Source organism: Pseudonaja textilis, chromosome 1 (assembly GCF_049901715.1).
Source record: "Pseudonaja textilis isolate UNSWEBS1 chromosome 1, rPseTex1.2, whole genome shotgun sequence".
In the NCBI taxonomy this organism is placed as follows: domain Eukaryota; kingdom Metazoa; phylum Chordata; class Lepidosauria; order Squamata; family Elapidae; genus Pseudonaja; species Pseudonaja textilis.
The window spans coordinates 60,043,177-60,103,363 of record NC_141990.1 but is presented as its reverse complement, the minus strand read 5'-3'; the positions used below and the strand labels follow the sequence as shown (position 1 = coordinate 60,103,363).

General features: G+C 38.6%; 1 protein-coding gene across 1 annotated transcript; it reads left to right on the top strand.

The window, feature by feature from the left end:
- The first annotated feature begins 23,836 nt into the window (after positions 1 to 23,836).
- On the top strand, positions 23,837 to 43,960 carry TMEM151B (transmembrane protein 151B). Its single transcript, XM_026695399.2, has 2 exons — positions 23,837 to 24,503; positions 41,526 to 43,960. Exons 1-2 carry the CDS (start codon positions 24,408 to 24,410, stop codon positions 42,960 to 42,962), a joined length of 1,533 nt encoding a protein of 510 aa, XP_026551184.2. The 5' UTR covers positions 23,837 to 24,407; the 3' UTR covers positions 42,963 to 43,960.
- The last annotated feature ends 16,227 nt before the right edge of the window (positions 43,961 to 60,187 follow it).

Here is a 60,187-nt window from a genome sequence, read left to right as displayed (position 1 = left end):
GACCATTTTTCACACTTAACGATGGTTGCAGCATTCCCCTGGTCATTGATCAAAATTCAGGTTCTTGACAACTGATTTGTATTTATGACCATTGCTGTGTCCCAGGGGTCATGTGATCCCCTTTTGCAACCTTTTGACAAGCAAAGTCAATGGGGAAGCCAGGTTCACTTAACAACTGGGTTATCAATTTGACAACGGCAGTGATTCAACCATGGCAAAAAAGGTTGCAAAATGAGACAAAATTCATTTAACTGTCTCACTTTGCAACAAAAATTTTAGGCTCAGTTGTGGTCCTAAGTCAAGGACTACTTGTACAAAAACCAGAATAAAGCTAAAGACACAACAACAGATTTGCAGGCAAAATGTGTGTTCAATGTGTGAAGGGTTTATTTTCGTGGTCATGATCATGATGTGACTGAAGATGGTGTTTGATTTTGCTGTATGAGATGCAATGACAATAAAGTAAACTAAACTAAAAATTCATCAAAACGTTGTTTTAAACTGCTCATTGTATAAACTTTGTGCACATATATGAATTTGTCCAAGTGTCAATTATTGGATTATATATGTAGTAGTTGTAGAATCTTATGTATTGCATTTTAGCCAAAATAAGACTGACATCATTGTAAATGAATTTTAGGAGTATGTGCATTAGATATGTTCTCAGATATGTACTCTTCTGTAGGATCTAATTTACAAAAGTCTAGAGATCAGTAACTTGCATGAAAATTTAGAAACATTCTTTACCTTTCTTTTCATATTTTAAAAGAAAATCCAGCAGCTCATACAGCCAGGAACAATATAGGCAAATAACTTGCAACAAGAATGTTTGCACTGCCTTAGGACCTACAGGAAATTCACTACTGCTCCAGGACTATATTTTAACTTTATGAGTGTAGAATGTAGAACCTGATCCACGTAATATTTTCACTGTGTTACATAAATCCTGGAAATTGTGAGAACTGAGTAAGCATGATTCAGTGAACCATGAGGAAGGGTGACATCACTGTCTGTGTGATCAAAGTCATCACATTATTATCAACTAGAGCAAGAAAAATTACATACCATCAAAGCAATAATGTGAATTATAAAGCTAGTGCAAACAAATTGTTTGATCCAGTTGGCACCTTAAAATCTGCTTGTAAAGTATACAATGCCATCAGTTTTCATCCTCTGACCTTGTTGCTACAGTAGTGATGAACTACAAAACAAAACAAAACAAAAACAGTATCAACTTTTTTCTCAGAGTCTCCACTGTGTTTTAATTGAAGTTAAAGGAAAAAGACTGAATCTGAGTAGCAGAGAGGCCAGAAGTTCTTGGATTTAATCCCTGGTGTCTTGAAAGTAGGTAACTCTAGCTGAGAGTTACAGCTCTAGTTTACAATATCTCCTTGTAACTTTATGCAGTTAGACCCAGCATTGCTTCTCCATCCGCCTCAGCGAAACCAAGTGAAATCAGACACATACTGAACTTAGGGCTTGGCTGGATTAAGTAATACACTCCATGAAGGCCAGTGTAGTGAGACTGACTCTTGAGATGACAAAGTGTAAGTAGTTTCCATACCCAGAAAGTCAAAAGACTGTTTGGGGTAGGGTGAGGAAGAAGCAATCATCAGTCCTTGTAGGGAGAGGACTCACCTATTTAGCTTTTTCACTGGAAGCACAGATAGACACAGTGTTGTGTCTACTTGTAGCTCCAGCTGATTCTCCTGCTATATTTTTCTTTGGCTAATTTACCTTAGTGATTTCCTATTTGAATTGTTATAATGTTCTCTAAGCTTTGTTTACAAGTTTCCCTTCCTGCAGAGGGTAACTACTCAGTTGCTGAATGACAGAATTAGAGCCATACTATACCCACATTATTCTGATTGCTTGTTTCTAATACAAAGTCAAATAAATAAACATTGAACCCATAGGCTAGTATTTATTGCATGTCTGTGTGTACCAGTTTAGATTATTGGTACATATTCTACTTATGGTGGTGTCTATGGGTAGATTCCAGAAAAATGGGGAAACTTAGGTAAGCAGGAGAAGAATATATAATTTTTTTCAAAAAAATCACAAAAAGATTTAAGTTCACATATTGTAGTATATTATGGTCTACTTAAACATGGCTTTTGAATGTTTTGGAATCACAATTTATTAAGCCAAAGATTATTGTTTTAAACTGTACCAGTTTTGCTCATATAACATGCTAAGTGGAAGTCAAACAGACCACAATAGATTAGCTAAAATAAAATTCATAGATCATTGGTTCTTTCTTGGTCTTTCTCAGGGCTGTTAGTAACCATAATCTAAGTATACTGTAATATTTGTAGAAATTTCCCAAATAAGAAATATGGCTTCAAATAACTTGTTCATTAAGATTTCTTTAATTAGCAGATAAATCAGAAGGAGTTCAGGACTAGAATTATTCTCAGAGGCTCATTAGTCATGTTAGCCAATTAAAATGAATACTTGAAGGGAATGATGAAATTTGTTAGGCCTAAATTGCATTAAAACTTTTTTTATTTATCTGTCCTTATGTGAAAAGCAGAGAATGATTCTCAGCTAGCAATCATTAAACAGAACAAGAATAATAGAATCACAAGGTTGGAAAAGACTTCTTTAGAAGTCCTTTATTCTAACCCCTAATTTTTTTTATGGTGGCAAGAAACACAATACAAATATATTTTTAAAAGTTTGAGTGAAAAAAATAATAATATAGAAAATATGCAGCGGTGCAGTGATTAGAATGCAATATTGCAGGCTAATTCTACTGACTACCAGCTGCCAGCAGTTCAATTCTCACCTGCTCAAAGTTGACTCAGCCTTCCATCCTTCTGAGATCAGTAAAATGAGGACCCAGACTGTTGTAGGGCAACATGCTGATTCTGTAAACCACTTACAGAAGTCTGTAAAGCTCTATGGAGCCAGTGGTGGGATTCAAATTTTTTTGCTACGGTTCTGTAAGCATGACTTGATGGGCATGGCTTGGTGGGCATGACAGGGGAAGGTTACTGCAAAATTCCATTCCCTCCCCACCCCACTAACCTGCTTTCCAGCTCCGTTCTCCTGTGCAGGGCAACAAAAGAAGACCCAGCCAATCAGCTGGGACTCGGGAGGCAGAGAATAGATAGGGGCAGGGGCAGTCAGAGGGGGTATTTGCCGGTTCTCTGAACTACTCAAAATTTCTGCTACTGGTTCTCCAGAACTGGTCAGAACTTGCTGAATACCATCTCTGTATGGAGCAGTATATAAGTCTAAGTGTTCTTGCTATATTAAAAATAAGAAAACATAATATATTATCTTTATAATAATCATACTATGATAGCCACATCTGTACATGCGGGATTTGTGAACTGCCATTGCCATGTGGTAGCTGTGAGCATAGAATATTGTGCTAATTTAATCCAGCAGGCTCCCAACAGCAGGAAAAGGCTCTTTAAAGAGACACTCATTTCAAACATACAATACATAATCAAATAGTTCAACTCTTACCTTGGCAAATATGCTCCCAACCATAGCTGTTATAGCAAAAAGTCTCAGACTTGGTTGCTTGATTCCTCTTCAACGTCCTCCTTGATGGGTCATGCAATTCTGTTGTTGGTCCTTCTTCCTCTTCAGTTCTGTCAGCCATGTTCCACCCTCAGATGACATATACTGGGGCATATCTCTTCCTTGATCTTCTACCAGCCATCAAATCAAAAATTCACAGATAAAAAACAGATTAAAAGTTTTGTTCCTGAAGTTACACTTTGGCCAAGTTATCAAAACCATGCGCCCTCTCTCTTTTATCATTTTGTCACATGTAGTCTTTTGATCATGCCCTTTATTTTTCTTTGTCTTCTTAGCCCACCTCTTTTTCATAAGCTTTCTAACTCTCATAAATTGACAGCTTTGCCATTTGTTCTCTTGAGTAAATCTTTCTTGTTTTATCTTCTCAGATTGCTTCTTATTCTGGGCTAACTCCTTTTTTCTCTTCTCATCCATCATTTGCAGGCTAGCTTCTCTCCTTTCTCTTCCTGTGGCTCTCTCAGTGCCTGATGGTGGAGGTACCTTCTAATCCAGGGGTCCCCAACCACCGGGCCCCGGACCGGTACCGGTCCATGGAACATTTTCTACCAGGCCGCCAGTTTGCTGGGCGCCGCCATCTTGTTTTGATGAGAAAGTGCTTTCGGTGAGCTTTTCTGGTTGGAAAGCGGCATTTGGGTCCTGAAGGAAGCCTTAGTTTCATCGGGGGAGGGGGGGCGGCTTTGAACAAAACTAAGGCGTGAGGATTCTTTCAGCACCCAAGGCAAGGCGAGCCGAGTGACCGTCCCGAAGCTATCCCGAAGCCCATCGACAAAGGTACAAAGGAGGAGTTGAAGGTGGCGGGGAGAAGCGGGGGATGGCTGGCTGGCCAGTTGCTCGGCTCGCCTTGCCATGCGTGCTGATGCTGGTATCGGGCCGCGGATCATTTTGTGATGCCGGTACCGGGCTGTGGCACAAAAAAGGTTGGGGGCCACTGTTCTAATCTATGCACAGCTTCACAGATTTTGTACACTTTCCTCAATTCTATGTATTATTTCTGTCAATTCTTTGGGAACAATCCCCCCCCCCCCTTTGGGAAGTCCCCATTTCTGAACTGAACTGAATTCTTTATTGGCCAAGTGTGATTGGACACACAAGGAATTTGACTTGGTGCAAATGCTATCCGTGTACATAAAAGAAAAGGTAAGTTTGTCAAGAATCATAAGGTACAACACTTAATAATAGTCATAGGATAGAATAAGCAATCAAATCATACTAGGAAACAGTCAATATATCTGATATCTTTGCAGGCTCCATCATGTCTGCTAAGAAGCCTCTAATCTTTCCCATGATCTAGTTAATTTTATTTCCTCCTATTTACCCACAATATTCAAAGAGATTCAGTTTCAGACTTTTGTCTCTTTCCCATTTCTGTGCTAGGCATAAAGATTCCTATAGCCCATGTTGATTTCCTAAATTCTCAAAAGTCTTCACTCTCCTGGAGAGCAAATCTGATGTTCTTGAAAGATGTTTGACTGAAATCTAGGAGAGTCAGGTTCAAGTCCCATCAGATAGCGCGGGAGTTTGGACCTCTCATTCTCTCCCAATAGCAATAGCAGCACTTAGATAACACTTCACAGTGCTTTTACAGCTCTCTCTAAGCAGTTTACAGAGTCAGCATATTGTCCCCCAACAATCTGGGTCATTTTACTGACCTCGCAAGGATGGAAGGCTGAGTCAACCTTGAGCTGGTGAGAATAGAACTGTTGAACTGCAGGCAGATAGCAGACAGCAGAAATAGTACTGCATTCTCACCACCGTGCCACTACACAGTATAACCTATCCTACAGAGCTACAGTTGTGTGGAAACAGACTGGCTCTCTTGTAAGCTGTCTTGATCTCCTAGAGGAAAGAGGCTGTTAAATATAATGTATCATTTAGATATGTCAAATACAAGTGAAATGCAGGAGAAGCAGGAGATGTGAAGCTACTGCAAGGAGAGGGTGACTTCTACCAGGGATCCTGATGTCTCTCCAGTTCAGCTCCTGGAAGATGCTCTCAGTTTTTGTTTGGTGCAGCTTGTCCTAAAACCAGCAATTTTTGCGGTGAAAATGGCACCGGGGGGTGGGTGGGGGGGGGGAGTGTAGCTGGCTCACATTGTCATCGTTTTACACATCAGTGTGACCTGACAGCTAGAGAATTATATACTAAAAACAGGCCAATGTCAGAGTGAGGCAGATATTTGCCTACATGTTCTCAAGTCTTAACTCATGAGATGGGGAAGTGTTAATTCTGTAGTCACTCACATTAAACTAGAGAGTGGTGGTGGGGTGGGGGAGAGAATGAAAGAGAGAGAGAGAGACGGGGGGAGTTGCTAAATGGCACAAAGAACAGAACTCTGATGATTCTGAGCCATAAATTTCCCTGCTGATGACTTAAGGTATTTTATTTTCCTATTGCTTCTCTTTAGGGCTTTATTTTCTACGGGGAGTTACATTCCCTAAGGAGGTGGGGGCATCTGCTCTCAGGTAGAGAGTCTCCCCCTTCTCTAACCCCTCACCCAGCAAGCTGCTAGACTCACAGGGGTGTCACGCCCACCCCTGGTTTAGCGAAGGGGGGAAAAGTCACGATGCATCATGTGCTAGAGAAAGTACAGATTGATCTTTCCAGATACTGTAATATGTAAAGCCACTCCCCAATTCGACAGCTTTTTATTTTGAGTAGCTACATCCCATTACAGATACTTCCAATCTTTCCTGTTAGTTGCCTCTTGGATGTGCAAAAAAAATATCTAGCAGTACTTTGGATGTTAATAAAAAAAAAAAAAAAAAACCTAGCTAGCTAGCCAACACTCAGCCCCCATTCTTCCTTTTGTGAATCATTTTGTGGCTATTAAAAAAGTACCTCCTCCACAAGCCACTATGTAGGGTATAATCATAGACAAACAACCACACGTGAGGTAATCGTATGAGGCAGTTGTTAGAATAGCTAATGTGGTTGTCCCAAAGGTGTTTTGCAGGAGGCAACTGGACTTTTTTGTTTTTGTTTTTTTCCTTTGAAGATGTTTTGCTTCTCATCCAAGAAGTTTCTTCAGCTCTGACAGCATAGTGGGGAATGGAAGGATTTATATTTATATTATATTTCAGCGTGACAATGCGAGTTTGACACCCCTGTTTTAGAGGGTTGTTGAAGCACTTGGAAGTTTATCTGTGTCCTCAGGGTCACCTGAGTATTGCTCCTGGATCTTATAGTCTGCAATTTTTTCTTTGGAAATCCATTCATAGTCCCACACCATTCAAAAGGTGTTCATCCGAAATTGTATAGCTAAAAATCTGTAGAGATTCTCAGGCATCCAGGTCATGGTTGTCCCAATGATGCTTTTTCAGGAGGCAACTGGACTTTATTTTGTTTGTTTTTCTTTGAAGACATCTCACTTCTCATCCAAGAAGCTTCGTCTGAAGAGAGCTGAAGAATTCTTCTTGTATGAAAATCGAAAGGTCTTCAAAGAAAAAAAAAACAAACACCAAGAAAGTCTAGTTGCCTCTTGAAAAAGCATCTTTAGGACAACTGGATGACTGAGAATCTCTACAGACTTTTAGTTGACACAATTGTTAACTACATCAGAAAAGCCATTGCATCAAAGATGTATGAGAAATGCTTACAGCATGGTGCTCTAACTGCACTGGTGGACCAAATAAACCTAGAGTATTGTATGCAATTCTGGACACATTCCCAGAAGTGTATTGACAAGTTATTACAGGTTCAGAAAAGGACCTCAAAGATGACCCAGAAATTTGAAAGCCTCTACAAACAGGCTGAAAGGAATTGAGGATAATAGTCTGGAGAAAAGGAGATTCGTAATGCAGTATTCAGGAACATTTAAAAGGTGCAATAAGGAAAATAGTCGGGGATTTTTTTTTCTGTTGCCACAAAACTTAGGATCAGAAATAACATGTATAAATTGAAATTATTTATACTGCATTTAAATATAAGGAAAAACACCCTGACAGTGCAATTGCTGCACAATGGGACAGTCTAAATACAAAAGTGGTGGCTTCTCCATCTCTAGAGGGTTTTTCAGAAGAGGCTAGATAAATCACCTCTCCAAATGGTTCAAAGTAGCTTTTTTGCACATTTCAGAAAGTTGAACTGTAGGGTTCTTGTGATCCCTTCAAATTCCATAATTTTATTATCGTTTCCTTGAATAAAAACTGTAACAGTTTAATCCCTAGAGCAGAGGTCCGTCCCCTGGCTGGAGAATTCTGGGAGTTGAAGTCCACAAGCCTTAAAGTTGCCAAGTTTGGAGACCTCTGTCCTACAGCCTACCAGCAGATGGCAATCTACACTAAGACAGGAAAGCAGAAAAAATCCTGTCAACTTTTATATGAAGAATATAGCTACTTGTCTCCAAGAACAAATATTGTTTGTGTGGTCATTACTGTTGCATGTAGAGTTGTGTTTTTCTATATTAATAGATATGAATGTGGTATCCAATGTGGTGAAGGGGTTTTTGAAACTGTTAAAAACATTTTATTATATTGCTTGCTTAATGCTAATAAAGGGTCAGAGTTGATGTTTCTGAATGTAGCAAACGTTCTGATCATTCCAATCAATTTTATTTACAGTTTTTTTTTAACTCTCAGATGTCCATGACTCTGTTAATTAAATACAGCTAAATGTTCTGACCTAGGCTTCACAAAATCATGAAACAAACTCCTTATCCCAACAAAACCCCTTTTTATTAGGTTAATGGGAATTTCTATCATTCACATCCAGCAAAGTCCCAGCAAACAGTCTTTGAAGGGTGAATTGCAACCTGAGACCTTATCAGGCTTGGAGAATTGCCAGGCTGATAGCTTCCAAGCACAGTGCTGTACAAGAAAATAGTTGGCAAGGAGTCTCTGCGAGTCACAAACAAATCTTTACATTAATTAAATGAATTAATTGTCTCCCGAAAGCACCACTCCCCTTTTGCTCCTATTTATTCCCTATGGGAGGGGCCATTCATGGTCCACCTGTGCCTTTATTCCCAAGTTGACCCTGTTCCCTTCTCCTGGCAGTTCTGTGCATGTGCACATCGGGAACAGGCTCCAGCTGTTCTGCCCACTGATCTCTGACTCCGAAGGCAGCTGATAATTGTTGGATGGCCCTAGCCCCATCTCTGCTTCCAATGCAGAGCACTCATTAGAGCCTTCTCCAGACTTCAGGACTGACTCATGTTCCTCCCCAACCTCCCCACTGTCCGAACCTGCCGCTAGCTCCACTGGCCGCTGGCGGGCCACAAGACTAAATTCTGCTACAGCATATGCCAAATAAGCAGCTGACTAAGTTAAGTTGGGAAGTCAAAAATCAGCTTGTTAGATTGCAGTCCATAAATTAAAAGTGGCTTTTATTTTGTAGTGGGGTGACTTGGAAATCTCTCTTTCTCTCTCTACACACATGCATGTGGGTGCACCCACCTACATACACAAAAATACTCTACTACTTGTCTACCACTAAGCTTCTGTGAGCAATTGTAGCATATTTTAATAGTGTTCATCTTTCTTGGTGAAAATGAATGAGAGAATCAAGCTATTTCCAACTGATCAATGCCTTTTCTAAGATAACTTCAGTTTAGGGGTCGGATTCAATTTTTTTAACAACTGGTTCTGTGGGCATGGCTAGGTGGGCATGGCTAGGTGGGTGTGGCCGTGTGACTGGATGGGCATGGCTTCTCTCTCTTTTTTTGCAGCAGCCCCTCCCCCCATTTTTTTGCCTCCTAGGTCTCAAGGAAGCCTTCTGGGAGCAAAAATGCCCCCCCAGGAGGCTTCGCTGAGTCCCAGGACGCAAAAAAAATGGGGGGAGGGGCTGCTGCTGCAAAAAAGAGAGAAGCCAAGCCCACCCAGTCACATGGCCACACCCACCTAGCCACGCCCACTTAGCCATGCCTCAGGGAAGCCTCCTGGGGGGTGTTTTTACTTCCAGAAGGCCTCACTAGGCCCAGGAAGGCAAAAACAGAGTGGGGGGGGGCAGCACCTCCCCTCTGCCTCCTCCCTCTGCACGCCCCTTTTTGCCTCCTGGGGCTCAGGGAAGCCTTTGGGTGAAGCAATAAGACAGTGAGGGGGATCCCAGAACAGCTGATCATCAGAACAACTGATCGTCGGGAGGGGAAAAAGAAATACCTTAAGGAGTGACTGGGAGGGGGAGAACATAGTCAGCAATGTCGGGCATGCGTGTGATGTCGCGCATACGCGATAAGGATTGACTGGGAGGGGAGAGCAGGGGAAGGGCCAGGCAGGGGCATGATTTGCCGGTTCTCTGAACTGTGCAGAATCATAACAACTAGTTTGATAGAACCGGTCCAAACCGGTAGAATTCCACCCCTGCTTCAGTTTTCATAGTTCATCATACTTTGTTTCATTCAGTAGCTGGGATCTGCCAGATATTCTCCTTGTCGTTGTTCTTCCTGGGAGGAATGGATGAGATATGCCTACAATCTCTGTGTCTTTGGTGCAAAATGGAGTGAGTGCCATAATGCCTTTTCCCCCTTGTAAGTACTGGATGACCTATGAACAATTCCCATTCCACCAATTAGACATACTCCTTCTGCATTCCTAATCTGATAAAAAAATTGGCCCAGGATGTTTCATTTAGTCCACAGCTGTCTCAGTAAATATCTCTACAGCTACTGTAACAGGAACTGGCATCATCGCCCTACAGCTTGGTGCAGTTCATTAACTTCAACTGACTTGGGAGCTCATTGTGTGAATAAGGTTAGCAGCGAGATATGCCTTAAGCATAATGGGACTGCCAGTATTTTACTTTTAGCCTAGACCGATAGTTTTGAATTACTTCACATTGCACTGTCGATGATAATTCTGTAAAAGTGTTACTCAGATGGCTGTGTAGTTTGAATTTCCTTTATGAGTTGAAGGAAGTTGATGACATACGTCAACCAAAAGAGGTAGCCCTCATTTCGTGGTGATGTTACAGAATATGCAGAAGTACCCTACATCATTCAGCATGCACGGAAAAGTTGCCAATAAAGCAGTGCACCATCTGAAAAACATGGGGTTTTTTTCTGCATTAGCCAAAAAGCTATTCTGGATTTGTGAAGTTGAAGAGGAGTTATTTAATAATTATTTCAATTTATATGGCCACCCATCTCAAAATCTGGACACTGAGCATCTAATAGTAATTAAAACAGCATAAATATACAAAACAAGAGAAAAAAAAGAAATAATTCACAGTGTTCGGACCAAGGCTTCCCAGATTGTAATAATGCGCACACTTATTTTAAAAACATGTCTTGGTTTATTGCAATGCTGGGAACTATTTTCATTCCCAGCCGGTAATGAATCTCAAACAGTCCCTCAAGATAAGCACTCACCTTTCTTTCCTGTGAAGTGCTGCCAATAACAGAAGTGTCAAATAGGAATGAATCTGAACCGAATGAATGACTTTGCTTCCTGCAAAGGTTTCATCATCTTTGCCTATTCTTTATACTTTATGGGAGGGGCAATCACCTCCCAGCCTTACTCCTAGGTCGCTCTTTTTGTTTCAGCTGCTCTGGCCTTCTAGCAGTTCTGCACACACACGCACTGGGAACTGGCTCCCCTTGTTCCTTGGCCTCACTGCTGCCACACTCCGAAGGCTCTAGAGCACCCCACTTCCAGATGGTCCTGGCTCCATCTCTGCATCGGATGCAGGACGCTCATCCGAGTCCTCTCCCGGCTCCCAGACTGATCCCCTTTCTTCCCCGCTGTCCGATTCCACTGCCGTCTGCACAGGCTGCCGGCGAACCACAACACACAGATGAAGCAGAAAATCACCAACACATACCAGCACAACCAGAGCACAGGGTCAGGTACACATTTGGATCCCCAGACCAGATGGCAAAACAATATCTTGATGACTCAGTGGTTAAAGACTCTATGTTTGTCAACTGGATTGAGACCTGCAGAGGGATGAGCTCCTGTTACTTGCCCCAGCTCCTGTCTTGATGTAGAGACATGCTGACTACATGACCATGGAAGTGTCTTCAAAAAACACTGGCTCCCTCAGCTAAGAAACAGTAATGACACTGTCCTCTAGAATCAGATACAACTGGATGGGAGAAATCTTTACTTTTACTTAGGGCCTTGAAGAGGGCCAATAGAATTAGGGCCAATTTAATCCTTGAGGGAATGATGTTCCAAAGGGCATATGTCATAATATAGAGGCTCTAATTTGGGGCACCACCAGATGGTACTCTGTAATAGTTGAGACTTGGAGTGGACCCTTCTTGCAGAACCTAATGAGTTGGTAGAGGTAATTGGGAAGAGGAAGAGTAGTACCTTGAATTGCACCCAAAAGCACACTGGCAACTAATGCAGCTCACAAAACAGGGGATCCTGGACTCTGCCTTATTTTTTTGTGCACTATACTTACTGTTCTACTGGCAATATTTCTCTGAAAGCAAAGATACCATTATGATACAGCTGTGGGTCTACAACTTGGTAAGTTCATTTTTTAGAAGTTATGTCCCATCTTCAGCTGCTGTTCCCAAATGTTTCATATAGTTTCTTTGTCTCTATATTGAATAGGGAGTTTTTAGTACTGATTCTGAATTTCAGTAAAGGTTTGGGAAATATAAAAAAAGATAGACCTTGACCAAGAAACAGTTTCAAAGAGGAAAAAAGGGAGAAGTACATCTGCTTCTTATAATAATAGTTGTCATGGAATTAGAAGCTGTGAAGATGACATGCTGCTAACTCTAGAGGTAGAGAAGAGATTGGGTTGGACAGAAGCTCCAAAGCTGAACCTCACATCAAGTTCCATGAATAAATAATGAGTTGGATTATGTTACCCAGGTTACCAGCTGTTCCTGGAACTGATGCCATTTAAAACAGTTTGAATTCTCCAAACTGTATCTTCTTTGCTGACCACAATATCATGGCATATTCATGAATTGGCCCTATTGGGAAGTGGAAGGAGGCCTCATGGTTCAATGGATTCTGTCTTCTATCTCCTTCCTCCCTCCCTCCCTCCCTCCCTCCTTTCCTTCCTTCCTTCCTTCCTTCCTTCCTTCCTTCCTTCCTTCCTTCCTTCCTTCCTTCCTTCCTTCCTTCCTTCCTCATTTTTCTATACTGTCTTAGTCCGAAAAATTCTTTTAGGACTTTTACTTGATTTTATTTGATTGCAAATAGACTTGTGGTAAGTAAATATTATTCTAGTTGGCTTAGTCCAAAGGTAAGCAATGGGACTGATGACACATATTGATTTTAAAGCTTGTAGTAAACTCAGTCAGGTATGATACAGATGATGTTAAAAGCTAGACTGGTTACGTTCAAGAACTTTCTTCCTTCTTCCACATATGTCTTCTAATAGATTAAGAACAGCTTCATAGGCAAGACAGGTGAACAAGCTGGGTGATAAATCATTCTGGAACCTGATTTTTTAAAAAAGTAGTCTGAGATTTTCTAAACCCTTCTTTGTTGTATTAGGCATTTTCTTCCCACTCTGACTTGCAACTGTAATGCTATCAATTTCTTACTCCATTTCAGTTTCCTCTGCCTGTGAGAGATTTCTTTCCAATTATTTGCCAGACTCAGATTGTCATTAATTTGTATGACTGCAAAATTACATAATGGGGCAGCAGACAGTATTTATCTTCTCTATCCTGTTGCATAGCCTCCTTTTAGTGAAGGTTAGGGTGTGTTTCCCAAGCCTTCAACTGAACTTACTGTTATCTAATTCAGATTATTGTCTTTATGTTGTTCCATTTCAAGACAATTAATTGCAATCTTATATGGCCATAGTGTAAGTGTAAGATTTCAAGAGATCTTGTTAGTGTTCTTCATACTTTCCAGCCAAACTATTGTAATATTTGGGAGCCTGTGATTGCAGTGAATTCATGATCTGTAACAAAAATCAAAAAAGCACAACAAAGAATGTTCTTTTTGCGCCAACTCTGAAAGCTCACACTGCCCAAGGAGCTGCTGATTCAGTTCTACAGAGGAATTATTGAGTCTATCATCTGCACCTCTATAACTGTCTGGTTTGGTTCTGCAACTCAACAGAACAGACACAGATTTCAATGGATAAGTAGAACTGCAGAAAAAAACAATTGCTACCAACCTGCCTTCCATTGAGGACCTGTATACTGCATGAGTCAAAAAGACGGCTGTGAAAATATCTACAGACCCCTCACATCCTGGACATAAATTGTTTCAATTTTTACCCTCAAAATGGCGCTATAGAGTATTGTACACCAGAACAACTAGACATAAGGACAATTTTTTTCCCTGCATGCCATCACTCTGTTAAACAACTAATTCCCACAACACTGAAACTATTAACTAAGACCGTATTACTGTATTATTGTTCTCATCCTTCCTATTGCCTATCTCTTCCTACTTGTGACTATAACCTTGTTATTTGTATCTTTATGATTTATATTGTTTATTTAGTTTCCTAATATACAGTATGATTGCTTATTTAGTATCCTATGACGATCACTAAGTGTTGTATCTTATGATTGTTGATGAATGTATTTTTATGCACCAAAGACAAATTCCTTGTGTGTCCAATCACACTTGGCCAATAAAGGATTCTGTTCTGTTCGGTTCTATTCTATTCTATAAACCTTTAGTCTCTTCATTGTATATTTCAAAAGCTTTTGCTTTTGAGGAAAAGTTAGGTATAAATGGTCCATAGTTCCCAACAATTGCCAGGAGCAATTTTATTTCTTTTTCTTAGTGGTTCAAAGTTGCTTTTCCTGAATTAGTGCACCTTCTTCTCTTCTGTCTTAACTTCTGGTTGACAAACTATTTAGCCCAAATAAGAATAATCCAGCTGATTCTTGGCTAGATTAGTGGTTCAATCAGATTCTTTAAGACTGGAAACAATATTCTTTAACCACTGGGTATGTTCCAAATACTTGTAATTGTAAATCAAAATATCATCCAAATAAGTGTGATGTTGTGGCTAAAGCCTCTGATCTAGATTCTAGATTTAGGTCCTAGATCTAGGATTGATTTCAGTCCTACTTTAGGCATGAAGCCAGCTGGGTGGTTTTGGTTCAGTCACTCTATCTTAGTCCTAGGAAGAAGGAAATAGCAACTGTCACTCATGCCCAGGTCACCTGCTGAGTGGACTACTGAGGATGCCCATAAAAAGTATCTGGTAGCAAAATGGATTGATGAGGCAGTTATGTGTCCTCCAATGACTGCATATGCTGGACCTTTGCTTCACAAGCTACATCGGTTATCCAATTTGCTTTCAGATCCAATTCAGGATACTGGTTGTGACTTTTAAAGCCCTACATGGTATGGGACCAGGTTATTTGAAGAATTGTCCCATTAGATTCAACAGAAGAGGCATGTTGCAGATCCCATTGGCTGGGGAATTTTGTCTCAGATGGGACCTAAGAGAAATGCCTTTTCTGCACTATGAAACTTGATTTCCCCTTAGGTGAGGCCTTATTGGCCTTCAAGAGGATCTCAAAATATGGTTCTGTCAACTGGCCTGGTAATCTCATGATTGATTTGAGTCTGCTAGGTGGCTATATGATATTTAATTGAATGTACTCTTATATGCCTTTCCACCATTTTAAAAATGTTATTTGTAACTTTTCAACTTAAATCTGTTGTTTTTAATGGTTTTTTGTTATTTTATTAGGTGTTCACCCAGAATCACTACATGAGATGGACGGTAAACAAATGTGATAGATAAATAAAGCACTTCCAAAAATGCTTTCAAAAATGCATGGACTTGTTCATGTAGTTGTCAGAAATCAAGATTGATTTGAAGTCACACAAACATGAAAATCTTCACCGTAAGCTTTCTCTGCCTAGATAAATATTGTCCATTTGTCTCTGGAAGGCTGCAGGTATGCCTTGACAAACAGCAAGCATTTTTGTAAACTGGAACAGTTTTAGAGGCTTTGCAAAAAATTGTCTTTTCCTTAGAGTTGGATTAAGCAAACTTGAAGGATTTGGCATTGGCTTGATTTACTAAGTAAAAAGAAAGAATTTAGAATTATCTTCTCCAACACAATTGCCTATAAAAGCCCTGGGACTACATGCTATCTGGAAATGCATTTAGTTTTAATTGATAGACTTTGATAAATCTATGAGAAATGACACTATGTTTATTTACTATATATTTGATCCAGTCAATAATTAGAGTTATCAGAGAGAGCTAAGTTATTGAAAGTTCAGAATAGAAATGTCAAACATCACATGCAGGCTAAACAGTAAATTATAGGTCTCGATACACTTAATTGTGCTATTGAAAACTTCTATACACAACTAAGAAAGAGTTATATACAAGAACGAAGCCTGAAATACAACAATTGATTTCCCACTACCATGCCAACACGCCACAGGCTTATATAGCTGAATTTTAGGACTTAAACTCTAGAATACTTCTTTCCCTTTCTGAATTAATGGATGCTTAATGGGTCACTTAGGAGACTGAGATATGTTTAAATAACATGTTCCAGCTTCACCAACCTTAGTCTTATTGAAGAAATTAATGTTCTGATTCCCAAATAAACTTCTTTCATTATCCATTCTAATACAACAGCATAATTTATGAAGCTAGACATTTCTTTATCATCAAACCAAGGATCATTAGGGAAATGGGTTCAGCCACTATGTAATTTTCTGTTTTGCTAGTTGTAGTCTCATGAATTAGAGTGGACTATAAATGTTATAATAAAATAAATAAATAAATAAATAGAACACTTTGCTTGATTGAGCAAAGGAGTAGATCAGGGGTGTCCAACCTTTCACCTTCCCTGGGCCACATAAGAAGGTGAAAATTTGGTTTGGGCCGCACATAAAATAAAATAACAGTAATGATACCTGATCATCCAAAAAAACCATAGAAAACATAGTTAACATATTAAATTTATTTGGAAATGAAGTTAGTGAGATGTTTTTATTATTTATTATTTATTATTTATTAAAAATTATTTATTTTTTATCACGGTTTTTTTATCACGTTTTTTTTATCACAGTTTATTTTCCGGCCAAATTTTTTTGGGGTGGGAAAGCTCACCCGCCTCGCACCTACCTCTCCTCCTGCAAATGGCCTGGCTGGATGAGGCAGGACTGGAAGGCAGAAGCGGCGGCGGGGGCAGCGGCGGCGGGGGCAGAAGCGGCGGTGGCGGGGCAGAAGCGGCAGCGGTGGCGGGGCAGAAGTGGCGGCGGTGGCGGGAAGAAGCGGTGGCGGCAGTGGGGGCAGAAGCGGTGGCAGGGGCAGCAGTGGTGGGGGCAGAAGCAGCGGCGGCAGCGGGGGCAGAAGCGGCAGCGACGGCGGGGGCAGAAGTGGCAGCAGGGGTAGAAGCGGTGGCGGGGGCAGAAGCGGCAGTGATGGCAGTGGCGGCAACAGCAGGAGGTGGCGCTCTGACAGCGCCTGCCTTTTCTGTTGCTGCTTGGCCTGGCGCTCGCCTCGCCCCACCTCGCACCTGCCTCTCCTCCTCCTTCTTGCTGGCTCTGGCACGAAGGTTGGGGTGGGCACTGGGCCGCATTACGAGGCAACCTGGGCCGCATGCGGCCCGCGGGCCGAGGGTTGGACAAGCCTGGAGTAGATAATTTCCTCAAAGAAGCTGGGTTTTATTTATTATTTGTATTCTATAAAACTGAGGAGAAAGGTATAGAAGAGGACAGCGTAAAGGGTCTGCTTAGCGATTTCCAGGCAGGAGGCTAGATTATTTTTTTCCTGCTGACCTCAACTTTGAACATGCGCTAAAGCCCCAAATATTAGACAAGAGGAAAAGCTGCATTGGTTTCATTTGTAATTATGTATTTGTTGCTATTGTCCTTCCTTGGTTTTCTGTTTTCCCCTTTCCCAATAAGCTCCTACTCCTTTTTATATTTACATATTTCACTTCATCGGTTTAATAAAGTTTAAGTTTTTTCTTAAAACGTTCTCTCTGTGTAAAACTTTACACCTGCACAATTTCCCCTTGTTTCAGGATTGACGTTAGGTTTGTTAAGTTCCGTATTTCAGGATTTGGGGGCAAGAAGTTCCAAAGGACCTTCTTTTCTATTTTCCTTAGAGCTGGGCTAGAGGGAGAAGTCATCAGTAGAAGGGTAATATATTAGGATGTGTTAGGAGAGCTAGATTGACAGGTGGCAGCTGTCGTAACTTTTCCAGGAGAATCCATAAAAGTTATAAATGATCCACCATCCTCAGTTGGTAATAAAATGTTTGGAGATTTTTCTTCCTCCGGTTTTGATGACATTATTGTAGTTTTGATTAATTGTGAAAGCTGTATAAAATATGAAAATGAGCCAAGAGGTAGAAATTATCTCTCCTAATTCTCTAATCTTTCCTGCAGGGTCAAGCCAACCCCCTGGTATAAGTAAAAGATGCGGGTAATGCAGCAGAAAGGATAAGAATTGGGTTCAAATAGAGTAAATCTTGGGCTAAATTGGACTGGACACAATTGAACCCCACCCTCCCCACACATACAGCCTAAGGTATCAGTCACTGATAGCAAATTTGAAACAGAGCAGTCCTTCCAGTACTTGGCGCTTGTGGTATGCAGTGTAATTTGGGCTCTCCATTTTTGTTATTCCCCTGCTAGCATTAATTATTACTTGGAACCGGTGGTAATAGCAATGATATGATTTCCCTGTAGCTTTAATTGTGTAGATTCTATTACATATACCCCTTAGGAAAGGCAGACATTCTTATATGCTGGGTATGCCCTAACCTGCAACTCAGGAAGTTGACCAGCTATTATAACATTATTGCTGCCAGCAAATAAAGATCCATATCTACAAAACTCAAGTTGCAATTATATTTTGAGTGCTTGTTTGCATAATGATCTAACAAATGGCTTCAGACTGGCAAATTCATTTCAGCAATAATGCATCAATTAAAGTAGGCACTTGAACATGTAACTCTATAACATGTATGAGATGGTTACTAAGGAAACCATGCAACAATCTTAGTATAAGACTTGAGACACACAAACAATAGTAAGATTTATTTGCTAAGTGGCATTGCTGTTCCATCTGATTCTATTTCTTATCATGAATATCAACATTTTACTACTATCTTAATAAATATTTACATAATACTGGAGCCAGTGTCATTGCTGGCTCACCTCTAAGAAAGACATTGTGTCTGAAGGAGCAAATGTAAATATGTGGAGACAATGGGCTACGATATGGGAAACTCTGCAATTTACTCTTTACAAAAAGTGTGGCACTGGGAATACAGCTTCTCCCATTACCCAGAGACTGAACACATTTCTTTTGCAGATTAAATTGTAATTTTAAAGAATTATTAAAATAACCATTTTGTATTTTAGGAATGCAATCCTATTGGGAAGTCTGTGACAGCAAAAATGAATCCGGTGGTCTGCATATGGCTCCCAGATCCCATTGCTGTAATAGAGAGGGAACAAAGACACTTGGATATTGAAAGGGATTTTACTCTGTCATTTAGGTGCTGTGTCAGTGCAGGAGCTGCTTTTCTCTGGGTTGTTTTTCTATATTCTGTTGCTCAAAGCAGTGCCATGCATGGGTGTACCCTGGGGAAAATGAGTTCAATGTAATGTAATGTTTGCAATGTAGAGAATGCCCAGCCACAGGAAGCAGAAAAGGAACTAGCACTTTCCTCACACTACAACAATATTAACATATTAGGTAGCTATAAAATATATATTTGCCTTTGCTGTCAGGCATAGGCACTGAAAGGCATTGCCTGTCCAAAGTAAAATACTTTAGCAAAAATAATTTCAGCATATATTCATGTAATTTAAAATATGTTTATTCTAGGGAACTAAACCAAAAGAATCTTCCACATTCTTCTTGTGTTTCAAGTTCAGGTTGCATGCATTTCATTTAAAGAGAGAGCTTCTCCCTTTCTTGCAACCCCAAGAAGACACAGGCTATGTCTCTAGGTGAAGGAAAGGGCCACTATGGCAAACTGAGAAATCTGCTACAGGCTTCTCCAGCTTGCCATTGTTCCCATGGAAACACTGGGAATGAAATCCAGCTCCACCTTCCTTTTAACGGTGAGATTTCTTACAAAGTAGATCACAGCAAAAATGCTGTCAGTCCTTTTGGCCAATGAAGAAAAGGAGGATGTGTTTATTAGAAGCAGCTAAGAATTTCATAAAATGAATTGATATTTGGCAATTATAAAAGTCCTTCTTGGGTTTCCATAAAAATACTGACTCAAGGAGAGGAGATGTCAGCTACCTGTGACAACCTTGAAATGATAATTAAGAATTACAAACAGCTTGCGTTAATTTGTGACTGCTGCTGTTGGACTTGAGATATGAAAAGGGAGGGCACTCACAACTAAAAAAAGCTGTTGTTGTGAAATTACCCAATCTCACTCACTTAATAAGGCAGTTAGAGGTTGCTGTTTTCTATTCATTTCCTCTTCTCTATTATGCACTCATCGTGGAAAATCCATTGAGGATGGAAAAAACTAGGCTGGCTCATAAGGCCTTTTGACCCATAGCGCTAAAAGCTCTTTATCTGGGAGTCCTTGTGATTCACAATTCTCTTTCATGAAAGAGTCTTTTGACAGAAATATTCTACTATAGAGGTGTGAAAGCAGGGAGAAATAAAGACACCAACTTGTTAGAGAGTTGGAGTTAGAGAAATGGGGTGAAATACCGTCTTTGCATCCCTTTTAAAAGAAATGGGAAAGCTGGACAGTACATTAAAAAAATTTTTTTTTCTTGGAAGGTATACTCACATCCTAAGTCACTCTAATCAATTTGAATTTCACAGTTGTGATTATTTCAAAGTAATTTCCCCACCTAAATTCCAGCATTACCCCGTATCCCCAAAAGGAACTGACTGATGAATATATCACAGCCCCATTTCAAATCAGAGAGAACAATTGCTGGGTGCTTTTCTCATTGGCAGGAAAATCTAGCAAGTGCTGCACTTTCTCTTGCCCTGTAATAAACTATTAAGACAGCTACTTACCAGCCTTCTTAACAAAGCAGAGTTGAGACTGGCTGTGTAGACAGAGTATATTTATGCTGGTATCTTTGTGCTGCCTCATGGAGTACAGCAGATTAGACCATTTAGATATGCTTTAGGATTAAATAAAAATGTCAACAAATACAGAAGTCAAATAACTTCCGGGGTTGAATGGAGTTCTGAAACAGAATATCTCCACTTAATTTCTACTCACCTCTTGTATTAAACAGGACATGACTAAACTATTTCTTTAAAAAAAAATTTTTTTTATTAGATATAATCATTCAAAACAGTGAACGTGGTGTCTCTTCTTTGACATACATTTCTGTCCAATCTTTTTACAATTAGAAATAAAGAAAATAATTTTATATACTTTATATATTTATATACATGTATACATTTTTGTGTATCATTTTTCCAATTATCTTTTATTCCCTTTTATCACTTCTCTACTTATTTTAAATCTATGAACACCTTTTCATGTCTCTCCATTTATAAAATTTGTTCCATATTTTATAATATTCTAGTTCATCTTGCCCCTTCAATTCAAGTGTAAGACTGTCCAGTTTGGCGCAATGTAATATTTTCCCATTCAAGGCATCTTTACTTGGAATCTCTCTTGGTTTCCAGTTTTGGGAGAATGTTATGCTTGCTGCAGTAATTATGTGTATAATTAAATAAGTATCGACTTTGTTTACATTCCCCTCCTTTATTCCTAATAAAAACATCTCTGGTGTGTACTGAATTTCAACTGTCATCATAAAAGAACTGCCATTTCTTTTAGCCATGACCAAATTTTACACCCAAAAACCTGTTCTTTCTTGCAGGTACACCATATATGATAGTAAGTACCCTGTGCTTTCATGCATTTCCAGCAATTGGAAGATTGGTTACCATATATTCTAGCTAAAACTATTTCTAATGTCTGCAGGCACACAACTCTTATTTGTCAACATATGAGGGCCAAGCCATTGCAAATAAAAATTAAGAAATAGTGTTCTAATAATTTCTTACTCATTTTGGGATATAACCTTAAAATGAAAAATCAAATGCTGGGCAGCCACAGAATACATTGAAAAGTATTATTCTGGAAATGAGGCTTCACAGCTGCAGAAAGAAACAGACATAGGAAACTTGTTTTACTGACTTCGAAAATGCCCCATTCTTGAAATTTTGAATGCTCAGAATTAGAATATAGGAGGGCTGAATGGGGAATTTTAAGGATGGAGAGCCTAAGAGGCATTCAAATTCACTAAACTCATTGATATAGGCCTTCTTGCAAAGAAGTAGATATAGCATATTCTAATTCCGTTCAAATCAACATGTAGAAATGCTTCAGGGGAATAAATCCTTATCCCAAATGCAAATAAATCAACATTTATATCACAGAACTTGGTGACCAACCTCAAAATAGCTGCAATAAAATCCTCAAGCAGCTGTCTACCCACAGTTCAACTACAAGAGTTTGGAGCAGTATCTCAACCTGAGAACTTTAAGAGATGTAGACTTCAACTCCCAGGATTCCCCAGCCAGCAGGCTCTAGGTCTAGGTCTCTAGGATATTCCTGATGGAATTACCTAGCAGAGAACCAGACATTTTGCAGACAGGACTAAGCCAATGCCTTTCTTTCAGACTTCCAGCAAGGGAGACCAGGTATGGATGCATGCCTGGGTGTTCTGAGGGCTCTGGCTCTACCATTTGGTGCTCATCTTATATTCAAGTAGGAAATTCTGTCTGCATCCTGCTGTGAACTGTGTGGCTCATCTGTTTTTCTGCATCTTTCCCCAAGTGCTTTCTCCCAAGTGCCCTGAACTGAATCATCTCACTTCTGGGAGTTCCCTAGAGTGCTGCCTTTCTATTTTCTTGTTGCCAGAGAGCATAAGCATAGTCTACACCCAATTATTTTTCTGAATAGAACAGAACCATGTTGCATGCTGCTGTTTCTGTATTCAGTATGTTATTGCTTCCTCGAGAGTATTTTTCTGGCTGAGATCTTCTCTTGCTGTCCAGCCTGGAAAGATCTGCTGTGGATTTCATTTTGTTTGGATGGTTTGTTTCAATATCGCCCTCAGGGGATTGCGCTCCTGTTCCTGTATCTTTCAGTTCTAACCTGTGCAAATTGCTCTTTACTTGCCACTGATACTGGAGGCATGTATTCTAGTTTTATGAACATTTAGAAAAACAACTTGAGAAATTTAACTTCAATTTCCTCAGCTGTATATGATTGCAGATAGCTTCAAGGGTTAAATGAACAAATGAAGGTACCCATAATGGAATAGACCAATTACACATCATAAGCTTACATACCATATATTAAGATTCATAAATAATGTTGGATGATGGTGAGGAGGAGGAGAGAGAGGGAAGGAGGTAGATGGAGTGTGTTGTCCTGGTCACTAAGATTTCTATTCTTTTGTTATGGTTCAGAAGCATCTGGCTGATCACTACTGAAGGCAGAAAATATGTTGCCAATTAAATACGTATTTCTTTTATTAGTGTTCTATGTATGCACTTTTTGCTTTTTCTACCATGCTGCCTACCACTAAATGCAACTTCACCTAAAAAAATTGCCTGCTCATAGCTTTCAAACTTATTTCTGGAATTGTAAAAGCTACACACTTTACTTTTAAAATAAAAATGTATAACCTTTCTATACTGATTCAAAACTGTGCAAAAGGAGCCACAGGGTTCCCCCACCCACCCACCCTTCAGCTGAAAGGAACCTTTTACTGGAAACACCACCTCTGATGTCTGAGATTCACTGTTTTCAGAAGTAGATTCCACTTAGGCGTCTATACATCCATCTGGCAGGGTGGCTATTCATTTTGGCCACTAATGGAGCCTTTGGGACTCATCCTTTCATCTATTTTGACAAGAATTGTAATTGTCCGCAGCGAGTTGGCTAGCCGATTTAGCAAGTGAGCTAATTCTATAAGACAGGCCATGCATTAGTTATGGGGCTTTGATACCCATCCATAAAACTCCTTCGGAAAGTCTTTCCGAAATGTTTGCGGGTGTGTGTGCAGGAAATCGAGTTGCCTTCTTTTAAAATCGGAGCCACATATTAGTTAAAACTTGGCTGCAGTGAAGGCGAACTGATGAAAACAGGGACGCGCCAAGATTTATCGAGCACACCCAGGCTTGTCCCACGCGGTTTCTCTTCCTCAGAGGTTTTACGGTCTCGCAAACTAATCTGGGCTGTCGCCCGCACCCCCAACTCCCCAGTGCCTCGGCCCACGTGAAAAGCTTTTCAGTGCTTTGGCGCGCCGGGAAAGAGGCTCGATTCTTCCCCGGCTGTGAATGAGGAGAGAGGGAGGTGCGAGGGCCGAGGAGGAGGAGGAGGGAGTTGAAGAAGCGAGCGTGAACGACAGGCTGTGGCTGCTTCTCTCCTCGCCTACCGCCCAGAGAGCCGGGCAGACAAAGGGGACGAGGGCGGCAAGCTGAGACTGGAGCTCTGGAGCTTCAAGGTCACTCGCGCCTGGATTAGGAGAGGAAGAGAGGCGCGCGGACGCTGAGAAGCCCCTTCCTCGCCACCTTCCCTCTGCCTTCACCCCCCCCCCACATCGCGACCCCCGGTTTCACCTGAGCAGCTGCCGAGCCTCGCACCCGTGCCTTCATTTCCCGCCCCTTTTCCCGCCCTTTGCCCATCCCCGTGCGGTGCGTGCACGGCCGGCGGGCTGCGTGAGCTTTGCTTAGGCTCTGCCGAGAGTCCCTCAGGCGCGAAGGCGCCGAGTCCGCGGGGCAGGCGCTGATCTTGGACCCACCGCAAACGCCGCGTCGCTTTTCCTCGCGGTGCGGACAGCCTTCGCCGCAGCAGCCAGAGAGCCCCCGGATTGATGGAAGCGCCGAAGGCTGCCGTCTTTTCGCCGCCGGGCTGCCGGCCCAGACACAACCGTTCGGGTGGCGCTCGTCGGCTCGCCTTGGCGGGATAATGCGCCGCCGCCGTGCCTGCTGGTCGCCCATCCGAGAGGCCTCCCGGTCGGCGCCATGTCCCCCCCAGCCTCGGCGGCCGCGGCCAGCAGCAGCGAAAGAGGCAGCAGCACCTCAGTGCCTCAGGAGGAGGCGGAGGGAGTCCGAGAGGAGGTGAGGACGGAGCGGAGGTGCCTGCTCTCGTCGGGCGGCCCGGAGCAAAACACGTTGTTAACCATTTGCATGTGACGGTTTTGCATGGCACGCTCGTTGCATCGCGTTGTGCTTCCCTCCGCTCCGACAGAGGGGTTGCTTTGCAACCCCGCCGGTAACTGGGCCGGGTGTTTTGCGCACACGCAGGCACGCAACCTACCGCTTGCACTGTTGCCCTCGGTGCCTCCCGGCCGCTCCTTCTGCAGCGGACACACCTGCGACAGCAGCGGGACGTCTCGGTTTTCTCATGTAGACCCCAAAAGCGCCCGGGAGAAACAAGGTGTTTCTTCTCGCCTTTCTCTCAAATTCTATTGTAAGTTGCCTTCACCGTTATGCCCCGGGGTCCTCTACTTATGGACCAAAGTATTCATTCCATCTACAAAGCGCTCTAATAACGATGACTGTAGAATCCTGCCCCTTTGTGTCTTTTAAGAATGGCATCACCCATTAAGTTATCTATTTGTGAGCTGAAAGGGAGGTTTCCATATCTACAACGCATCCCTAGAGGAAACCAGATATTTTCATGGGATTGATCTTGAACCAAGTAATAAGATTTAACGAGGCTGCATGAATACATCGAAGAGAAAACGGTGCCTGGTATGATTTGGGGTAAAACAGTGCAGTTCCAGCCTTACATATTCTGTCTAGAAATGAAATTCGTTAAAGGAGTAAACATCTAAAATCGGCTGTGAGGTAATGGTTTCTTCCTGAGGACAAATGAAGCATCCAAGGATAATGAGTTTCATGGCAACAAAACAAAGTAGAGGAGGCATACAGTGGAAAATGGCTTCACATATTTCACTGTAGTTTCACATTTACATATGGAATTAAGGCATTTTGCTGCTCCGTTAATTTGTCATAGATATTGGTGATTCGCTTCAGTTAATGTTGACTGTCGTGCCCAACTCTTAACAATCTTTCAGCAAGATGTGATACTTTGTCAGTAAGAGCTCAGTGTTAGTATAAATGCCAAATGGAAACTACAACATTCATTATAGGATGAATAAGCCTTGAGGACAAGGCAAACCCAGGAAGAAGAATGAGTAGCTAGGAAGTAAAAAGGAGATGCTGTCTTGAATGGATCCATGCATTAGTTTTGGATAAAGGCTTTTCCGATTACATCTTCTGAGACAGTTGGGTTGCATCCGGGACCTTTTACGTGCAAGGCATGTGCTCTGGCACTGAGCCTCTTTCTTCTTATTATTATTTTTTGCCATGAACTTTTCCTTTCTTTCAGAGCATCAGGATAAGGTTGTAACAAGATAGGTTGCAGATGGAAACAGCAGATGCAGCGGATGCTTTTTGGCAAACCTGACATAGAATCCGGCTGCAAGGGATCAGCTCCAAATGACATAAATTTCAACATTCCTTCATTTGGTGAAGTATAAGAAAGAAGCAGATACAGAAGCTATCTTTGGCATATGCTTTTCTCTGTAGCACAGTTAGTTGTGGCATCTCACACACACTTAGGTACACCCACTTATACATGGGGCTAATTAGTGCTATGGAGTTTACTGATAACCTGTCACCTCATTTTTTTGGGGGGGGGGGGCAAAGAAAAGTGACATTCTCTCATTGACTTTCTACATTCAGAAACATTCTTATGACTCTCTTGTAGTCTTAGTTATAATGCTGTAACTATTTTTCCCCTTATACATTTATGGATAAATCTACTCCTGTGACAAAAACAAAGTACAAAAGAAGGAAGGAAATGGAGATACGGTATGTAGAGTATGAACTCATTTAAATCCACTCCAGACTTCACTCTAAAAATGAAAATGAATAAAGAACTTTGAGGGATTATCTGGAAAGCATCTTCTCAAGGCACAAGATAATTCTGTGAATGCAAGTTCGTTGTCCTTACTTATATAAATTCAACTTTATGAGAATTTTGAACATAAATCATAAAAGGATTTTTTTTCATCTAATCCTCAATCTGCGCTAATCAGATGCTTTGTAATACAATGTAGCTACCATGAGCTCTCAGCCCACATGAGTAGGAGCTAGAAAAAATTAGAATAGAAGTCCAGATTGTATAAGTTTGGCTAATAAAGATTGGTTCTTCATCCTTATTGGTTGAATAATCTCAGAGTTACAGTCCCAAAGCATCTCCTGCTGGAATAATGATTTATACCCATCGCCCCCTCACCAGTCCCTTTTCTTCTGTTCTTCTCTTGAATTTTTGAATTCTGATTTCAAAGTCTAAAATCTTTCATTTATTAGTCACATGATAAGTGAATCTGGCTTCCCCACTAACTTTGCTTGTCAGAAGATTGCAAAAGGTGATCACATGACCCTTGGACACTGTAGCTATGATAAATATGGTTGCCAAGTGTCTTAATTTTGATTGTGTAACCATGGGGATGCTGCAGTGGTCGCAAATGTGAAAAATGGCCACAAATCCCTTTTTTCAGTGCTTTTGTAACTTTGAACGGTCACTAGATGAATTGTTGTAAGTTAAGGATTACCTGTATGTGTTGCTGTTTCATGCATAAGAGTCTAAGCTGCTTAATTCATCCCTCAGAACAAAGATCAAGAGTTGAACAAAGTCTTCTGTTCAAATAACTACCCTACAAAATTTTGCTCCTAACTCCTAATTAGGACTGACTGTTGTAGTAATAGTTATTATTTATTCAGTAGTATCAATGAGTATCTTTTCAACATATCTTACACGGTAAGCTCTGTAAGGCATTGACAAATAAAATATCAAGAAAAGTTAAAAAGCAGAAATGATAAAAAATACAACTTCTAGCTTACAGTAATGTATTGTGTGAAGCCAATCAGAATCTTAACAAGAATTAAACATTTTGAATTAGGATTAAAAGAATAAGCATATGAATACCATATAGGTGTCCTAGCATGCTATTTAAGGAAAAGGGGAAATTGGGAAAATGAATAAGTGGCAGAGCAAGGGATTACAAATTATCCGCACTGACAGAATTAGAGAATGATAGTTACAAACAGAGAGATAAAGTGAAATAAAGTTCTGAGGGGTTTTCCAAGCAAGAATGAATGTGCTGAACTCTTGGAAAGATAGAAAACTAATTTAGAAAATTAGACCAAATAGCTTGTGATTTGAATAATGAGAGAAATGAATGAGTTTGGCATGTAAAGCATCAGACAGTGCACGGGGGGGGGGGGTGTCATGTGCATGCGCAGGGGGCGCGGGGGGACAGTGCACATTTCCTTCTGGCTGCTGGCACATGCCTGCAATTTTCGGCAAGGGAGCTGAAAAAGGTTAGCCACTACCGATATAGGGTGTTCTGTTGCGAGCAGAGGAGTATAGTACTCTTCTCGTGAAATACTTCTGGACTCCCTCAATTGTATTAATATCCAATATGCAGTATGGATTCCAGACAGATGAGCTGTATTCAAGTATTGGTCTGGCAAAAGTTTTGTATATGCTCTAGTTAGCAATTCGATATTTCTGGAGGAGAAGCTTCGTAAGATTAGATTTACAACTCTTAATGCCTTTTTGGCAATACTGTTACAGTGAGCTCTGGCGCTTAGGTCATTTGATATGAGAACTCCAAGGTCCTTGACAGAGTGAGGATTATCAACGAGGTCATATCTGCCTAGCTTGTATTTGGTGTACTGATTTTTTTTTCCAATGTGTAGGACAGAACATTTGTTGGTCTAGATTTGGAGTTGCAAATTGTTTGACCATTCAGACACATAATCAAGATCGCTTTAAAGGACAGTAGCATTGTCGGTGGTGTTGAATAGTTTTACGCCATCCGCAAAGAGGATCCAACTTCTTTTTGACTTATTCTACCAACACAAAATCCAACCACTCATGAATAGATTCCTAGTGGAATGTATTTCATGTTCTATAGGAATTCAATAACTGGTGAAGTTTTGGATTTAAACTTCTCCAGATTTGCAGTTTATGGACAACATACACTAGGTTCACAATGCTCAGTTAATGTGTTTCAGACTGGCATCATGGTTGGACTATGAGAAAATATTATAATGTTTTGTTTTTTCATGTTTTCCCTGTGGAAAACAGCATATAGTCTGATGACATGGATATAAATTTGGGTCATGCTGATATAAAAGAAAGGAATTTGTTTAGGAGAAAGAACTAGGCTTCTCAAAGGCACCAGTGTCAGTTCCTATAAAGAGGAGGAAAGGTATGTGTGCTTACTTAAATGTAAGATAGCACAAGAAGATATAGCTCAAGTGCTGATTGGCTCCCATTATACTGAGAACGGATTTTGGGACAGAAGATAACTGTCTTGATATGGAGGCATTACGATGAAGTCAGAGCTTTATTATTACCTTTATTGTCAGAGTACAACATGTGTACAATGAGATTGGCTGCATATAACTCAGCTGGTCGAGGGTGGAGTTAATGTGCAGACACAAAAACCCACTTAGCATTTGGGTAGATGAGTTCTAAGACTCCTGCAACTGTTTTGGGTAAAACTATCCTCTTCCAGCCAAGCATGTTGTGATTGTGGTTAGCCTAAGCAAGGCTTCTATGGGCAGGCCTTTTTTCCTCTCTCTCTTTTCACCTTATTCCCCCTCCCACACAAGTAAACCTCCCACCAACTCATCTATAGTGACTCTGAGCCAGACAGAGCCAGTGCTCCTTTTCTGTTGTTTGTGTCCGTGTGGTGTGTATGCGTCTCCACCCAGATTTTTTTAAAGCCAGCCAATGCAAAGGAAACTGGAATATAACCAAAATATGGTTGTTCTTAATGTAACCAGGTCAACTTTATATTTAGCCTTGCTTTATCAAGTCAATCATTTATCCAGATATAGCTCATTTATACCATGCACATAGACCTGTGAGTTCTTTAGGGCTATCTTGTAGTTGGAGGAACATGGGGGTAGAAACCGTAATAATGTTGGAATTAAAACTATATTGAGTTTGACTGTATGCAGAAAGCTAAGAATAATAAATAAGTTGAGAAGTTACTGTTACAGTCACTTGTACTGTTTCTGTACTGCAGAAAGAGAAAACTAATCTTCGTTTATAAGGGTTCTCATTCTCATTAGACTTTACAGAAGAACCTGCTTAACTCAATGTAGATAGTAACTAGACTCTTGTGGAAAAAAACCTTAAGGAGAAAAATAATTTCAGGAAACTGAGAAGTAGAAAAATAAACCTGGCAAGAGGCTCCTGTCACTTTGCCTGCCTAGGGAGATACGTACCTTGTATTGCCAATTGTTATAAATGACACCAGAACCTCCATGTTGTTGCTTAAGTCAGATAAATACTGCAAAAGGATTATTCATGTATCTTAATCATATTATTTGCACACACCAGATCAAAACAACTAAGCTCAAGTTGCTAGTCCATTACATCCTTTACTTAGTGATTAACAAACTTCATAATGATAACACTGATTTTGCTTTTTTGTAAGTCTTTCCTTGGGCTATTAAGAAATTCAACTTTTTCTTTTTTTCAAAATTCCTTCTAGGGCTCAGATGTTATAAAGGTAAAACCAAGAGCTGCAAATTGGAATGAAAAAATTGGAAATTTAGGAAACCATCTTATACCAAATCAATGTATTACTCCACTTGGCTCTGTATTATACTATGCCTGGTTTGGAGTTGCCAAAGAATGAAGTTGGATTTTTGCATGCATTTTGTAATAAAGCTTATTGGTTTCCTTTAACAATGTTTTTAATTCTCTTGTAATATTTTTGCATGATTTTGTCCTGTTTAATAAACAGATTATCATTATACCCATTTTCTTGGATCTTTGAGTAAGATTTGACGCCTGATGGCTGCCTAGATAAAAAAATTGTATTGGCAACATTTACAGATAAGAAAATGAGAATAACATCAAACGCTACTTAAGAAAAGCCATTCCACATGCTGTATCTATAATGAATCCACCAATATTGTATTTCTCCTGGTGCATTTTTAATTTCTCCAGTGCAAATTATGCCATGAATAGAACTGACAGTCTGTGAGAGAAGCATATGTTACTGTATCAACAGATGCTTAGAAACTCATCTCTTCTGCAGTTAGAAGCATTAATAACTTTGTAGTAAGTTAACACTATTTGACACTATGGGTTATGCAATACAACTTCCTTAGCCTCTGTAGTGGGATTCAAAAAGTTTTACCACCAGTTCAGTGGGTGTGGCTTAGTGGGCATGCTTTGCGCATGTGCACATACTTTGTGTAGGCGCAGAGGCGTTTGCATAGACGCAGAGGCGTTCCAACTCACCTCCTGCACTCTCCTGGTCACTTTAGCAGCTGCCGCATGGCATTCTGGATAAAGGTGAGTATGGGAGCCCAGGTGGGCAGGTAGGCCCAACAGCAGAGCAGTGGAGAGAACTGGTTTGGTCTCTGCTGCTCATCGCCACTACTGGCTCAGTCAAACCGGGCCAAACCAGTAGAATACCACCACTGCTTCTGATATGAGACCAATTTTTACAAATTTTCTGAAAATATAACATTTTTCTAGAGCTGACTGGAGGAAAGCGGGCAAGCAATTGTTTCTTTCTGTTGGAAATCCTGTTATTTCTAGGCACTTTATTCAATCATGTGGCAGGAGTCAAATGCCTTCTTGTAATCAATCCAAGCTCATATTCAAATTGATCTTCTCTTGCAGTTTTCCAAACTCATTTTGTCAATTGGAGCTAATCTTTTGCTCCTCTGCTATTTAGGTAGTTTTCTTTCTGTGCAGGTAAAAAAGAGCTTGTTTTCAATTAGATGCTGCTGGACTGCATCAGCTATTACACCAGTTAGCAATTTGAAAGTTGTTGGTAAGCAGTTAATTGGCCTGTAGGTCCCTGTTGCTGCCCCTTTTCTCTTTTAGTATCCGGTAGATTTTCCTAGATGTTAATTAATCCTGCAGCATGTTGTTAAACTGCTTGGCAATGAATGGGTGCCAACCAGTCAGTTATTCCAACCTAAAACCATGCAATGCATGGTGCTTACCAATTTGAGATGTTTCTTGATCTTTTCCCACCATTTCTGCTATCATTACAAGTTCTTTCAGCTTATTATTTTTAATCTTATCCACCTATTTTAACCAAGCTGCATTCTAGAGCTGTGGTGGCACAGTGGTTAGAATGCAGTATTGCAGGCTGACTGCCAGGAGTTTGATCCTCAGTGGCTCAAGGTTGACCCATCCTTCCATCCTTCCAAGGTCAGTAAAATGAGGACCCAGATTGTTGGGGGCAATATGCTGACTCTGTAAAATGCTTAGAGAGGATTGTAAAACACTATGAAGTGATATATAAGTCTAAGTGCTATTGGTAGTGCTATTCTTGTTACATCTCTGTGGGTTGTTCCATAGCTGAGCCCAGTCCACATCTGACAAAATTCTTGGTGGATCAGTAGAAAAATTTCTGATTCAACTGAAATTGAAGATTCTGCCTATAGTGTGCAATTTGAGCTTTGTATCTCAAATGAATTGCTTGGCTATAGCTGTTATTTGCTGCTTTATTACATTCGGGGCTTCCTTGGTCAACCTTGTTTCTGGATATATCGTGATCAGATACTCTTTGTATTCTTGGTTTTCTCTGGAATTATGGGTGGTCACACAGTCAGTCAGATAGCTAGATTGGCATTTTTATCCACATAGCAAATCCTTCCCAAGGACCTATAAGAGGCATATGTTATTATTTGATGTTTATTATGCACAACAATGAGAAATCACAGCTCCCAGTTCTTTACTGCCCAACTCCAGAGACTCTAATAGATACTTTTCTAGTTCTTAATCATATTTAGACAGAACATTTTTTCTGTTTGACTTCTCTATCTGAGCCTAGAGTGAACAAACAGGATTATTTGAAAGAAATTGCTTACTACTATCTATACTATTTCTAAGAAAGTTCCTTTTCATGACATCTTAAAATGCAGAAACATTATACTGAAATGCCAACAAATACTGCAAGTGTTTCTAAACAAAATATTAGAAATTAAGTGTGTGAAAAAGGATGAAAATCTGTTCCTCTATCGGCAGGAATAGCTCTCCAAAACAGTAGGGGACCTAACTAAGTTTGATGAGAAAAGCCGGGAAAAGAAAGCTTGAGGTTGGAAATGGGTTAGTTCCAGCAAGAAAAGAAGAACATTCTAGGAAAAAACATCTCAGTGCAAAGGTTTCTGGATAGTAGTTTGGATTTGTAGGGTAGGTCTCAAAGCTGTGAGAGTTGGCTTTGACCTCCTTTACATGGTCATCTTCCTTAAGATGAAGCCATGGCAGTGGATATAGGCATAAATATACGCTGTGGAGGTTAGGGTAAAAACACATTTGCATCAAAGTAGCTTTTTGCAAAATAATTCAGATTGCATCTCCACCACTTTGAAAAATAGTTTTTACATATTCAGTTGCAAGGTTGGTTCATATAACTTAGTACTGTCAAAGCCCATACCTGGCTTTCAGTGGCATGCTAGGCAGTATATTTTTAAAAGCAGTTGGAGGAAGGAGGTAGAACAAGAATTGAAATGTGATATAATTTATTTATGTTGAAAACTAACATTTAAACATAGTTTAAATTAGGTATAGTTAATTAGTCTTCAGTCATATATCTAATGATGAATGCCTGTCATATTCAAAATTACAATTTGGTAAAATCTTGAGAATTGTAGCCATGGCTTTTGGTGCCATATGTAGACCTGTGGTATGAGGTTAAGAATCATTTGTTTGCCTTACTGATAGTGGCTCTCTGAGATTTTAGATCTTTCCTAACCATATCTAAGAATGGCAGAGAACACCTGGGGATTTATGCACGCAAAGCACACGTTCTGCCACTAAGTCCTGTTCCTTGCTATTTACCTAGTGAAGCTGCTCTGGGAACATAGGTCTCTCTAGATAGACTTCATTATCTTAACTTGAGTTCTTCATTGCTTTGAGTTGTTTCTGTGCTTAGAGTATGAGAACTTGGAGACAGATAGATTTATTATTTGTTTATTGATGATTGATTTGTTTAATCATATTATCTGCTCTGGTCCTGAAAGTCTTTGAATGATGTACAACAGCAAATAGCAATAGCACTAAGACATATTTACCATTCCATGGTGCTTTAAAGCTGTCATGCCCCTGTTGGAATCTGATTCCGAGGGGGAGGTCAAGCAGCTGACAGGAAGTGGGAGTGTGGCTCCGTTGGCTGTGGAAGAAACTGGGGAAGGGCACAGTTCGGCTGGGCAGAGCAGGGGAGAGGTAGAGCAAGGCAGAGGGAATTTGGAGGAAGACCCAGGCCCATCCCCCCTTCATCCTAGGGCACACAGGGAGGAATGGAGAAGGGAGCAATGTGAGTTGAATGGCTTACGGGGGTGGAAAGGGCCCTGATTCCCTTCATTCGCTGCAGCTAGGAACACAGTGTTTAAAAAGGAAAGCTATGCACAGCAACTTGTTGGAAGCAAATCGTGAATTATCTGTTATTGTCGAGGCTTATCTGGGTTCCTGGCTCTTCCCAACTGTATGTGTTTTGCTGGACTTTCAAATCTGGAATTCCTTCTCCTCCCCTGTCAAGTTAATTACTGCAGCGTGGTTTGTGTGGATTTTTATTTGCAATTTGTATGTACTTTTTTGGGGGACTGAATTTCCTCCACTTAAAGACTGTTCTTGGGAGAGTTTTTTTCTCCAGCCAAAGGTAACCTGGACATTGGGGGCAAAGTTGGAGGTATTAAAGAGACTCTTCTTACTTATGTGACTGTGCTGCCTTTGTGCCATGCCCCGGGTTATCACAAAAGCACTCTCCTCAGTGGTTTACAGTGTCAGGATGCTGACCCCAACAATCTGGGTCCTCATTTTACCGACCTTGGAAGGTTGGAAGGCTGAGTCAACCTTGAGCTGGTCAGGATCAAACTCCTAGTAGTAGGCGGAGTTAGCCTGCAATACTGCATTCTAACCACTGTGCAAACAAAAAACTACCACCAAGGAATCTATATCATAATTAAAATATCATCAGAAAAAACAAACAAATGTAAAATAGGCTCCCTGGAATAGAACTGCTTTAAGTTATTTCTGAAGCATAAGTAAAGTGGGTTTGCTTATATAGGTAGTCCTCAACTTATAACTACAGTTGAGCCCAAAATTTTCATTGCCAAGTGAGACAGTTATTAAGTGAATTTTGCCCCATTTTATAACCTTTCTTATACAGTTGTTAAGTGAATCACTGCAGTTTTTAAATTAGCAGCACAGTTGTTAAGTGGCTTCCACATTTGACTTTGCTTGTCAAAAGATCATAAAAAGTGATTATATGACGCTGGGACATGGCAACTATCATAAATATGAGCAAATTGCCAAGCATCCAAATTTTGATCACGTGACCATGGGGATGCTACCATGTGTGAAAGCAAGAGACCAAGCCTGGATTGATCTACTTAATTTATGCATTCACTGGAGACTTTAATGTCTTCATGATTGTGCTAATTATGTCCAGGTTAGATTGTTAGATTATTGCTCAGAGCTGTTGATGGAATCTGCAAAAGTTAAAGTAGGTGCTGAGATGAAACAAGCTCTATATTAAATGAATCAAATAATTGGGTAATGAGCATGATTCTTAATACTTACCTGCACATCCCTAGGACAAAATAGAGATCCTGTCATAAAGTAGAGAAATACTGTTAGATAAGGTTCAGATAAATGAAAAGGACTTTCCACAGATGTGGTTTTATTTCCTAATTATCAGAACAGTATTAAACTTGTTTCTCAGAACATAAGTTCAGGATAAAGTAGCTTCCAATTTTACTTTCAAGAGCTGCATAGATAATCCTCAACTTATGACTGGTCAGTTAGAGACTGTTCAAAGTTATGGCAGACCTCCCTAGGGCTACTTACATTTCAGATTCAGAGTCATGACAGCCAACTCTGCAATGGTCACATGGTTTCACTTTGGATGCTTGGTAACTAGCTCACATTTATGGCCATTTGCAGCATCTCACAGTCATATGACTGCAGTTTATGATGGTTTTGGGTTTTTTTGTTGGAAACTGGTGCTTATTTCCAGCTTCCAATAAAAAATTCAGATTGTGGACAATGGATTTGTTTAACCACCACTGCAAAAAAGGTTGTAAAATTGGGCACACTCATTTGGTTACCTGCTTAACGACTGGCATGACATGACCGTATATATCAAGTGGTGTTTCTGTTGTTTGGGAATTGCTCCCAAATCACCTATTATTATTGGTGCTAACTTTGCTTTATTTTGCTACAGTTCTATTTCTATTTGCAGCTGTTTGTATTATGTTATCTTCTCCACTTCTTCTCTTCTGCTGTCTCCAGGTACTGCCACATCGACTATCCAGATTTTTTGTATCTCTCTGGTTGACAATTCTTAAGTCTGTTATGTGGCAGGTGCCTGTCTATTTCAATTCTAAAGTCCCAGAGCACTTTAGCTTCTTCATTTTCTATTGCTTTCTCATAAAATAGTTTTGCTTGCTATTATTATTAAGTCTTTGGAAAATACTAGTCATGATTGCCATTTATCTCACTGCAACCTAGAAGTTTGCTTATATGTAAAGAACATCACTTCTGTACATACAAATTTTGTCCTCTAGATATTGAGATTTATAAGTGAGCTAATTCTACAGGTTCTTGTTAACTTGAGTTGGTTGTTGCTTCAAAGAAAACTACAAATATAAATGCAAGAATGTGATTAACAAATGCACATACTTAATATAACAAGAACCTAAAACGTAAGAAAATATCTTCAATATTACCAGCTGGGTGAATAAGGAACGATTGTTACTGGGAGGTAGAGAGGATTCTAAGAAATATGCAGTTGCCTATCTTATCTATAATTTATGCATGTTCTCCCATACTTTTCTTGAAATTCAGCTAGGAATCCAAAATTAAAGAGTAGGTAATTGTCTCAGAAATGCAGGAAAAGAGAATGAAACCTAATGAAGTTATCCCGTTATGTTGACAGAAGTCCTCATCACTGTTTTAGAACCTTATTATAATGAAATAAAAGAGGGGAAAGCCTTTCTAGGTATTTAAAAAAGGATAGAGGGGCTGCTGAGAGTAGCCTGAGCTAGACATCAATGCTGAGCAAAGATCTGTTCAGCCATTCAGGTAAAGTATTGTATTGCCTTCCCGATCTGTTTCATTCTTCTTCAATATATTTTCTGATATGACACAAGTCTCCATCAACCATGGAGATATATGCTTGCTTCCTAAAAAAGATGATGTTGCTTAGAAACATAATTAACTCAGCCCAAGATGCCATTATTTTAAGAATTAATGATAGCCCTGACAATTTGGCTGGTTAAAATGCGCTAGATACCTTCCACATTAGAAGAAATGGAGCTAGTAGAAAGCTGGGAGTATTTTTGTTCAGCCAAGGCTCTTCCCATGGTTTTCATCTTTCCATTGGATGCTGTGATGTGTTTTTGGGTTGCAGTCCTGCATCTGGGGTCAGCTGATATATAAAAAGAATGCATATATATGAGGTCTAAAAAAATAATAGATATTAGGCTATTCAATATTGCCAACAAGGTGATGCAGTTGCTCAGCTCTGAATAATGTATTGGGGTCAAGTCAAAACAAAGCTACGTGACATTTTAAAAGTCTTTTTTTATTTTTATTTATGTACGAGACTTCTGTTTTTTTTCCAAGGTAACATTTAGTTGATAATTCTTCAAATGTATTTGCATGTATTATAATGTATTTATATTGATAAAAAATAGTTACTAGTCCAAGATAAGCCTGTAAGATTCGTCATTGAGTGATGATTGGACCCCCAATTTCCCTAATCCAAATCTAGCAATATAATAGCTTGGTTAGTACATGATACATTTGAATACATTAAACCGGTCTGACAAAGCAATTCATAGTCCCCAATCCTCCAAGCACAGATGTGTTTTAGATGGTTACTGAAACTTTGTAGCACTTGAATGTCCTTACAGATTCATAATTTGGGCCTAGGTGAAGTATTGCTTGACCAGCAGGATAACACTTCTCTAATATATTTTGAACTACAGAGACTCAAACCTGAGTGTTTTGGGTACTTCTGGAAAACAGCAACCTTCTCTTAGTTCACTTTCATAAATATCTCAATTACTTTCAGCTAAGGCAGGGGTCTTCAAACTCGACAGCTTTAAGACTTGTAGACTTCAACTCCCAGAATTCTTCCTCCAGTCATGTTAGTTCAGGAATTCTGGGAGTTAAATTCCACAAGTCTAAATTGCCAAGTTTGAAGACCCTTGAGCTACAGAAAGACAAGAATTGTCTAAATGAAGAAACTTATTGCATAGGCCCTGAACTAGCAATCTTCTGTTTTGCATACAATCTGAAAACACATGTTCTCATTTGTCTTACAAGGTTCCTATCATCCTCAGTTTGAACCAAGAGATAGAAATTTATAACACAAGCTTCAATGCATTTTCCTCATTCCACTTTATGTGTTCAGATTATTGTCTTTGCACCGGATTACGGTACTGCAGAGCTATAGTCTTTTGTAAGAGGTCTTCATCCTTTCTAGTGTCAGATAATGGCCTTACGCTTTCAGAATTATTTTAATTTTTTTTCCTATAAACACTTGAGGCTGATTTAGCAGCATTGCCTGGTTTGTAAGATCACAGTTCAAAAGGTCTTGTGACACTTCATGCATTTGATGGGAAGTGATGGCTGTAAAAGCAAATATATAAATTATGTTTTGAGCCTTTTCACTTAAGAATTGAAGGCAAATAGCTTGTGGAGGAATCTTGTTAAAAATCTTGTTAACAACTATACCAGGATGCTGCATCTTGCTGACTGGTAATGTGGCAGAATTATAAAGCAATGTTCCCATGTCTATAATTGCACTCAGAAAATGTGAGAATTACAAAAATAGAATTAGCACCATCCAAGCCAAAGAAAAACTGGCTTGTAATTTTTATTTCCATTTTAGTCATATGTAATGCTGTTGGCAACACACATACACTACTTGTACGACTGTTATGATGCTTACTTTTAAGCATTTTCCTAATAGTTGTACATTCATATTGCATATTAATCCTAGATAAATATGGCCAGTGAAATATGGAGGAGTCATTATAAATCAAGAAGATCATAAGTTTAAATGAAAGATTTTAGGGTATGAATCTGTATGAGAATCTGTAGGCATTAGAAAGGCCGTAAACTTGTGTTTTTCATACAATGTTTGCCATCCCCATATTAGAAATAAGACAGTGGAGTAGATGGAAAATGTTTTCTAGAAATGTCTTTGTAGTGGACAATTGAGCCTCTAGCGTGGGAGGACTAAAGGTTTCAGACATCCTCTCTCCAAATACTTTTTATACCCAGCTTCCACTTCCTGCTGTGGCCAACTCACCATGGGACAGAAATTACACTAATGTAGAAGAAATAGTGGAATAGAATCATTGAAGAAAGAATGGACAAAGTAAAATGTGGATGACAAAAGTTAAAATATTTTTAAATAATTTTAAATAATTAAATTGAATTGTTGAATTGTCTCACAATGAGTTGTCCCATGGCAAGTTGGCCACATCATGTTGTCCTGCGGTGAGTTGACCATGGTGAGTTGGCCATAGCCAGTTGACTGTGATAAGTTGGCCATGGTGCATTGACCATAGTGAGTTGGTTGTGATGAGTTGATCATGGGGAGTTTGGTGTGGGGAGGTCACCATGGAGAGTTGTCCCATTCTGCCATCCTCTCACTTGGTGTCCACCCTTGATCCTAGTGTGTGTGAGAGATGGGGTTCTCATAACCTGTGCTGCCATATTTATAATTAGGAGTTACAAACACAAAAAATGCAAAAATGAGATAACAATATGCAACATAAAAGCATGTAACTAGAGAATTCAGCTTTTCTGCCTCCTTGAGGTAGCTTAAGTTCCGAAGTGGTAAACCAAATCAAATTATTTTTAAAAAACTGAATGTAAACATTTTTAAAAACTTTAAATAATAAAAAGCTTTCAATATTTGAAAGAGATTATTTAAATAAATGACCATGTGAAATAGCAACTGCAAAGGAATTTAAGAATAAGAATTTCTAAAAATACAAAGTTCTGGGTAGACCAAAAGGTGGTGCTGTTTTGATCTATAAAGAGATGACATAGAACGTTCCAAATTAATTTTAGTGATCACAAGGAGATTGTAAAAATAATTATATCTTCTTGCACTTGCTTGAGCTATGATTCAAGGTCAGTATAAACCCCGATTTTTCTAGCTTTTACAAAAATAAAAGTAGACTTAATAACATACAAGAAAACAATTAACTTATTACTGTTTTTCTGTCTAGATAGATTCACCTGTTTCTATAGCAGTTGAATCCTTGTGAAGGGGAGAACTTCTGTTTTCTTTTATCTAGACTTCTAAACTGGAAAAACGGGGATATCCCATCTATGCTCAGCCCTCGGGTAAAATCTGCCCAGGTCTCCCATTTGTTTTAAAGGGACTCACCTTTGTTTTTTGTCTGGGACTATGTTCACAAATGTTATTTTGTTTATTATAAATCACTTATTGTTTTACATTGCTGTCACATACTAAATCCTAGAGGGATACGGTAGGATTATTACCTTTAACAAAGAAGAGTTATTTGCAATAAAATGTTTGTTTGTTTAAAACATGTGTTTATGAGACTATGGACAAAGACTGCAAATTCTTTTTTCTTGCATTTACCATCCACATTCCTATAAATGAGACATGGAAATAGAAATATTTTCTAAACCTGTCTTGCTTTTTTGTTTTGTTTTTTTGTTTCTGACTGTATAGCCATAAATTACATTCACTCATCTCTGAACCTACTGCTCAGGTGCAAAAAAGAATTAGAAATTCAGTTTATAACCAGGAAGCCCAAATAATTGTATCAGACAAAAGAAAATCATGTTTTCCATAAATGCAATAGTAAACAACACTTTATGAGTGGCCAAGCTTTTCTGGCCATATGTACAGTAACTATTTATATTATATAAGGAGATAACTAGGTTGTAAATTTATAAGTTTTTAAAGTTTTATCTACTATTGTAAGGCTAAACAAGCCGAGTGTAGTTACACAAACTATTACATTGCACAAAAGCCAATTCTAGTACTTGGTGCTTTATCCCCAGATTTTTATAGCACCATCAGAACTTCAAAAAGAGGTTTATAAGCTGTATGCAGCTCCATCAATCAGAATTAGTCCTGCATTAGACTAAGAGAGAGAAAATGAGGTGTCAGAGGTGGCCCTACTCCTGTAAAGAATACAATCCTGGGTGGGACATAATTGTACAAATTATTTTCTATTTACCAAAGGAAATTAAGAAGGATTGAAATCTGCCATCTTTTCCTTAGAAGTAGTTGAGGCTTTACTGTTTCTTTACTTCTTTATATTTCCCTGGGATACATCAACCTAGAAAGGCAGAAGGCTTGCTCCATTAGGCTTGCTCCATAAACTTATCTGATAAATACCAATAGTTGAGATTACTCTTGAACCTTTTCAGTGTGAAGGCAAAAAATAGTTGGACAAGAGAAAGCTCCATTGTTTCACAGTTACAACAAAAAAGGACTGCAAATTGTCAGAGCATATTCATATTTTAGATATAAAATGGTAGGAAAAAATGTCTGTAAAGGCAGAAGTGGGACTAGGAAAGAGGGAGAATGGGGCAATCCTTTCTATGTTCTTGTGAGATGCAATATATTTACAAAACAAACCACAAAACTTCTCCATTTAGACTGAAAGAGGGTGATGGAAGACCTGGAAGTTCAGATCAACGTGCCCCAATTATTCATTTCTTCAGGGCTTGGGAAAGGAATGTTACAATCTTCTACTGTAGTAATTTGAGGATGCTATAGTAATTTGAATGTGAGTTCTGGGAAACAATTATGCATAAAATAAATTCAGTGCTCCTGTTCCTCATGCTTACAAGCTGAGAGGATTTATCCTGAGCACCACTATTCATGACTCTGAGAATGGCCATCTGTGACTCATTCTGTAGTTAATGCTAATGCTAATTAGGACAGTTATGCAGTTGTCTCAGTTTCCCTTTCTTTCACTATATAGTAATATTTTTTTCTGTTTTCTCTCTTGTCTCTCTTCCCCCTCAAATCAACAATATCCATGATGTCTCCTGATCACACAAAGCAGCAACGGCCAGTGAAGCAGTCGCTCAGCAAGTCGCTCTGTAGAGAGTCACACTGGAAGTGCCTGGTGCTCTCCTTCTTAATGTATGGCTGCATGGGAGCGATGACTTGGTGCCACGTAACAAAGGTGACCCGGTTGACATTTGATAGTGCTTATAAGGGAAAGTCCATGATGTACCATGATAGCCCTTGCTCTAATGGCTATATCTATATTCCTTTGGCCTTCTTGGTGATGCTTTATGTGGTCTACCTGGTGGAGTGTTGGCACTGCTACACTCGCAATGAGCTCCAGTACAAGGTGGATGTGGACAGTGTGCATGAACGTGTCCAAAGGATGCAGCAGGCCACCCCATGCATCTGGTGGAAGGCCATCAGCTATCATTATGTCAGAAGGACACGTCAGGTCACCCGCTATCGCAATGGGGATGCTTATACTACCACCCAGGTCTACCATGAGAGAGTCAACACCCATGTGGCAGAAGCAGAATTTGATTACTCTAACTGTGGGGCGAAGGACATTTCAAAGGACCTAATTGACTTGGAGAGTTTCCCAGCTACTCGGTTTCGCTTCACCAAGTGCTTTAGCTTTGCCAATGTAGAATCTGAGAACTCCTATCTGACTCAGAGGGCCCGTTTCTTTACAGAGAACGAGGGACTAGATGACTATATGGAGGCAAGGGAAGGCATGCATCTAAAAAATGTGGACTTTAAAGAGTACATGGTGGCTTTCTCAGACCCAGACAATTTACCTTGGTATATTTCTCACTATGTTTTCTGGGTGGCTGCTCTCTTGACTTTGTCTTGGCCCTTGAGAGTCTTGAACGAGTATCGCACTTCTTATGTCCACTACCATGTAGAAAAACTCTTTGGATTCGACTATGTGGCAGTAACACCAGCTGAAGAGCGTCCTTTCTGCCGACGGATGCCTCGAGTCAACACAGTGGATAGCACAGAACTAGAGTGGCATATCCGCTCCAACCAGCAATTGGTGCCTAGCTACTCAGAGGCTGTCCTTATGGATTTGGTAGGCTTGTCTGGTTGCACTACTTACTCCTCCTGCCATTATGGCAGTTATAGGCAAAACTGTGAACAATGCCATAGGACTATAAGTAGCTCTTCCATCTTCTCCCGTAGTGCTCTCAGCATCTGCAATGGCAGCCCCAGAATCCCCTTTAGCAGCAGTCGCTTTTCTCTGGGCCGCCTCTATGGCTCACGGCGCAGCTGCCTTTGGCAAAGTCGGAGTGGGAGCTTAAATGAGCAAAGCTGTCCAACTGAGCAGACTCGCCTGTCCAGCCAAGTCACCATGGAAGAGGAAGAACCTCCTCCTTACCAAGATGCTCTCTATTTCCCCGTCCTTATTGTACATCGAAATGAGGGCTGTCTCAACCATGATCACCGCCACCTCCATCGGAATGGATCCTGTGTGGAGACCTCACTCTAAAAGTGTGAAAGCCACTTAAGGGAAGTGCCCTGACTCACAGATAGGCAGGAGTCTGTTTAGCAGAGAAATATTGGTATCAACCTATCTTTGTGAGTCTGAAAGTATTTCTCCCTCACATCTTCCCTGGTACAACTCCATAGCTTTTGAGTCCATGTAATAAATTTGATATGGAGCAATCAACACCATCATCAGATCAATGACACAGAATGGCAGATTGAGAACTACAAGCAAAAATAAATAAAAGGTCGGTGGGGAGGAGATAACTAGGGCTTTTTCTTTCCTGTTCCACCTTCAACTGCCCAGGTCGCCATGACAGTATCTAGTTGGATCAGTCCCTGACTCACTTTTTTAGAGTTGTATTTCATCAGAAGAATCCATGACAGTGTAGCTTTTCCTCTCAAGCAAGACAAGTAATTGCACTGATTCTCCAGGCAAAGGAACCTGAAAGAAAAGCTACAAGCCAGTCCTTCCTTTTTTTCTAGACCATGCCTCGACTGTTACATTATCCTCAGCTCTGGAGACCGTGAGTTCTTAAGAATTTCTGATGTTTCATATGTCAGAATCAGCAACTTGTGGGTAAAGTTTAAAATGTTCACTCTTTTTTGTAATAGAAAGAGAAGAAAATTACCTAGGAAAACCCAGACTTTGATATAATGCAGTGTTGAAATCAAATCCAAGAGAAGCCCCAATATTTAAAGTAAGGCACTGAAACTACCATGTATATTTTAAGCATGTCAAGAATTTGTGGAGATGACTGGGAGTCCTAAGAGATCCTAAATGAGAGGAAATTAGTTGTCATGAAGTTTCTCAGGTAAGAAATTTGATGATGAGGAAGGATCTAAGAGATTCAGCCAGAGTTTTTTTTTAATGATAAAGAAAATGATTAGTGTGACACTGATGGATATTTGTGTAAATTTTACTGCAAATCAAATCAATTTTATGTTTCCTGATGTTCTTTGGAATATGAAGGGAGGTGATTCATACATGAATGATATTCCAACAGGGGCCCAGCAGGTTTCTGCTCCTTTGTGAAGAGTACATAGACACTGGCCTATTATAGAACCTCCTCACTTCATCTGTTCCCAAGCAAATACCTTGATGGAGTGTCAAACATATATACCCCCAGACTATTGAATATATGTGTTTGACTTGTGCCATTAGGATAGAGCATCATATATAGCATTTCTCCTTTCATCCAATCTAATAATTTTTCAGAGCTAGGAGTTTGTGGTACAAATGTCTATTCTGACATCCCTGCTTTTGTTTTGTTCTTGCAAACTGCAACTGCTCACATTGCAGTTTTGACACCACAAAATATGACATTAAGATTTGAGTAGTGCAATTTTTCTCAACTTTGATGTTCTCCATATATGGGGACCCTAAGAACCAGAGTTCTCAATAATGATTATGATACCTAGGAAACTTGGGAAGTCAAAATCCACAATATCACCATCTTTCTTCGATTTTATTGTGTGTGATTTATTCTTTGGGGGCGGGGGAACTTATGGAAGAAAGATAGATAGCATGGCCTGTGGTCTTAGTCATAACTGCTCTGTATTTTACTAAATTCAATAATAAACAGACATCACTTTCTCAGAACAGATCAGCTTTTCCCATTGGTGACATTAAGCTACAAATCTCAGTCCAATGGCCATGTTGGCTGGAATCCTGGTTTAGGATTCTAAACCACTATTGCTGTGGCTTAGAATACTCATCTAAAATCCAAAACAATGATTAGTATACTTTCTCTAAGAATAAAAGTTTCAGGAACCATAATTCATAGTAGAGTAATATTTTTTCCCAGGACTTATTAAAATGTGGGAAAATAATGAATAAACATTCAGGTTACTCATAACTATTTTCCAATCTGGATATTAAGTAACAAGGTTGAGAGCAGGAGGAAAAAGAAAGCTGGACATTATAACTAGGATGCTTATGCTAATTTTTTCAAGGATGTTATCTATCTACACATACTAAGTTTGAGGGTTTTATTATGAGAGCCAGTATTACATATCACAGTTTGTATAAGAAATAGTTTTTGTGTCTTAAATAACAGAACTCAGCTTTACATCTAGCTCAGTCTATCCTGGGCTAGATGTAAATACTAGTACATTGCTATTATTTCAAATTATTTATGAATTATTACTCTTTTGAGAACAGATTTGGTGGCCTGATTTGCTCAGTTGGACAGTTAGTTTTTTTCATTTCTAAGCTGGGTTCTTTCAGCTGCATTTTAACCTCATTATTTCTCCATTGATTAAAGTGAAGAACAATTAACTCAGCTCCTCCTTGGACTTCTCTATTTGACAGAACCATCTTGTCTTAATTTTCTAGTAAAGTTTTCCCTTCTCCCTTCCCAAAACTTTGTACTTCTATCACTATTTGATAACCACTGGGCTATGCTGTACTGTTACAGGATTATTGTAGACAAAACAGCATATACATTAGAGCACACTTGGACATTTTTTGTATAAAGTACTTTGGATCATACACAAGTATGAGTGCAGCATTTTATGCTATTCATTAAAGCATCCCAACTTTTTTAGACTTCAACATGGTTCTCCCCACAATGGTGCAGCTGTTTTAAAAAATCTCTTAAAGCATCACCATCCTTTTTTTGTAGTTCATGTGGAAGCCTGAAAAAAAGGGCTAATGTATAGCAGAGAGGCGTTGTACCCATGTTTGAAACACTTCTTCCAAAAGGTGAGAGCAGATGTATCATCACTGTTGGATAATTTGCACTGGTTTTCCTCCCACTATTTATACATAACTCGCAATAATTCAATTTATTTTCCCTGTCAAATATAACAACTTTGTTATTATAAGTCTTGGTCTATCACACAATTGATCTAACATTTTCTGCAAATTATCTGGGCTCTCAGGAAGCCACAAGGCATCTTCTGCATATAAATTATATATAAAAAGTATAAGTACAGTTGCATCTCCAACAAACACACTGGCTATTAGAACTAGTTTTCTGTATACTTTTATTCATGAATATATTTAACAACCAAACAGACTTCACACATTCTTATTCTATTCCTAATTCCTAATACTGAACCATTGAACTTGCCAGGTATAGATAGTTCTCAAGTTATAACAATTTGCTTAGTGACCAATTCAAAGTTACAACGGCACTGAAAAAAGTAACTTAGGTTCATTTTCATTCTTATGACTGTTGTAGCATCCCCATAGTCACATGTTCAAAATTCAGATGCCTGGCAACTGACTCACATTTATGATGATTGCCGTGTCTCAGGGTTATGCAACCCCCTTTTGCAACCTTCTGACAAGCGAAGACAATGGGGAAGCCAGCTTCACTCAACAGCTGTGTTACTAAATTAACAACTGCAGTGATTCACTTAACAAATATGGCAAGAAAAGGTGTAAAGCAGGGCAAAACTAACTTAGCAAATGTCTTTCTTAGCAACATAAATTTTGGGCTCCATTGTGTTCATAAATTGAGGACTACTTGTATTCCATTTCTCCCTATGCATATTTTGTTTCCATTATAGCTGATGATTTTGTATTCAGCGACCAATATATTCAGTGTCATAGTCATGTAGCTTTTCTCAGTGACTTGCTGAAGGGTAAAAATGTTTGTGCATTCATTTCCCAGCATAAGGCTGCATTTCATTTATTAATTTTAGGATATTGTCACTTCTTGTATCCTTTTTATTATTTTATAAAAGATCTTCTGAGGTAAATTTAATCACCAATATTTTTATAGTTTTTACATTCACTCTTGTTACTTTTCCTTTTGTAAAGGAAAACAATAATGGCATTCTTACTACAATCTTTGTTACATTCTTCACAGAGTTGCTCAGCCTTTCTGTAGGCAAACCATGTCCATGTTTCATTTATATCTTTACGTTTTTCAGCATTCTTATAGCATCATTCCTTAATTTGTTCTAAGTCATCTAGATATGTAGTGTTCCTTTCATTTGTCTTTCTTATATATCATTAGGATTCCAAATTGTCCAAATGCTCTGAAATACTCCTTCCAGCATTCCCCCACTTTAGTTCCATTCAATGTCATTTTACCACTTTTGCCTTTGTTACTCTCCTGGAAGTTTCTTGTTTTGCCTTTTTACACATTTTCAAAACAATCTTACGTTCATCAAAAATGCTCTGCATTTTCTCTTAATTGTTCTTTCTTTTTCCTAACATTTTCCCTTAAGTGCAGGGTCATTTTTTTCAGACTACCTCAATGTTGATTCATTGGTTGTGACAGGAATTGACTTGGGACTCTTGGTTTTTAACCTGTTCCTTTAATCATGAATTGGCTTTTGACTAAAATATTGTACTATATATTTTTTCTCATTTCCATTCTTTTACATGCTTTTTTTTCAGCCACAGCCTCTCTCTTTTCAGTTGATCATTTATTTTATCAAGCATATTTTTTCACATTTCCCATTAATATAATTCCACACATCTCCGCAGCGCTCTTTAATTAAGCTGCCAAGAAATTTTTGATTGCAAAAAGATAAAAATGTGAAATAATTTTAATTGTTCCAAGCAGCTTTCACATCCTGTTTCCTTATGTCACATAGCAGAATAATTACTCCTTGGGTTGTATTTATTCAGATTATTACACAATTTCCTTAGAATCATCCTCTATTTTTCCCATAATCCAAGGAATGTAACATGCAATTTTCTTTTCACTTCATTGGTTCTTTTTATCATTTACTACTCTTATATTCCAAATTACAATATTTTATAAGCTGTTGTCACCAGATGGGCCCATATATATTGATCTCTTTCACCTACTGTATCATTAACGTGGTGATTTATGACTTTCACATAAGTCTTTTTAATAAAGATATGATGAAAATGAGATTAAAAGACTTAGTTATACGGCAAGCAATAGTCTACGCTCATGATAAGGGTAGTTTGGGTACTTTTGATCAATAAGTTAAAGGTGCCACTGAAGCTGTTGATTTTGTAAATTATTAAAATTGCTTACATAACTTCTATTTCAAAAAAATCAAGGCACATTTATTATTAAATGAGAAAAAAGTAAAATCACAAAATTTAATAACCCTAAACAAGATACCGCTCTTAATTCATAAACATTTAAAACATCATAAAGATCAACAAGTAGGTATTATCTGTTTGTTTTAGTGATCAAAAGCCCATCTAAATGAAATGCTTTTTCCTGGAACTCTGGAAAGGTTCCATTGAGGCCCATCCACTGAGGTTCCATTAAGGTTCACTCAGCCATCCATCCTTCTGAGGTGAGTAAAATGAGGACCCAGATTGTTGGGGGCAATAGGCTGACTCTTTAAACTGCTTAGAGAGGCCTGTAAAAGCACTGTGAAATGGTATATAAGTCTTAAGTGCTATTTCTATCTCACCTTGGGAGATAAAGTGTTCCACAGGATCAGAACAAAGCAATAGAAAGCTTTGTATTCTAGTTCCTGCCTTTTCCCCACCAACTGGATCAATTGGGAAAAGAAGGAACTAAAGGTATCTAGGAGCTAAACCATGAAGTGTTTGGATAATTTAAGACAAGACTTAAGATGTAATTAAGATTTAATAAAGATTTTTAACTGGATTCCAAAGCTATCAACAACCAATATAGTAGAATTAGTTCTAATATTACACTGCTAAATGGCTGGGACGGAGTTATCCTCAAAAGTAATACCAAGCAGAGTGTGTTACATTATTCTAATTACATAATGTTGAGGGTGTGAGTTGCCATTGCCTCCTTATTAGAAAGAACCAAAATTGGTGCAGAGCAAAAGCTTGGCAAAGTCTGCTCTGGTCACAGCCTTTACTTGATGCTGAAATAGAATCCATGAGGCCAGGACAGCCTCAAATTGCAGACATGTCCTTTATGAGGACTTTGTTCCTGTTAAGGGCCAACACCGAGATGAGAGGCTCTCCAAGCACACTCCCAATCCTGTGTGAGATAGGATTTCTAATTTACAAATTACCTTGCAATCCAGCATATTTGCCCAATCTCTCATCTGTTCTGTGGAAGCTCTGAATGTCACAGGAGGGATGATAGCAGGCAAGTTTTCTTAATTTCATATGTTAGCATTCAGTTTTAAACAGAAAAGTAAAAAAAATGATTTTTATAATGCTATGAGATTAGAGATGTTCAATACTGCTTTTTATAAATCCAGACATGTCCAATCAGTAGCCTGGTTCATATATTATGATGAACTACAATATGGTATTTGGGTTTAGCTGGATATTGTGTGATTCCAGCCAATTGTGATTTGTTAAGCAAGCTATGGCTTGGTGTGTATTGATGCAGCTGATAAATGATTAGTCAGATGAAGGAAAAAGAACATAACTTCAGAAGCTATCTTAATGAACCAAATATAGTGATTTTGAAGAAAGATTTTGATAAGAAGATGCAGTTGCAGACCTGTTCATGAATTGGTAACACAGATTCATCTTCTGAATTATTTGAATTCCTATTCAGCTATAAAGTCTGAAGAACCAAGACTCAAATAATCTCATGTCTGCAGCCTTGAATTCAGTGGTGAATGGCAACGATTCATATGTGATGTATAACTCAATCTGACCCAAGATAAACACTGGGGAAGAAAAATAATTGTCAAATTAGTTTTCACAGATGTTTATAATATCTTGATTGAAATAAATTGTAATATTTTCTGCGATAATGACAGCAATTCCTTCAAAACACCTCAGTTTTCTTATGCGTTCCAAGGATTTTGTGCAGATTTTTTTAAAAAAACATAAAACTTATTTTCTGTTCTCATATATAATGTCCTTTTAATACCGAAGGCTGGTGCTATAGCTAGCCATTCCTAGATTTGGGATGGGTTCCTAATTCTTTATTCCTTCTGTCCCCGTAATACTAACATTATGTTTAATGAGATAATTTATATATCCATATAGACAAAATTAAAAAGTAAAATATAAATTATTTCTGCCCAATACATTATGTTTGAATGCTGTTTAGGACTGATTTGTGTTTAAAAACTTGAGCAGAAGAAATCAGTAAGAGCCACAACTGAATTTATGAATCAAGATTGAAATGCAGTCATAGGCAAAAACTGAGTTTGGTATTTCACAAATTCTGATCTGATATGGGAGCCTTTATGCAAGTATCAAGCAATAAACTGTACTTTTCAAACATGATGTACCAAATGTATTTTTATGAACAAAGCAAATTTCATAATGCATTTTATAACGTAAGTAATGGTAAGTATATCAGTAAAGCTGTTTCAATATTTAATGTTTCTATTTTCCCATACATTTAATTTTGTTTGAAAAACAAATCATGTTTTTCCTTTAAATTTGCTTTTACATTCCTTTATTGGGCCTTATAAGAAGATGACTTTAATAAGTCATCAAGGGCCACATCAGGGTTGTGTTTGACCTGGGGCTGGAGGCTGGGGTGGGCGTGGCCAGGGCGGGCATGGCCAGTTTGACATCAGTCGTGTAGTGACATCAGTCGTGTGGTGGCCCAAGTGCTGCCAGCAAAACAGGCTCCCAAGCTCTGTTTCAGCTGCTCCATTTTCACTGGCAGAGGGCTGCAGGAGTTTGTTGTGGCTGAAAACGGAGCCTGGGAGGGCTGCACATGGCCCTCCTGAGCTCCATTTTTGCTGGCAGAAGCACGACAGGCCGATATTTCACTATTTCCAGGGTGGCCCTATGGGCCAGATCTAAGCACCCTGAGGGCCAAATCTGGCCTGTAGGCCTTGAGGTTGACACCCCTAATCTAATTTATACTAATTCATGAACTCGAGAAAGAAAGAGTATAAATTTAAGTCTCTGAAATTGTTTGAGGTGCTTCCCCTTTTCTGGCAGAGGCATTTTCGGGTGGGGGCGGGGGGGGGCTGGTGGTTCCAATTTGAGGCTGCAGCTGCTTTGCAGTTTTGAGGAGCAGATTCAGTGAATTATAGGTGAAGAATCTGGTTTGCACAGTTCACTTAGAAGATGGATTCGCATCAGTAACGTCATTCCCGATCACCCTTCTTTCCTAACACATTGATTTTCACTGGGAAGGCCTGGCATTTTAGTCTGAAAAAATCTTTTCAGAGTTGAAGGATACTTTCCACTGGATGGGGCATAAACTACCGAGGTGAGACTATCAGTATTGTGTGTATTTGTGATGCTCTTGTGTTTCCCTTTCAGGTTGCACTCTTCTTCCTAATACTGGATTTGAGTAAAGATCTTTATATGCTCACCTGCTGGCTCAGGTAGCATTACTAGCAAAAATAATGAAATGGCAGTTCCTAGGGAGAAAGGCATACCTTACAGATCATGAATTAATCTCATACAGGTAGTCCTCGACTTACAACCATTCGTCTAGTGACTGTTCAAAGTTACAGTGGTGATTTATGACTGTTTTTCACACATACGATTGTTTTGGCACCCCCATGCTGATGTGTTAAAAATTCAGATGCTTGGCAACTAGTTCATATTTATGACCATTGCTGTGTCCCAAGGTCATGCGATCACCTTTTGCTACCTTCTAACAAGCCAACTCAATGGGGAAGCCAGTTCACATGTATTACTAACAACTGCAGATTCACTTAACAATTGTGACAAAAAGGGTCGTAAAATAAGGCAAAACTCACTTAGCAACTCTCTTGCTTGGCAGCAGAAATTTTGGCCTCAATTATGGTCATAAGTCAAGAACTACCTTTATTAATCATTCCTGCAATAGATGATCAGTGAAACTGAAAGATTTGTCATTGATTTAGACAACAGATTCATTGAACATGAAAGCAGATTATTTTTACCATTGCTATCCTGTTTGAGCCTACAGAGGTAGATCTTATATTCTAGATGAGGACAGAGTTTTCAGTTTAAGCATTTGTGGATTGGCAAAAGATTTTCCACAATCCTGATGCATTGCCCTAAAACTGGATAGTACTAATTTATAATCTGTGTTGTGCATCTGGTAGTCCACATAGCATAAAAGGGAATTTTGAAATCACTTATAGTTGAAAAAGATGCAAAATAAATTGCTTAAGACTACAGAATAATAGACTTGGAAGGGACCTTGGAGGTCTGCTAGTCCAACCCCCTGCTCAAGCAGGAAACCCTATACTATTTCAGGCAAATGGCTATCCAAACTCTTTTTTAAAACCTTCAGTGATAGAACACCTGCAACTTCTGAAGGCAAGCCGTTCCACTGATTAATTGTTCTGCCATGAAATTGCTCCTTAATTCTAGCTTGCTTCTTTCCTTGGTTACTTTTATTTCAATTTGACATTGTTTTTGTTTTATAACATGACACTTTTTAGTATTAGTTTCAGGGTCATAATCCTAAAATAGTGGAAAAACAGTGTGGAATGTATATCTACATTAATTGCATGTATGGAGACATGCGTCAGAAAAGCAGTTTGCTGTCTTTTGAACATCCTAATATAGTTATTGCTAATTTAGAAGACAAAGTGAGTGTATACTTATAGTGTACCAAGAATTTGAAGAAGGACCTGATTGAGGTGGCTGTTGGTCAGCATGTAGAACTGTAATGTCCTACACAGCTTCTATTCAATATTCATTGCCTCTGTAATTCCAAGCTTTAATTCCTACATTTTCTACTGCTCTGATTCCTTTTTTTTGCCACGTTAACATTGATTTGCTTATAAGGTGATTTGGAATTCTTGTAGCAGAAAGAAGTATTGGTTAATTAATTAATTAGATTCAAAATGGCTCAATTTACTTTGTGAATATTGTTTGTCCATGTGATGCAATATCCGTAGGCAAGCCGTACAAGAACTACCGAATGATTATGCATAAAACCATAGCATTGAAAGGGGACATTGAGTCCAATTCCTTGCTTAGCATAGAAATCCTAGTATAATCCTTCTTGATCACTGTCTTGCCTCTGCTTCAATAATCTAATGGAAGGGACCCCACCACTGCTCTGAATAACATTTTTCACCTTCAGATTATTGGGCATCTTTTTCTAACATTCATTTGGATTATGTTTTCTTGTTACTTAAATCCTCTTCAAGTATTTGAAGAATATCCTTCAATTCCTGCAAGGTTAAACAGCGTTTCTCATTTTCCTTTACTGCTGCTTGATGGATTTGGAGGATTGTTACCATAGCAGCACATATGCTATGTAAAATAATCAGTGATCATTCCTATGAAGAAACAGAGTAAGAGAACATCTTCTGAGAACGACAATCATTTGATGATTATACGTAGCTATTAAGGTTATTGAATAATATACCATTTTACAGAACACCTTCCAAAATGACAGTATAGTTAAGCATCAGTGATAGAATCATAGGCCTTTTCTTACAATACTCCTTATTTGGAGATATGATGATGCATACAAAATCTACACAAATGGCTCTTAAAAGTTGCAGACAGAAAATCGGTACTGGTGGAAGAAGTGGTCAACCAAAAAGGTAATCTGATCTGCGAGGAACAGGAAAATGTCACATAGATACAAACTATTATTTAAAAATAATTGTACCGTTCATTTTATTAGCATTTCATGTTTTTACTAATCATTTAAATATAGCAGCCACTTCATTTAATTTTCGTAGTGTAAAAATGAATGGCGGGGATTTGCTGCCTGTAAATGTGCAGGCAAGCATGACAAGGTCCTTGTCTTCTTGTGATTGTTATTATGTGTCACCTTCTTGCAAACAAAAAGGTGGGTCAACACATAACAGCAGAATTAGGTTTTCTTATACGCTTCCTGGTTGTAAAAGAATCACTATAAAGGAAACAGATGTCTTTATTCAGTCTAGAATAAAATCACTGGCAGACTTAATAAGATATGTGCAGAGCTTCCTAACTTGAGCTTGCTTTTTGAAAAATAATATTCAGCATTCAATTACAAAAACTTAATCTGCCTGGACTTCTAATTCTATTATATATTATCTCTTAGTTGGAACATCTTGAAACAATATAAATGGAATGAATGTCTCAAAGTGGCTTTTTCAAGAGGCAACTGGACTTTCTGGTTTTTCTTTGAAGATGTTTCACTTCTCATCCAAGAAGCTTCTTGGATTTCAGCTTCAGAGCTGAAGATGTTTCTTGGATGAGAAGCAAAACGTCTTCAAAGAAAAACCAGAGAGTCCAGTTGCCTCTTGAAAAAAACATCTTTGGGACAACCGTGACCTAGATGACTGAGAATCTCCATAGACAACTGGAATGAATGTGAAGATCGTTTAGTCCAATAGTTAAATGTAGCTTACTATTTAAGTATCCCTGATACTTTGTGCTCAGACAGGTGCCCTTCATATTATAGAATACAGAATAATAGACTTGGAAGGGACCTTGGAGGTCTGCTAGTCCAACCTCCTGCTCAAGCAGGAAACCCTATACTATTTCAGGCAAATGCCTATCCAAACTCCTCTTTAAAACCTTCAGTGATAGAACACCTGCAACTTCTGAAGGCAAGCCGTTCCACTGATTAATTGTTCTAACTGTCTGGAAATTTCTCTTTAGTTTCTAGGTTGGATTTCTCATTTGTTACTTCTGTCTTTATAATCTCTAGTTCTTTCAAGATGATTCAAATGATTTTGAACTTGTTCATCTTACCTAATGCTTTCCCTTTCCCATAACTTTGCCAGACATAGTTGTTTCTATTCCATCATCAATTTACATCAAAGAATCAGAATATGTACTTCTATGTCAACTAATAATTTCCTCTAGGTAGTAATCAGATTTTATTTGGGCCAGAACTGATTAATTTTTCTAGCACTCCTGGGTACTCTTAGTATCTTTTGTTTCCATAGCCATGATTGAACATTTCTTTTTTCTTTTTTTCAGTTTCCAACACTGACAACCTTAATTTTTTTTTTAAATGCTGTTCTGATCTCTGTTGCCACTGCAATATCCTCTCCCTTCATGGTCTTGTTTAAGTTTGTTATGGCCTTGCTCCCTAAGATTAATCTCCATTTCTCCAACACACTGCCTCTTATACTATCCTTGAGCTCAGGAAAACAAAACTATTTACCAAAAAACCTTTTCTTTTAACATTATTTTAATGAAATCATTTAAGTTGCATCCTTTAATTTTGATTCATTAAGTGGTTATTATTGACCTGTCATCTTCAATCCTGGCATTCACATATTTTAAGACTTTCCTTAGGTTATTAATGAATTCTGATTATATGTCCTGCCAGTCAAATCTTGTAGGCACTCCTACTCTTTTTACTTTTTTAAGTTTATCCCGCATATTTGACACCAGTAATTCATGGCCTCTTTCACAGTTTGCAACTAAAAATAACTTGGCTAAGTGGATTGCTCATAATCCATTTCATATTATCTATTAGATTTGATACTGATGTGTTTGGTGATATCTAGATTTAGGGATTGCATTTATATTTCTTGATGCAGATGCTGGCACTAAACCAAAAAAAAAAAAAAATGAAACAAAAACTCAAATTTTCTTCTGCATTACAGCATTTACCCAATTCAAATTGGAAGTTCCAGACTCTTCCATTTATTTATCGGTTAGATTTATGTTCCAACCAATAAAAGCCCAGATTCTCCAACTTTTGCATTCTTATCATTTATTAGTAGAATTATGTCTTTTCTAGATGTTGCATTTGTCACTTCGTGTAATTTGCAATGGATTTTTTCAATGCCTTCTATCATAGCATCTATAGTAGTAAGGACATTCATTTGCATAATATTGATGTTTATAGGGTGCTTATCACTTTTGATAGATATGATCCTGTCATTCATTGAATCATACCTGAGCACTTATTTTTATCAATGCCTTTTTAAGTATCATTGCCACTGCACCCCTTCATAGGATCTCATGCCTTGAATAAGTATATGTATACAGATTCATATGTGATTTGATGTGGCCAATTCTGGTTTAGTTTTGTTCACATATTCCTTAAAAGTCGAATTTAATATGCTTCATTTCTACTTTGAAAGTTTCAAGGCTTCCTTGGTTTGGTCTCCTCGCATTCCACATTGCAATTTAATGTCTCCTTTATTCAGTATTGCCAATTGATCAGAATTCCTTGCGATTTTGACCTGTCTTCAAATTGTCTTCAGATCTATTCATGAAAGTTCAACATTCTTTTCCAATAACTAGTGTGATACCTTCTAACTTCATAATTTGGTGCCCCAAACTATATAGTTTTCTTACCAACAAAACAGAAAAGGATTTGCTACTACTCATTTCCAGTTCTTTCTCCCTGATAGCATAACTTTTGTATTGATGGATATTGTACATCCTCAACAATCTTTCTGAAGTAATAGGAATAAAATCAGTCAATCAATAATTGTCACTGAAGTAACATATCCCCTTACTAATTCAGTCATACTCTCCTATGGTAACTATCTGGTCTATCAGTTTTCAGAAGCAGCTAAGAGACTTGTGTTACCTTTTAGGCCAGCTAATTTATTATTAAAAGTAAGCTTATGCAATGATAAATGCGTGAGTCTTTTAAGATACTACAAGTGTTTTAGGATTTTTGCTGTAAAAAACTAACAAGCTACCTCTGTGTAAACTGCTTAATTTTCCAAGGCATTTTCTTTTTCCTTTTCAACAAATTGACATATTGAGAAGTTCTTCCTAATATAGTCATGCTGTCCATTTTTTTGTTTTATTAGTTTAAATTGGGTCCTACTCTTGAGTGACTCTCTGAAAGCATAATATGTTTGAAGAAAGTTGTAATCTACCTCTAATATTTTATGGGAACAGAAAGACACCCCCCCCCCCAAAAAAAAAAACCATCATGTGTGCAAAAGCTTTTTTACCCTTGTACCTCCCAAATTAGTGAGAGTTTATTTCAAAAACTAAGGCTGAAATAGCTGTAACACAAAAAATGGCTCTTGTGCTATTCAATAAAACCAGAATCTGCTTTTTATCAGACTGAAATTAACTCTTATATTTTCTGTCCTTTGCTCTTCAGAGTTCCAACATCTATTAGCTACTATGTTAAAGTATCCATTGTAAAGAAGGAATAATATTACTAGCAAACCTTGCTAATAAAAAGCTAAACATTCTGGAAAAATAAGAGATACACTATTCCAATTGGCAATTGATTGGTATTTCTTCTTAGTTTGATAATGTATGTGGCCAGTTGATATACATTATTAGAATCGATTTGCTGCTGAAAAGTCTTCTGCACCATAAAATGACTAGAAAAAAAAAAAGAATTGTCAGCTAGATTGTATAACTTGAAACAGTTTTTCTAGTTATTATAGAACACCCATTATCAGAAGTAGTATAATAAGCAGATAATTGTTGATATGGCAGTCAATAATTTCACCATATTAATCTATAGTGTCTATGGCAGAAATTAAGAATTAAATGATTACTAGTGGTGTTTATTGAATGACACATTGAATTTTCTCTAATTGGATTTTTAAACTTTAAAATTGATAATTAGTATCTTCAAGTGAGCCAATTTCTAAGTAAATAAGTTCCCTGTGAAGTATATCTTTCTATTACAAATGGAGTATCTCAGACAGATAATTTTAGTCATAAGCTATTCCCAAGTATGAATTTGAACAGAAGCACAAAACCATATTTCAATTGTAAGTAAAAAAAGTGAATCTAATTTGTTTTCCTTACTATTGAACTAACTGTAAGTAAAAAAAAAAATCTAGTTGCAACTAATACTGATCTGCCATGTTGATACACAGACTTGGTATGGACAAGAAATGTAATATTCTCTGTGAGCAATCTATTTTGGTTTATTGCATTTAAAGAATATTATGTAAAGATGTAGTCACACAATTCTTTTTTGGCCTGAAATCTTACCTGGCTCAAATCTTACTATGATATGGACAAACAAGGCTGTATTTAACATGTGTCTGTACACTTCACTTTTCACAAGCGAATTAACTCCCAAACTATGAAACCACAGGTTTCATCCATATTGTGAGGAGCTGCACTTACACTGTCTGTGTGGTTTGTAGTCTTGGGCCTTTTTCTGAATGATTAAGAAGGTCTCCTAGTCAGGTGTATAAGTAATAAATAATTTTGCATTTTCAAAAAGCCAGCCTGCCTCAGCATTAAAAAAAATAAGTTGTTGATGGTAAATACCTAATGTTGTAGCTGTGTCTCAGGGGGATATTTTGTACTTGCTGCTATTGGCATCTTTCTGATTTTAGTGTAACCCCTGTAGTTTGGTCCACTGGGGTGTCCAGGTGTGAATTAGAAAGGGTACAAACACACTGGGTTTTGAGGACTAAAGGGTAGTGCTCTTAACAATTCTAATGCAACTGCTGATGCTACCTGAGATAACCTCATAAAGTATCCTTTCTGATCTGTTAATGGCTACAACATCAAGCCATTAAAAGCCCCATTGACCAAGGAACATGTAGACAGAAGAACAATGCTTAGAGACTGGTATCAATCCAGAGAAAGAAGTAACAGAGGATATGTATTCAATTCTGACAAAACTTTATCTGTGAGCACTAACTGCCATTATTTGTCAGTATGTTGGTATGACCTAGCCTGTCTGTTTCTCTGTATGTACAAACAGTATATCACACTGCTGCCTTTTTGTTGGAAATATCAAAGTACAAAGATTGTAAACCAAATTAATGTAATAAAAGTTCCAGATGATTCCAGTGTCTAATGTCTGTGCGTGTGTCACTTTTTAAATAATTAATGCAAACACATATCTTTTAAAAATCAAGAGATGGGGAAATAATTTAAAAGGAAGAATTTTCCCCCTACCTCTGGGGAGTGGAGAATGGTAATGTTAAACCTAATGTTGTTATGAAGATCTGCACAGAAAAATGCACTGAATTTTGCTCTTTGCTTGTATTTCCACTTCTTGATTTGATTAAGCTTTCAAAATCATCCTTTTAAACAACAACAGTATTAATAATCTACACAGATCTGATACAAATGTTAATTGTAAAAAGATAATCTTATTTCTTAGATTTGCTGTTTGCTTACCCAAAAGTTCATGAATAGTAAATCTGAGTTTTCTATGGTTATTTTTAATTTTTCTTTCTTGGATGAATGTGTTGAAAGTTTTGTTAGGCCTTAAGTTATTTAATGTTCATTCAATGTTTAAACATGTAATCTAACAAGAGTTATAGAAAATAAATTCCAATATATTCCTTGACCAGAATTTGTTTCTGCTGCATCCAGGAAGCATTACATAAGTAGATTTACTTGGGCAAAAGGACTTTCTTCTTTCTTCAGTTTCCATGCACTACCAAATTCTACTTGGGTTGGGTAGGTAAATGGGTTCGGGAACTATCAAAGCACATTTCAAGACTAAGGGTAACAGTAGGAAGAAGAAAACTTCTGCAGAAGTGGGATCAATTCTATGAGTAGAAATGTTCTGTTTGATTTATCCCATGCTAATAACTTCATATTGTATCAATAATAAGATACTGTCAAAATTGTAATATTGTAATAATCATTTGATCTAATGTTCTGGATACCACATTTTCAAGTTTCAGAGAAATTGAACAAGTTCAGAGAAGGGCAGCAAGAATGAGCTGAGGACTAGAAACTAAGTCTTATGAAGAGAAGTTGGAAGCAGCTTTGCTTAGCCTTGAGGAAAAACAGTTGGGAAGGTAAGATGAAATACCTGGAAGATCTATTTATCTCTTTCTGCAGAAGGTAGGACAGAATAATAGATTCAAATTGGATGAGGACAGATTTTGAGTGAATGTTAGAACAAACTTGCTAACAAAAGCTGTTACACAGTAGAATCAATTAGATAGAAAGATGATGGGCTTTCCTTTATTGGATGTATTCAGTTGGAAACTAGATCACCATGAGTCTCAAATACTTTAATTTGGAATCCTGAATCCTAGATGATTCCTTAATATAATTATAAAATGTTCCATCGTGATTACTTCCATCATTATTACCCCCATCCTCATTTCTTGAAAGGAGCATTTGAGATTGGCAGAAACAGGAAAAAATATTCTTTGGGATTTCTGGAATGATGTTTACTGCTATCAAAGTAATTTACAGCATTTTGAAGGCCTCCCAAAGCAATTGTCCAGATTAATTTATATCTAGCATGTTTCAGATAAGATTTCTCTGAATCCATTCCTTATGTTTCCTCTTACTCTGGATTAAGGATTCTTTTTCTGTAATGGTCTAACTCCCACTTATAATTGCTCCATCCTTCATGGTTTGTTAAATATTCCATCCACACTGTTACACTGTATTTTTTTTTAAAAAAATATGATTTTTAATAATATTTTTATTGTCGGTTACCTAAAGTCGCTAGGTGGAATGGGCAGCTATATACATTTTATTAAAAAAAAAAAAACCTTCCCTATAAGACTTGCTCTCCATCTCCACCATGGATTGCACAT

Coding starts and splice junctions, on each gene's coding strand:
- TMEM151B (XM_026695399.2), top strand. CDS start 24,408: ATGTCCCCCCCAGCCTCGGCGGCCGCGGCCAGCAGCAGCGAAAGAGGC. Junction 24,504..41,525: donor CGGAGGGAGTCCGAGAGGAG/GTGAGGACGGAG, acceptor CACACAAAGCAG/CAACGGCCAGTGAAGCAGTC.